The sequence below is a fragment of the Sorex fumeus genome, unplaced genomic scaffold (assembly GCF_029834395.1).
Source record: "Sorex fumeus unplaced genomic scaffold, SorFum_2.1 ptg000044l, whole genome shotgun sequence".
NCBI classification, from domain to species: domain Eukaryota; kingdom Metazoa; phylum Chordata; class Mammalia; order Eulipotyphla; family Soricidae; genus Sorex; species Sorex fumeus.
Window position 1 is genome coordinate 70,045,794 of NW_026606101.1, and position 70,177 is coordinate 70,115,970.

At 55.8% G+C, this 70,177-nt stretch overlaps 1 protein-coding gene across 1 annotated transcript; it reads left to right on the forward strand.

Annotated features, from left to right (window-relative positions):
• The first annotated feature begins 9,045 nt into the window (after positions 1-9,045).
• SPSB4 (splA/ryanodine receptor domain and SOCS box containing 4) lies at positions 9,046-45,640 on the forward strand. The gene is made up of 2 exons (XM_056121843.1): positions 9,046-9,841; positions 45,506-45,640. Exons 1-2 carry the CDS (start codon positions 9,148-9,150, stop codon positions 45,631-45,633), a joined length of 822 nt encoding a protein of 273 aa, XP_055977818.1. The 5' UTR covers positions 9,046-9,147; the 3' UTR covers positions 45,634-45,640.
• The last annotated feature ends 24,537 nt before the right edge of the window (positions 45,641-70,177 follow it).

Below are 70,177 nucleotides of genomic sequence, written 5' to 3' on the forward strand. Positions count from 1 at the left end.
CCTCGCCCCCCCCCCCCCTCCCAACTCTGGGCTTGCCCAGTCTGGCGCTCCCGGAGGAGCAGAGGTTCTTCTCCTGGGATAGAAACCTGCCCCTCTGACCACATCCATCCACCCACCTTCTGTCCGGCCTACTTAATGAGCTGAAATTAGGGAGACATGAAAAGTTACACCTCAAAGGAGGACGCAGGATCTGCCCCGGCCTGCTGGGGCCGCAGCTGGGATGAGGTCTGGGCTCTCTCTGCTTCCTGCTTTCCCTGGGTTCCCGCCCGCACTCCACCAATGGTTCATTTCTGGAGTGCTTTTGCATGCAAGGGCTTAAGACCCATCATGTCTAAAGCAGACATCCACATGCTTTATGCATGGACTGCGATTCTTCAGAGACACCCCCACTCGTACAGAAGCGAATTCCATTGTTTTGAGTGGTTCTTTTTAGAAGTAGCAGCTACACCAGGGAGGAAACCCCCTTGGGCAAATGGCTTCCCACTTGCTGCTTCCCTTCGGCTCACCTGCTGGTTTTGTGATTTCTGTTTCATGTTAGAAGACTCATAGATTTTTTGGGGTGGGGATGTGCCCGGGTTGATTTTTGTTTAGGGGTCACCCCTGGCAGTGCTCAGGGTTTTCTCCTGGCCCTGTGCTCAGGGGTCATTCCTGGTGGGGCTCAGGGAGCAGTTTATGGGGATCAAACCATATGTCGGGCAAACCTGCTGTACTATCGCTCCAGACTCTCCATTTTTTAATTTATTTTTGAGGAAAAAAACCTTAGGAAAAAGAAGTGGCATCCACAAGTGGGCAGACCATAAACAATTCACACCCCCCAAATGGAATCGTGACGTGACGTGACGTGACAAGAGGAGGCCCTTCCTCTCCGCTAGGGGGTTTCACCAAGGAAGGTCATCACAGGACCCAAGTCCTGATGGATCAGATTTGCAAACCAAGAGTGAAAGCCACTTACCAGAGTCATCTTTTTAAAATGTGAAGAGTGGGGGCTGGGGACATAGCCTGGAGATCAGGGGTGCCTGCTGGCGGGACCTTGATCTCACCTCTGGGACCACACAGCCCCTCAGTATCTGCAGGTGTGACCCTGGGGGCCCCAGACTGACCTGGGTTTGACCCCCAGCATCCCATATGGTCCCTCTGAGCCCACCAGGAGTGATCCCTGAGCATAGAGCCAGGAGTAAGCTCTGAGCACTGCCAGATGTGAACCAAGTACTGAAAAAAGGAAAAGTTCCACCATAAACAATAGCTACATAAAGCATGTTGTCAATAAACATGGGCCCGAGATGAGGTGCTTTCTCAGGGCCTGTTCTGTGTAAGGGCTCGTGTTCTGCACCAAGACTGCTGGAAATGGGGTGTGGGTGCTGAACCCCTGGGAAGGCAGATGGCAAGCGCAGCCAGCCATCAGGGTATCGGGGACCACCGGGAGGGCTCTCCAGGGCACAAGCATGTTTCCCTCTATTGTTTGCTCTGTACATTTTAGAATTGATGGTTTAGAACTAACCTCCACTTAAGTGTGTATTACAGGGGGCCGGGGATGTGGCTCAGCAGTTAGAGCAGGTGCCTTGCTCGTGTGGGGCCCTGGGTTCCATCCCCCCACCAAAAAAAAAGAGCACCAAAATTGACTGTATTTTAACAATAGGAGGACTGCTCAAGCTTTCCTTCTGTCTTCCGACCAGCGCCTTCAGATGCAGACAGAAATAGGGGCCAGGGCTGGAGCAGTAGCACAGCGGGGAGGGTATTTGCCTTGCACGCAGCTGACCCGGGTTCGATTCCCAGCATCCCATATGGGCCCCCAAGCACTGTCAGGAGTAATTTTCCTGAGTGGTGCAGAGTCAGGAGTAAGTAAGCCCTGAGCATCGCTGGGTGTGACCCAAAAAGCAAAAAAAGAAAAAGAAATTAGGGGCCATGCGGGGATCCGAGGCGGCTACTGGGACCAGGTGGCAGCCTCTGCAAAGCCGCATGTGGGGAAAGACAGCCCAGGTACGTGATGACCAGGACCCGGGTGAGAATACGGCAGACCCCGGCTGCTGGCCCTGGCAGTGAGTTCTACATGCCACGTGAGCAGAGCCTGGAGTTGAGTGCTGTGACGTGTCATGTCTGGGTCCCCCGAACTCTGCCCTCTCCAGTAAGGAGTCAGGGGGACCCCCAGCCAGCCAGGAGTCTTGCCTCCTGGGCCCCCTCTGAGAGATTCAGGCATGAAAAAACTATGCAGGCAGGAGGTTGTGTGTTCGCGGACTCTGGACGGCTCTATCTCACCGCCCTCGTTCTGTGCCCTCGAGCCCCTGTGTGGGGCCTGGATCAGGACGGCTGTTGGCCAAGGGCAGACAAAGGAAGAGACAGGGCCAGGCTGGTTGATCTTAGGAGCAGTTTATTACAAGGAAGTTTATCCCATAGAAAAAGTTTATGTTATGGAGGGCCCAGGTTCCCCCTTGCAAGCCGCCTCCTCTCTGCGGTCCGTCTTGCCACCTGCTCTCTCCTCTCTCCAGCTCTCTTGTCTCTCACTACCTTGCAGTGTGGGCTGACACTGCACCCAGTCAGGTAGCCAAGTCAACATAAGAAAGCCCTTCCTGAGGCCCCACCTAAAAGGTATTCTAAAGCCCTTACTGACTGTCCAAGGGCAAAATACCTCTTAAGGTGTTTTTCTCTTTTCCTCAGTCCAATAAACTATCAATAAACTATCAGCGATTCCTGAGGCTTTGCAGGAAGAACAGAACAGTGTTATCCTACATCCAGGGCCAGAGTGGATCGGTCGAACCCTGCCGCGCTGACTTCTCTCTCTCTCTCCCTCCCTCTCTCTCTCTCTCTCCCCCCTTTCCCTGGGTCCCCCCGTCTCCCTACTTTCTCCTCATCACCCCCTCTCCCATCTCTAAATGGCTCCCAGAAGCACCTTAGGCCTAATCGAGCACAGGGACTCCCCCTTCACCGCCTCCACCCCCCCTCTCCTGTGAGGGGGGAGTTCCTGGGTCAGGCCCTGAGGTGTCTGTCTGGTCTCGCTTTAATTTAAGGCCTCCCAAGCTTGCGAATCACTGGGTAGGGCACAGGGAGGGTTGCTCTGGGCTAAGCTGGTCTGGCCTGTGCTCATGAACAATCCAGCGCTTCTGCCTTTCCTGCAGAGACATTCGCCAAGGGGGTCCCACGCTGTTGTCCTTCCCCCCCCCCACCCCCCTTCTGACCTGTGGCCTCCCTCCAGCCTGTGTCCCACGGGGGTCCCTGCACAGAAACCACTTGGCCTGCACTGCAGCCCACAGAGGGGCCAGGGCTGCCCATGGAGCCCCCTGCCGCAGTGACTGGGTCTGCTGCAGGGGTGGGGGGGTGAGGGGCGGGGTGGGGAATGGGACAGTCAGGCCTCGCCTCACCTCCTCCGAGATGTGTCTTTCAAATGACCTTACACAGCCCGCACCCTGCCATTCTGACTGCTGCCCAGGCCTCTGTCCTGGGGGCTCCCGGGCCCCTGTGTGGGGGATCCCCATGGAAATCCCACCTCCCTGAGGGAGGGGTGCGGGGCCCTCCTGGAGCCGGGCTCCTGGAATGCCAGCGGGCCTGGCGGCCGTCACTTCCACCTGGACCCAGACAGTTGGGTCTTTGTGAGACGCTGGGAGGGACCGTGCGGGTGCTGGGCGCGCCAGCTCGGGGCTCCCAGGGTTCACCCTCCACGGGGCAGCTCCCGTGAATGAGCGGCTGTTATCCGGACATCCCCCGCTCACGTGTGCGTGGGGAAAACCCTGCCGGGGCCTAGGTGGACACTAGAGGCAGCACTGGGCACTGCGGTGAGCATGGGGGTGCAGATGGCCCCAGAGGCCCCCAGGCCTGCACACCTCAGGGGGTGTGCATGCATGGAGCCTGGAGGCTCTGGTCCACCTGTGAATCTTTGCACATGTCAACCCCCCCCCATTTCACTTTATTGGAGCAGGACAGAGGGCAGAGGGTCCCCAGCCCCAGCCCTGCCCCTTTGTTTTTTTTTGTTTTTTTTGTTTTTTGCTTTTTGGGTCACACCCGGCGACGCACAGGGATTACTCCTGATTACTCCTGACTCTGTACTCAGGAATTACTCCTGGGGGTGCTCAGAGGACCATATGGGATGCTGGGAATCGAACCCGGGTTGGCCGCGTGCAAGGCAAACGCCCTCCCCGCTGTGCTCTCTCTCCAGGCTCCCCTTTGCTCTTTTTTGGGGTTGGTTATTCTGTTTTGGGGCCACCCACCGGTGCTTAGAGCTGACTCCGGGCTCTGTGCTCAGGGATCATTCCCAGCGGTATGGTTCTGGGCATTCAGCTCAGGTCAGCTGCACACAAGGCGAGCGCCTTCCCCTGCTGTACTATGGCTCAGGTCCACCCAGCCCTGCTCCTAAACTGTGTTTGGTGGGAGGGAGGCGACTCAGGGGTCACCCTGCGTGTGAATCGGAATCGGCGGTGAGCACAAGTTCAGGGGTTCTGACAATGAAGGGGAGTGGGGCACTCTGCAGAGGGGGGCAGCGGGGAGAAAGCATGGCCTGCCTGGTGGGGGGGGGCAGAGAAGGGGCTCTGGGGAAGCTGGTTTGGGGGGTGTTAGGGGCCAGAGCTCAGTGGGCTGTGTCTGCACTGGACACAGCCATGAGGGTGGGGGGCTCTGAGTTCCCCCGGGACTCAAATGTGGGCTCACATCTGCCTGTCCCCTAGGCTCCTGGGGACCCCTGCAGATGCACCATCAGCCTCCACACAGCGCCCCCATTCTGCAAGCCCCAAGCCAGGGCCAGCCCAGTCCCCTTAAGGTCCCTGGAGGCCCCAGCCCCTCGGCCGCCCCTGGGTTGGGCTCTGGGGCCAGGAAGGCCAGCGAACTCCCGTCACCTCCCGAACCTTCCTCCCTTGCCCACCCGTGGCCTGGGAAGGACTGTTGGCTGGCAGTTCCGCTTTTGTTTTCCTGCTGGGCCGTCCTCGCCAGCCTGGGCGGATGCTCGCGGATAATGTCATTAAATGTTCCCATCCAAGCATAGCCTCAGAAATGGAGCTGGGGGGAGGCGCCCGCGGGCTCCGAGGCTGGCCTCTGCCCCCAGGGTGAGAGCAGGGGGCGGCCCTGGCCCGGCCTCGGTCTCCAGGGACAGAGGCTGGAAGCGAGTGTGGCCAGCACAGCCGGCTCCTCCTGGCCGGGGCAGAGGCAGAGGCTGGGCCCCAGGGCCTGGCCTCCTGCGGGGCTGGCTGACCGGGAGTGGCCCACGGAGTGACCACAGAGGCTCACAGCGGGCAGTGTGGGTGTTGCCAAGGGTCAGCTGCTCAAGGCGGTGATCATGTTGGTGACAGAACTGGACTGTGTCCCTCCCCCGGCCCCTGGCGAGACCCTTTCCCCACCACCACTTACCGTCAAAATCTCCAGCCTGTGCTGTGCTGAACAGAGTGCCGGGATGGGGACGATGACAGTGGAGGCCAGACCGGCCTTTGAGAAATGCCCCTCTCGGTAGGAAAAATAAAAGCAGCTTGGCAAGCCCAGAAAGTCCTGGCTGGTTCAGGGCGGTCAGAAGTTCAGGGCAGAGAGCTGAGGCCCGGGAGATCTGGGCAGGCTTCCTGGAGGAGGTTGCCTCTTGGATAGGAGTGGGGAGAGGAGGAAGGGCTGGACAGAGATGCAGAGGCTGACCTACATCAGGACTGCCCCGTGTCCCTGCTCTGGCCTTGGTGCCAGCTCTTATTCTGTCCCTCCATCCGTTTGACCTTCGGTCCGTGATCGCTCCCATGGGCCTAGAGCCAAGCCACTTAGCAGTGCCACCGTGAGCCCCGCTAAGTCCATTCGGTCCCCGGGGCAGGAGGGTGCGGCTGCTGGCGAGGACTGGGTGGGTGTAGGGGAGAGGAAGGGGGTGCAGAACACAGCCCCGGCCCCCGCCAGGATGCGGCTAGCAGCTGGGGGTGCGCCTGGTTCGTGTCCTGCTGTGGACTGTTCTCTCCTGTCCGCATCCAAGCCTGTACTTGCCCTTGACTTTCAGGCAGAGCAGCTGCCCGGGCTTGGCTGCTTCCGAGCATGCAGCCGGCAGGAAGCAGTGCCACCCCAGGGGCCGCACGATCCAAGGAGATTTCACGTTTGCAGGGTGCCTCCGGGATCCCGTAGGAGGCCAGGCCTGACCTTCAGTGCTCTCCCATGAGCCTGGCCCCAGCAAGCAAGTTTGCAGCCTTTTGTTTGTTTATTTATTAATTTTTTTAATTAGAGAATCACCATAAGGTACAGTTACAGACTTAGAAACTTGCATGCTTGCTTTTCAGTCATACAATGATCAAGTGCCCATGCCTGCACCAGTGCCCGTTTTCCACCACCAATGGTCCCAGTATCGCTCTCACCTCACTCCCCCACCCCACCCCACCCCACCCCCTCCACCCCACCCCACCTCTGTGGCAGGGCATTCCCTTTCGCTCTCTCTCTCCTTTTGGGTATTGTGGCTTGCAGTAGAGGTATTAAGTGCCATCATGTTCGGTCTCTAGTCTACTTTCAGCCCGCATCTCCCATCCCGAGCGGGCCCTCCTAGCACCCTTTACTTGGTGGTCCCTTCTCTATCTGAGCTGCCTTTTCCACCAGCACGTGAGGCTGGCTTCTAAGCTGTGGAGTACTTATCGCTACTATTCTTGGGTGTTATTCTGTTACTTTATATTCCACAAATAAGTGCAATCTTTCTATGTCTGTCCCTCTCTTTCTGACTCATTTCACTTAACATGATATTTTCCATGTTGATCCACCTCTATGCAAATTTCATGACTTCATCTTTTCTAACAGCTGCATAGTATTCCATTGTGTAGATGTACCAAAGTCTCTTTAACCAGTCATCTATTCTCGGGCTCTCGTTTTTTTTTTCCAGATTCTGGCTATTGTAAACAGTGTATGCAGCCTGTTATTTTTATTTGGTGTATGGTGTGTGTGTGTGTCTGTGTGTGTGTGTGTGTGTGTGTGTGTGTGTGTGTGTGTGTGTGTGTCAGGGCATGGTTCATCATATGGCGATGCTCAGGGGTGACTCCTGGCTCTGAACTCAGGGTTCCCTCCTGGCGGTGCTCGGATAACCACATGAGGTGTCGCCTTCCCTGCTGCCCCGTCTCTCCAGCGTTGCCTCCTCGTCTTGCCGACGAGAGACCTGGAATCTCTGCTCCTCATTCTCTTTCATTCTGGGTGGGTTGGGGCTCTGAGGAGAAATCCCTCCATGCTGCTGTCTCTGAATGCTGGTATTTGGCTCATTGTTCTGTGTCCTGGTTTTCCTCCAGCTGACACTTTGGCGGCCGCTCTCTGGGTGGGGTGAACCTGCGCCCAAGCCCGAGCCTGACCATGGGAAGGCGAGAGAGCGGGAATTAAGAACAGAAGCGAGGGTTCCAGGCTCAGGGCAGGCTCCTCTCCTGTGTGGGGCTGAGAGTGGACCACTGTTTGGTTGTTTGGGGGCCACACCCGGTTATGCTTACTCCTGGGTCTGCATGCATGCAGAACTAAGTATTTCTGGCGCTGCTGTGGGTGGGGTGGGGAACCTTATGGGGTGCTGGGATGGAACCCGGTTGGCTGCGTGCAAGCAAGTGCCCCACCCACTGTATTATTTCTTCTTCTTCTTCTTCTTCATCTTCTTTTTTTTTTTTTTTTTGCTTTTTTGGGTCACATCTGGTGATGCTCAGGGGTCATTCCTGGCTCTGCACCCAGGAATTACTCCTGACTGTGCTCAGGGGACCAGATGGGATGCTGGGAATTGAACCTGGGTCGGCTGTGTGCAAGGCAAACACCCTGCCCTCTGTGCTATCCTCCAGCCCTGACACTGTATTATTTCTGCAGCCCCGAGTGTGCTACTGTTTGAGGTGGAGGTCAAGGCTTGCCAAGGCATAAAATAATACAATAAAATAAAGTAGCTAGAAAGAAACAACAACCCAATATTAAGTCTTCAAATCAAGGAAACCAAGCCAAATAATATCATGGATGTGGATTCTGAAGGCAGATGACCACGTCGCCCTGCGCTGTAGTTAGGTATTTTCTTTTTGAGAGAATTGAAATAGTTTGATTTAGAGAGATAGGGGGAAGAGAGAGAGAAGGGGAGAGAGGGAGAGAATACAGGTGAACATATACAGGTGGATCTCTAAGGTAAGGAAGACCTGCCAGCCCCTGCTTTATCCCAGGGCTATGGTCAATTTTGGCTTCTTTAAATTCTCTCTTTAAAATGGGAATGGTCACGTCTATGCCACTAGGGCCGGTTTAGTGAGCAAATAATGGGAAATCTCTGCCTCTGGCAGATGGCGAGTAGGAGGTAAGTGCTAGGGTCTCCCTCATTAGGGACGCCTGAAGGCCACCACAGCCGCTCACGGCCCGGCCACAGCCACGGTCACGGCTGGGGCCGGGGCCTCCGTGGTCAGGGGCGGTGATTTCTAACCGCAGCCCACCCCCCTTTAAATTGATTTTTAATTAAAAACACCGTTCTTTACAAAATTGTTCATTATACAGTTGTTTCAAGCATTTAGTGTTCTAACCAGTGTGACCTTCCCTCCACCAATAGCCCCAGTCTCCCTCCCAATCCCAACCTGCCTGTTTTGACCCAGAATAAATTTACTTTATATTGCTTTTTGCAACAAAACTCGAAGAACTGGCAAATAGAAGGATCAGAAAACAACTCAGTTCAAGGCCAATGAGTGATGACAATATGATTTTGACCTATGTAAAGTAAGAAAATCAAAAGGAGTACAATGCACTCTTAAAAATGCCTATTCTTGGGTCAGAGCGACAGTAGCGCGGGGAGGGCAGTTGTTTGCCTTGCACGCGGCCCACCCAGGTTCGACCCCCAGCATCCCCAGCACTGTCAGGAGTAACTCCTGAGTGCAGAGCCAGGAGGAACCCCCGAACATCGCCAGGTGTGACCCAACAAAGAAAAACGAAAAAGCCTATTCTTATTTACTTGTATACCTTCTTTGACTCTGGACTCCAGAGTCGGTTACATTGTTTCATTTTATCCGTGGATCTCGCTATCATCGTCATCATCATTATGATTATTGCTATCAAGTCATTCTTGATCTCGCTACTAAGCACGGCCCTCTGCTTGCCCGCAGGAGCTCGGACCCTGGCTCGCCCCGGGAGGCGGGCAGCAGCGCAGACGCAGCGGCGGGCGCCGGCGCGCACCTGGGGACCCGGCCCGACGCGCTCCCCGCAGGTAGCGGGCGCGGTGGCGTCCCCCGGCGGGCCTGAGCCATGGGCCAGAAGCTCTCCGGGAGCCTCAAGTCGGCCGAGGTGCGGGAGCCCGCGCTGCGGCCGGCCAAGCGCGAGCTGCGGGGCGCCGAGGCGGGCCGGCCCGCGCGGCTGGACCAGCTGCTGGACATGCCGGCCGCCGGGCCCGCCGTGCAGCTGCGGCACGCGTGGAACCCCGAGGACCGCTCGCTCAACGTGTTCGTCAAGGAGGACGACCGGCTGACGTTCCACCGGCACCCGGTGGCGCAGAGCACCGACGGCATCCGCGGCAAGGTGGGCCACGCGCGCGGCCTGCACGCCTGGCAGATCCTCTGGCCCGCCCGGCAGCGTGGCACGCACGCCGTGGTCGGCGTGGCCACGGCCCGCGCGCCGCTGCACTCCGTGGGCTACACGGCGCTGGTGGGCAGCGACTGCGAGTCGTGGGGCTGGGACCTGGGCCGCAGCCAGCTCTACCACGACGGCAAGAACCGGCCCGGAGTGGCCTACCCCGCCTTCCTGGGCCCCGAGGAGGCCTTCTCGCTGCCCGACTCGCTCCTGGTGGTGCTGGACATGGACGAGGGCACGCTCAGCTTCGTGGTGGACGGCCAGTACCTGGGCGTGGCCTTCCGGGGCCTCAAGGGCAAGAAGCTGTACCCGGTGGTGAGCGCCGTGTGGGGCCACTGCGAGGTCACCATGCGCTACATCAACGGCCTTGACCGTGAGTGAGGGGCAGCGGCCGGGGTCGGGGGGAGCGGGGCGGCGGCTGGCCCCCCTTGGTGCTGGACACTCTGCAGAGCCTGCCGGGTTTGGCTCTCGGCGGTTGCGCCTTTGCTGGCGGCAGATCTTGGGCCGTGCCTCAGTTTCCCCAGGGCGGCACCGTGGTGTCTGCGGAGCGCAGACTGGTTTCGTTTTTGTTCTTGGGTCCTTCGTTTTTGGGTCCTACCTGCCGAGGCTCAGGGGTTCCTCCTGGCTCTGCACTCAGGGATCTGCACTCCTGGCAGTGCTTGGGGGACCATATGGGATGCCAGGGATTGAACCTGGTCGGCTGCGTGCAAGGCAGCCCCCCCCCCCCCCCCACCTTGTTGTGCTATTGCTCTAGTCCTCTGACCGTTTTTGCATGTGGAGTTTCCGAGTGCTTGAAACGGTGGCTGGCATCTCAGGAGGGCTTGGCGAGGTGATGCCAAGGGGGCCGGGGGGAGCGTGTGGTGGGGTCTCCGGCTCACAGCACCGGGGACAGTGCCGTGGAGAGTTTCTGAGAGGCGGTGGGTGAGCCCAGCGGCCTAACAGCTGCTACTTCCAATCTCCTGCAGCCTCCGGGCCGAGCCCCCACGTCCCGACACCCCCCTCCCCAGGCCCCGGAGCCCAAAGGTGTGGGGACTTCGACTTTTCCAAAAGGATCCAGAAATCTGGGTTTGGCGCGACCTTGCCCAGCTCTAAGTCTTGCCTGTTTCTCTCCTCTCTCTCCCCACAATGGTGCTTTCCCCCGCTTTGTGAGTGTATTCGATTCTTGTGACTGGTTTGCGGTGGCGGGAATGGCACACAGGGGCCTCCCAGACCCACCCTCCTGGTCCAGTGCAGCTGGACAGCTGCTGCAGAGGACACATGGGCCAGTGCAGGTCTCAGCCCATTACCCCTCCCCCCGAGGCGTGCAGCCGTCCTGAGCAGCAACTTCACTTTCCAAGTCCCCGAGATGACGGTGACCTTGGGCCCCGGCAGAGGGGCTGGCGTCAGGCCTGGTGGCCTCCCTCTGGTCTGCTGAGGCTTCTGGTCCCAGGCTGATGGACGGTGAGGGTGGCTTCTCAGGGTGCTGTCCTGCACCTGCAACCTGCCTTGGATCCCGTCCCCCTGTGCTGGGGTGAAGGTGGCCCTGGGCTGTTGTCTCATCTCTGAAGTCATTGGAGTGTGTCTCAAGTTGGGCTGGTTGTTACCCCGGTGCCTCGTGGCACCCCCAGACGAGGTGACGGGGCACACCCAAGCACCCACTCTTGCTCACTGACCCTGGCTGACGCATGCTCTGGAGCCAGTTTTTGCTGTGTCTCACATGCTGCATTCCTAACCTCTACCCATACCCCCAGCTCCGTGGTCTGAGTCTGGCGAGTCGCTCCGCAGCCTTGTCTTACCCATCGCGGTCTCCCTGCATAGCGGTGCTGGGGGAACTCAGGGGTATAGCTTGGTGACTGGGGAGCCGGGACCAGAGGCCAGCAGGTGCCTGGTGAGAGGTCGGCATGGAGAGACCGGGTCTCCCGGATCCTGGGGCACTGGTCCCGTAGCTCAGCTCTGTCGCTTGGTTTTCAGGCGCCCCGAGACCGAATGCTTCCTTTGCTAGTGGAAGGATCCGGTAACTCGAAGTTCTGCGGGCCCATGTGAGGGGCAGCAGGAGATCTGGAACCTTCCGGTGCTGGAAAGTGGGGCTGCCACTCCCTGGAGAGGCCTGGTCAGCAGGAGCTGTGCAAGGCTGCCAGTCACTCCTCCCTTTCGGCAATGCCTGTTCTCAGGGCTGGAGCTCGTGACGGTCCCAGGTGGGGTGTGGGAACCGGGCGCTTGGCCTCTGGGCAGGGGAGAACCATGGTCCTCCGGCACCGGACACAGGACAGGCCGGGATGGAAACAGTTGAGCTCTGCTTAGCCGCAGGGAAGGTCCAGTGGGGCAGTGTTGAGGTCATGAGACCCATCATGGGAGTAAGTGACACTGCCCCGTGACCCAGCCTGCCCCCACCTAGATTACGTTGGGAGCACTTTCCTACTGAATTCATGGCACCAGCCTTTATTCTAAGCATTGGATGGGGTTGTTGTTTCTTGCTTGTTTGTTTGTTTGTCTGTGGATTACACCCGGATTACACCCGGCAGTGCTCAGGGGTTTCTCCCTGGCTCTGAGTTTGGCGGTTGATTCTTTCTGGTGGTGCCAGGGACCATGTGGTCCTGAGGACCAAGCCTGGGGCTCCAGCCTGTTGGACTGCCTCCCAAGCCAGCCTTTGACAGGTTTCCTGTGCCACCCACATCCAACACACACCCAATTTTTGGGCCACACCCAGCAGAGCTTAGAGGCTCCTCCTGGCTCTGGCATGAGCTCAGGAGCGACCCCTCGTGGTACTCAAGGGACTGTGTGTGGTGTAGGGATTCGAACCAGGGTCTCTGGGCACCAGAACCATGTGCAGAGCAAGTGCCTCACCTCTTGTTCTATCTCTCCTGCCCAGACCTTGGCAGTTTCAGCTTGTCTTATCTTGCAGCAGCTTTGAACCTTGGCTAAGGCTCCGCCAATAACTGGGGGTTCACACTGAGGCAAATACACGTGCACCCGCGTCAGCCCCCCGAACAGGGGCTTGTAGCAATGCTAGGAAGGGGGGCTACAGAGACTGCTCAGCGGGGGTGGGGTGGCCCCATCCTCCCTCCCCCAGCGCCCCGGACACGCTTCTTCAGCCTTTGGCTCCCGGCTCGCCTTGGCACTGAGAGCTCCTTTCTAAACACAGCCCGCCCGCTTGGGGTCCCTGGGAGGGGGCCCTGGGAGTGACCAGGGGACAGCTGTGAGGTGTGACTGGGCCGGAAGGCTCTGGAATCCACCCGGGCTGGTGTCCGGAATTCCTCCTCCACAGCCGCTCACTGTCAACGGCTGAAGACATCAGCTTTGTCCCTCGTGCTGGGTGTTTGGGTGCTGAGTGGGGCGTGACTAGAGCAGGGGAGGGCAGCCCCCCGACAGACGGGAACCAGGAGGATCTGGCGGCTTTGGGGGCAGGCGGATACTGGTCATCTTTTTGTATTTGGATTGGCCATAGGCAGAGCAAACGCCCTACCCACTGCACTATCCAGCTCCATGGTCATTCTTTTTGTGGATACCACCCTTGGGAAAATTTTCAGTTTATTTAATTTTATCTTTATTTTGAGGCCACACCTGGCAATACTCAGGGCTCACTCCTGGCAGGGCTTGGGGCCCACATGGCATTCCCGGAACCCAACTGAGGTCAGCTGCAAGGCAAGTGCCTTACTCACAGTCCTATTGCTCTGGCCCTGAGAATTTCATTTTATTCTGGGGGGTAGCCAACTACACTGCCTTGAGTGAACGTTACTGTCATTGTGCCCATTTCACAGATGGGGAAATTGAGTCTGAGACAGAGCACGGCTTTGCCTAGGGCCACGCAGTGAGGTAGGGCCAGGCGGGGCCTAACTGCTCGGGGTCCCCCGTAGCCTGGGCCTTTCCTCTGCCCTCCCACAGGCCTAGGGGGGCTCCCCGTGGAGGGCAGGGGGCCAGGGGCAGCGTGGGCACGTTAGCTTCCTCGAGTTGAGCCAGGGCAGCTCGCTTCCCAGACGCTGTTCCTAGATGGCCTAATTGATCTGCCAACAAGTATTTATTGGCGGAAGGGCTCAGCAGGAGGCTGGCGGGCAGCCAAGGCTTCTGGTATTGATGAAGGCCAGGGAGCGTTTTCTAGCCGGATGATAGCAAGGACACTGTCCCCTTGTGGACCCGCCCACTGGTCAGCACTGACCTCATGGCCTTCCTGCCCAGTTCTGCCAGGTCTCTCGGGGTGGGGGTGGGGGGTCAGTGACTGACCGTCCCCCCAGTCTGCCCCACAGCTGGACCCAAGGGCCTCTTATGACCTTGACCCTGATCCAGTCTGACCTCCCCTCTGCCCCGCCCAGTGTGGGTCCCACCCCAGGACTCTGTCTCTGCACCCCCGGTTCAGACAGTGTTTCTCCCAGGGGGAGAGAGCACAGCGGGGGAAAGCACTTGCTTTGCACGCGCCGACCCGGGTTCGATCCCTGGCATCCCATATGGTCCCCTTAGCACGGCCAGGAGTAATTCCTGAGTGCAGAGCCAGGAGTGATGGGAATCCCTTTGTCTTCTTGCCACGAGGGGATTCCCTTGGCTCCCTCTAGAATTCTATGGCAGTTGTGTTTTTTTTTTCTCTCTTTTTGGAGCCGTATGATAAGAGTATTATTTAAAAATTTTATTTATTAGGGGTTGGAGCGATAGCACAGCAGGTAGGGCGTTTGCTTTGCATGCGGCTGACCCGGGTTCGATCCCCAGCATCCCATATGGTCCCCCGAGCACTGCCAGGAGTGATTCCTGAGTGCAGAGCCAGGAGTAACTCCTGAGCATGGGTGTGTGTGACCCAAAAGGGAAAAAAAAAGAAAAGAAAAAGAATTCATTTCTTAGACAACTGTGATTTACAGAGTTATCGACTGCTGAGTTTTAGGCATATATCTCAACACCAATCCCACCCCAGTGACCTCTTCCCTCCCCCAGGGTCCCATGTTCCCTCCCCACCCCCAGCCCCCACCCCAGCCCCGCCTGCCAACTCGACGGGCACCTTACAGAGTTCAGTGGCTGCAGCTCCAATGTCCTGTTCTCAGTCTGTGTTTCAGACATAGCTGTTCCCCCCTCCCCCTGTGTCACCAGGATGACTGAAGCCCTGATGCCTGCTCACCCATCACTTCCTGTTCTCTCTCTCTTCTTCCCCCCTTGACTTCTTTCCTTCTCTGTCCTCCTCTCTAAAGACTGGGGTCGAGGGTGATCGCGGCATCCCCCCTTTACGACAACACATTTCCTGCGCCAGTATCCCATCTCCCGCGGTAAGTGACGTCATCCTGTGCTTGTCTTGCCTTTTTGGGTTGCACCCGGGGATGCTCAGGGGTTCCTCCTGGCTCTGCACTCAGGAATTACTCCTGGCCGGATGATAGCAAGGACACTGGACAGTGTCCTTGAGTGTCCTGGTGGTGCTTGGGGGACCATATGGGATGCTGCGAATCGAACCCGGGTCGGCCACATGCAAGGCAAACGCCCTCCCGGCTGTGCTGTCATCGTTCCAGCCCCCTGTGCTTGTCTTTCTTTTGGCTCACTTCACTCAATCTTCCAGTTCCAACCAGGTAGTAAATTGCGTGATGTCATTGTTCCTTGCAGCTGCATAGTCACTTGATCACTTGACATCCCGTTACTCATCGATTTGCTCGAGTGGGCACCAGTAACCTCTCCATTCATCCCTGTCGCATGCTAGTGTAGCCCAATGGCATCTGTTCGCTCCAGCAACATGAAGAGCCTCAAACTGATCGTTCAGGGTCTAGATGAAGAAGTCTGACCATCTGGTAGGTGGGCAGCCACGCCATCTTTTGACACCGCATGGAATCCAGTCGGTAACGGCTCTAGTCCAACGGTCATCTCCAAATCACATTACGTGTTCAGCCCATCTGATTTTCGATGCCTTGGCAAACGAGACAGCGTCCCTGATTCTTGATCGTCGACGGAGGTCGGAACTCCAGATTCTTTCTCTCCCTTGAGTGAAGTGTGATACTCCAAGCACAGCTCTTTCGATTCTTCTTTGGAGACCCGAAGAATGTTCTCATCCTCATCCTGTTTGCGGAGGGCCCCGGCATATTAGCAGCTGCATAGTATTCCATCTTATATACTCACCACACCTTCAGGAGTCTGCCGTTGGACGCTGGGGTGGGTTCCGAGTGTTCGCTGTTGTCCTTGAGTGTAGCAGTGAGTCAGGGCGTGTGCGTGTCTCTTGGAGAGAGTTTCTAAGTCCTGGGGATAGATGCCCGGCAGCCTTTTCACACAGATGTGGTGACCCAGAACACCCTCAGCACCTTATTTCCGCCTGTCCTGGACCTGATTCGTAAGGGGCCGGGTGCCGCTGCTGGGGTCCCCCGACGTGACGGCACCCGAGGGTCTTATCAGTGTGCTTTGGGCTCCTGCTGGAATCCCGTTTCTTCCCTGGTTTCTCGTCTCTGCGGCTGGGAGGCTACAGCCTCGTGCTGTTACTGCACATGTAGAAACGATGCGGGAAGGAAGCAGGTCCAGCCTTTGGTTCCGGGGAGGTCGTGGGCGGGCGGTGGGCGACTTACTGTGCTGCTCCCCAAAGTGGCCGCAGTGGCCCAGTCAGTGCCTGTCGCTGGCACCTGCTGACCGTCTGGGAATGATCTGGCTTCACTAGGGAATGCTGGGGATGGGGGCAGAGAGCCAGCACAGTGGCTGGGCGAGCTTTCATGGCCTGATTCGGGATCTGAGCTTGACCCCCAACTCCATGGTTCCTCCCTAGCATCGCTGGCGTCGGGCTGCCCAGCTCCCTCGATCATATCAGCACCACATGGTTCCCAGGCCCAGCTGACGGACCCTTTCAGCCTAGTTAGCTGAATCACCAAAACTTTGCTCAGAGACCACCACACCCCACCAATGGAAATGAATGAGGCCCCAAACACTTCGGTGGACCAAGGTTTTTATTTTAAATTAGCACTGGAGCACTGTCCTCCCGTTGTTCATCGATTTGCTCGAGCGGGCACCAGTAACGTCTCCATTGTGAGACTTGTTACTGTTTTTGGCGTATCAAATACACCACAGAGAGCTTGCCAGGCTCTGCCGTGCGGTCATGATACTCTCAGTAGCTTGCTGGGCTCTCCGAGAGGAACGGAGGAATCAAGCCCGGGTCAGCCGTGTGCAAGGCAAACACCCTGCCCGCTGTGCTATCGCTCCAGCCCATTTTTTTTCTTTTTGGGTGACACCCGGCAATGCACAGGGGTTATTCCTGGCTCTGCACTCAGGAATTCCTCTTGGTGGTGCTCAGGGGACCACATGGGATGCTGGGAATCGAACTCAGGTCAGCCGCGTGCAAGGCAAACGCCCTACCCTCTGGGCTATTGCTCCAGCCCCAAATCTGTTTTACTTTAAAAAAATTTCCTTGGGTTGAAGAGAGAGCAGGGGACTTCAGGTGCTTGCTTTGTGTATGTTCAACCCTCTTTTGATCTCTGGCACCGCATGTGGTCCCCTGAACCCCACTGGGAGTGCTCCCGGAGCACAGAGAAAGCCCCGAGCCCCACCAGGACTGCTCTTCGAGCACAGAGGAAGCCCTGAGCACCGCTGCGTGCCGCCTGTCCCCTCCTGCCATGAACAGCACATTTCCGGTGCCGCAGAGTTTGGGCTTGGTGGGTGAAAAGCAGAGCCTGGCCCGCGCCTGGTGCTCAGGAGGCCCCGCGGGGAACAGAGCATCAGCCGTCGCGCCTCACAGAGCACCGGGGACAGCCTTAGTCACGCGGCATCATTGGGTGCAGAGCAATTACTGGGGACTGTAGGGACGTGTCAGAGGGGGCGGGGCGGGGGGCTTTGTCCCCTTAAGGCCCGTGACCCTGTGAGTCTGTCACAAGGGAGCGTGACTGGTGGATCCTTCCCTGTGAGGGTCTCAGGGGCAGAGGTGCCCCCCACCAGGGCGCCCACATGCATCTCTCACAGGGGTGGGTTGTCAGACAGGTGGGGGGGGGGCTCGCCGCACCCAGGCTCGGGGAGCAGAAGGTTGCAGGCGGGCTCCAGCGGAGGGGGCAGGACTCCCTGGCTTACGGGTGGGAGTGGGGTGACCCCCAGTGAGAGCCGTGAGGACAGGCGCACGGTCAGCGCCTGCCAGGGGAAGCAGAGCCAGAGACCCCCTGGGCGAGAAGAAGGGAGGGGGGCGCTGGGGGCTCCAGGAGCCGTGGGGGATGCGGGGAGGGAGTCACAGAACGAGGAAGTGCAGGGGGGCCAGGGTGGCCGTGCGGTCAGCTTTGCAGCTCGGGCAGAGCTGAGGGGGCCCCTCCTCCCCCTGGCCCGGCCTCCCAAGACCCCCGAGGGGCCCATCCCTGCCGGGCAGCAGACGAGATGGCTCCATCCCGTGACCCCCATCGCCCTGACCCCTCGCCTGGGAAGGGCCCAGCTGTGTGGACAGCGCTGCAGGACACTCGGCCTCTGCCCCACCCAGCTGCCCGGGACACAGTGTCCCTGCCGGGGTCCAGGGGCCGTGCCCTGCACATGGAGGGGAAGCGTGGCTGACTCCCGCTGGCCAGCTCTGTGCAGTCCCTCTGTGGGAAGCAAACACCCAGCCCAGTACCAGGGCACCCTGACCCCACCCGACAGAGCCCTCCATCCTAGGCGCCCTGCCCTCCCTCTTCTCCTCCACCTCCTACACTGCATGGCTCTGTTTATTGGACTCGAGCCCCAGTGCTCATCTGGGCCTGCAAACCCTGGTCAGTCCCACAGTCGTCCGCCAAGGAGGGGCCACCACAAGAGAAGCAGGTCTTTGTTGAGCCACCGTGGGGTCCGTGCTCTCGGAAACACAGCTGCCTGCTCCCCAGGGTTACCTGGGCCCCAGGTGCCAGCAAGCGCACACACGCGCTTCTGCCCTCTGATCCTGGGCTGAGGGAAGGGCTGGTACCCGTTTCTCAGATGAGGAGTCCTGGGACCGGGGGCTGGGGAGCTCCCAGCACAGGCTGGGCACCAAACGGCCTCAGGCCTGCCCCCCAGCACTCACATACCCCACCCGCTTACACATGCACACACACATACACACATACACGCACACACACATCAAACGGCCTCACACCTGGCCCCAAGCACTCACACACATCCCACCCACTTACACACATGCACACACACATGCACACACATGCACACGCACACACACAAACGCACACGCACACACACACACATCAGACCGCCTCAGACCTGGCCCCAAGCACTCACACATCCCACCCGCTTACACACACGCACATGCATACACACACACATCGAACAGCCTCAGACATGACCCCCAGGATTCAGGCACCCCACCCGCTCACACACAGACAGGCACATTGCGTTTCCTTGAATCTCCCTCCAGCCTCAGTTTTCCGTGCTCAGCCAAAGGGCTGTCTGACCTGGCACCCACGGCCGCTTTCTCCCAACACCCTTAGCTGCAGGCCAGCCCAGCTGCTCCCCGCGAGCCAGAAGCCTGCAGTGGGTGCCCTGGAGTGCGGGGCGTGCCCCACTCCCCCCGCCCGGGGCTGCTGCAGCAGGCGGCGGTTAGCGTGAGTTATCGCCCGGCCCAGACACTAATAAGGCGCTGTCTGAGCCTCCGCAACTCACGGGGGCAGCCTGCGTCACGGCCGTCCTCAGCGGCGCTTCCAGGGCTCCTGCCCCGCGTGATTTATTTGCTTGGGAGGAGATGCAGCCTGGCAGTGGGGAGCTCGGAAAATACCTCCAGGCCGCTTCTCCGACCCTCACGCTGGGGGCGGGCGCCTCTATAAATAGCACCCCACAGCCCTGCCCACTAAGTCAGCCCCCCACCCCAGACTTCTCTCGCTGGGGCAGCAGCCCCTCCCTGTCCCGTGTGCAGCGCCAGGGCAGGGCCAGAGCTGCTCGAAGCTGTGTCCTTGTCGGGCCGGAGCAGGTGGGGCACCAGCCTTGCACACGGCCAACCGGGGTTTGATCCCTGACATCCCATAAGGTCCCCGGAGCATCACCAGGAGTGATTCCTGAGTTCAGAGCCAGCAGTAGCCCCTGAGCATCGCGGGGTGTGACCCCAAAAGCCTAAAGTTAAAAAATAAGAATGTCCTCGTCTAAGGGGCTGGAGTGATAACACCGAGGGGAGGGCACTCGCCTTGCACGTAGCCATCCTGGGTCCCATCCATCCCCGGCACCCTATGTGGTCCCCTGAGCCCACCAGGAGTGATCTCTGAGCGCGGGACCTGGAGTGACTCCTGAACATCCTAACTACACACCCCCTTCCCGCCACTCAGCCCCCCACCCCCATCGAAGTGACCTTGGTTCGACTTTATTAGCCCCTTGGGCGCCTCGGGCACTGTTGCAGGGTGGGGTTCCGGGGGGCCCAGAGAGGCCTTAATCGGGTGTGGTGAGGGTGTCCTGGGCATTGAATCCAGGCCCCGGCTTGGCACATGTGGGCAGCTCTGGGGGTGGAACTCGGGGCCTCGGGCTTGGCCAGCGGGCGCCTCCCCATAGCAGAGGGTACCGGTTCTCTCCGGGTCTGTGGCTGTTTCTCCCCTAAAGTGCTCTCTGGGGTTGTGCTGGTGTCCAGGGCAGCGGCAGCCCTAGGAGGTGCTGGCCATGGCCCCGGGCTGCTGCAGGCTGTGCTGACGGTGAGATTTCCTTCATTTGAGCCGAAGGGACTCAAAGGGCCTCGCAGGAACTCCTGGGGCCTCGCAGCCACCAGCCCAGCACTCATTCCTCCTGCTCTCATTCCTTCAGGCCGCTGGGCAGGGCCACACACGCTGCCCCAGGCCTGGAGTCCACCCCACCCCTCTCCGTCCACTGCGCGGCCCTCAGCCCAGACGCCCCCTTGACTCGGACCACCTGGCTGGCCAGGGCCTGCCTTGCTTCTAGGCAGGTCAGGCTGGGGGCAGGGGGGAAGGGGTGCGTGTGTGTATCTCTGTGTGTCTGTGTCTGTGTGACTTTTTGGGACTTTGTGTCTGTGTGTCTGTATGTCTCTGTGTCTTATTCTGTCTGTGTTTATGTCTTTGTGTGTCTGGGTTTGTGTCTCTGTGTGTTTGTGTGTATGTCTCTCTGGGTCTGTGAATGTGTGTCCTTTGTGTGGCTGAATGTGTGTGTGTCTGTGTGAATGTCTCTGTGTATGGCTGCGTGTGTATCTGTGTGTGTCTCTGTGTATGTCTGCGTGTCCTTTGTGTATGGCTGCGTGTGTGTGTCTGCATGACTGTGTGTGTGTGTCCTTGGTGTATGACCATGTGCGAGTGTGTCTGCGTGTCTATGTGTATGTGTCCCATGTGTATGGCTGCGTGTAAGTGTGCCCTGTGTGTGTCTCTGTCTGTGTCTGTATGCATGTGTCTGTGTGTGTGTCCTGTGTGTAGGGCTGTGTGTGTATCTGCATGTCTGTGTGTGTGTCCTGTGTATATGGCCACATGTGTGTCTGCGTGTGTGTGTGTGTGTGTGTGTGTGTGTGTGTGTGTGTGTGTGGTGGATTTAGGGATCTGGGGTCCTGTGCTCGGTGAGCGCCCGCCTCTCCTCTCTTGCTGGAGGGGCTTATGTGAAGTTTGGAAACGCCTCCCCCCCCCTCCCCCCCCCCCCCCCCCCCGTGCTGCATGGCTAAGAGACCGACCCCCACTGGAGCCGGGAGAAAGGGGTGAGCACCTTAGGGTGAGCACCCCCATTGCAGGTCGGAGGGATGGGGGAAGGCCACCCTGTAGGCCCCTGACCGTGCGGCTGATGGAGCTGGAACCCCACCCCCAGCTTCCACTTCAGTCGAGGTGAGATTCATCCCAAGTTCCAACCTAGTGTGGGGCCCCGAGCGAGAGCTCCAGGGCCGAGCACAGGCTCTGCAGACAGGCGGCCAGGGTTCGACCCCCAGCACCGCATGGCCCCTGAGCACCACTGAACACTTCTGGATCACTCCCAGAGCACAGAGCTGGGAGCAACCCCTGAGTGGGGCAGGGTGTGGCCCCGACCGCACCTCGCCACATTCCACAGCTCTAGAGGGACCCCCCAAATCTCCGGGCCGCCCAGGTATGCCCCCTGGCCTCTGCCTTGTCCCAGAGTCAGCTAGGAGGGGTGGGAAGAAGGTTCTGCAGAGGCGGGTCTGGGCCGGGTGGGGGTGGGGATGAGGATGAGGAGGCCGGCTGGCAGAGGTATGCCAGGAATGCAGGTGGGGGTGGGGTTGCTGGGGACCGTAGGAGCCTGGGGAAGGGTCAGCCGGGGAGCAGCCCCTTGGCTGGTGGGGAGGGAGAGGAAGTGCGGGGGGGGGGGGGGGGATGTTGGGGGGCACGTGCTCACCCCAGGGGTCGCGTATATTCTGCACTTTGCTCTGCCACCAGCGGCCGGATTCTGCATCTCTGTGGTGTTCTGGGCTCTGGGGTCCCGAGAATGAGGGCAGGAGGCTCTCCCTCCCCCCAACTTCAGCTCACCCCTGCCATATGCTGGCACCCTGCTGACTGCTGGGCCCCCGCCTGTTCCCAGAGCCTATCTGGGGCCTGACCCCAGCCCCTCCTCTGCATGTGCAAACACATCCAGGGCAGAGGTCAAAGGCTAGGGCCTGGCTGCCCCCCTCTTGGGCCCAGGGGCAGGAAATGCATGGTGTCCAGTTTCGCCCCAAGCGCCCCCTCCTCCTCCTCCCCCAGTGGGCTTTCCCTCCACATTCCGAGGGAGCCGGGGCACAGTGCTCCCCACCAACCCCCCCCCCCCCATGCAGCCCTCAGGAGAGCAGGGTGTGCTCTGCCCGGCCCTGCCCACCTGTGCTCTGTGCAGAGCCCGGTGCAGCCTGTCCCTGGGGTGCAGGCTCTCGGCACCCGTTTCTCTGGAAGCTTCAGGCCCAGGTGCACCCCACCTCTCCGTCTGCCCGAGGTGCCTTGTCCCCATTTCCAGGAGCCAGATGGCCCAGCCACCCTCTGTCTGGGGGCTCAGGGCAGAAGAGGGTCTGGGGGGTGGGGGACCCCAGCAGAGGAGAGCACAGTCCCCGGCCATCCTGGGGCCTCTCAGGGCCCTCTCACGGACCCCTCAGGCGCCAGCTTCCTGCCAAGAGCGCCTGGGTTCAAGACTGGGGGGTCAAGTGTCGAGGGGGACACACTGTCCATTTCTGCTGTGGGGTCACTGCCTGTCTTTCAGGGTCACCTCGGAGGTGGCAGAGGGGTCTGTGAGGCCCCGTACAGCCGTACAGCACTCGTGTCCCCAAGTGAAGACGCTCCCCACACCCAGAGACTTCTGGCTGCTTCTCTCCCAGCAGGGGTTGGGGGGATGTCGCCCTGACTTGGCCCTCCTGCCCTTCCCCCACCCTGGCCTCTCTGTGCCCCCTCCCCCCGCCCCCCATGCCACCGGGGCAGCTGCCTGGCCTATAAATCAAACCTGTCCCTGGAGACCTCTGACCCAAACCAGATGGCCGGCCGCCGGCCCCCCAGCCCTGCCCGCCGCTAAGGGGCAGCTGCCCTGTCAGTCAAGGGACACCCTGACCGGCTGGAGACATTCCACAGGGCCACAGAAGGGTCTCCGGAGGCTCCTCCCTCCTCCCCTCCTCCCTATTCCTCCTCTCCCTCCCCTTCCTCCTCCTGCCTCTACTGCTCCCTCCCTCCTTTTTCCTCTTACCTTCTTCCCTTTCTCTTCCCCCTCCTCCTCTTCACATTCCTCTGCCTCCCTCCTCTACTTCATCCCTCTTCCTCTCCCTCCTCCTCCCTTTTCCTTCTCTCTCATTTCTTTCCCTTCTCTTCCTCCCTCCTCCCCCTCTCTCCCCTCCCTCTTCTTTTCATTTTTTTTTGCTTTTTGGGTCACACCCAGCAATGCTCAGGAATTACTCCTGGTGGTGCTCCGGGGGACGGGGGATCAAACCCGGGTCAGCCGCATGCAAGGCAAACGCCCTCCCCACTGTGCTATTGCTCTGGCCCCCTTCTCTCTTCTTTCTCCTCCCTCCCTCCCCATCTTGGTCCTCCTTCCTCCTCCTTCTCCTCTTGCTCCTCCCTGCCGTCCTCCCCCTCGCCTTTGCTGACTCCAGCAGTGTGTTCAGCCCCGCTCCTGCCTCATTTCATTTCTTCTCCACATGCTCTCGTTCTGGGGCCTCTGCTCGAGGGAGCACCAGCATCACCCAGCGTCACCCGTGGATTTGGAGACTCCCGGGGCTGCATCTGAGCATGGACATTTGCCTGAGGCTCTGGAGCTCACAACAGGGTCCCAGGGGAGAGCACTGGAGTGGAGTTCTCTGGTTATAAAGGCACATCTGATGTTGCTCAGAGTTTCCTCCTGACTCTGTGCTCAGGGGTGGCTCCCCATGGTGCTCGGGAAGCCTTGCGGTGCCGGGGACCGAACCCAGGGCTCCTGCGTGCAGGAGAGAGGCGGATTTCAGGATTGGCTTAGAGCAAAGGGGGACCGGGCGGGGGTCTGGGGCTAGAGTCAGGGTCCTGGCTTCCAACCCCGCCCCCCCCCCCCCCCATGCATTCAAAGGAAGGGCCTCCTGTCTGCCCAGGGAGCCTCTCGGGGGCGAAGGGTCTGTGTCCCTGTGGGTGGCGCTGGGGCCACCCTGCACTGCCCAGGGCTGAGTGCTCAGGAGTTGCTCGGCAGTGCTGGGGTGGGCCCGGTCAGCCACCCTGACCCCCGTGCCCTCTCTCTCTCCGGCCCCACGTGCTCAAATCTTGGCTCGCTGAGGGGGACCCTGTCCAGATCAGAGCCAGGGGCCCGGGTTTTGGCGAGGCCAGGCCACGTTGTCCCCGCTGGGTCCCCGATGGGTGGGGAGGCAGAGCCACGGTCAGGAAGCAGGAAGGGATTTCCGGAGACGGGGAGGCGGAAAAAGTGAGGCCGTGAGCGCCTCAGCAGCTGTGTTCTCTGCCCACGGCACCATGGCGACGGGGACACACAGACGCTGGCCTGGGACTCAGGCAGAAACGCGGCAAGCCCAGTGTCATGCGGCCGGCCGTGTTGTCGGCCAGGACCCAGACAGCTGAGTGAGGGGGGGGCTCCTTCCCTCTGCCAGCCCCGAGGATGGGGCGTGTTTGGGGGTGGCGGGGACGTCCCAGAGCGCAGGGATGACGCAGGGGTCCAGGCACCCCATTTCCCTGGCCCGTGAGAAGGGACCATCCCGCTGTGCCTGCAGGTTCGGGGGAGCTGGAAGCGTATTCTCAGGCAGGGGGTCCCCTGGGTAATCTGGGCTGGGCGGGATGCGGGCGGGGTGAGGGCGTGCCTGGGTTTCAGGACCCAGAAGCAGACGTAGGAACGGAGAAATGTGCAAACAGAAACTCCCAGGATAATCCCCCCTGAAGAAACGGGGGCGCTGAGCGATCGTGCAGTGGGGAGGGCGCTTGCCTTGCATGTGACCAGCCCCGGCTTGGAGCCCCACACCCTGGCATGGTCCCCCCGAGACCCGTCAGGAGTGAGCCCCGAGCACAGAGCCAGGAAGATGCCCCGGGCATCGCTGGGTGTGGTCCCCCCGAAAAAAAACAAGCGCAAGAAGGAATGCTCAGGGTAGAAGCCGCAGCAGCATCAAGAGCCGCCTCGGCTGTTCCTGTCTGGAGGAGCCCTGGGGCGGCCGCTGAGAGCAGGTCCCCCCAAAACAGCCGAGTCCGTAGACCAGAGGCGACCCAGCCAGAGGTGGGAGCGTCTCCGGCCACTCGGCCCACCCCGCGCCTCGTTCCCAGGCCGCTTCCGCCGCCCTGCCAGCTGGACCCGGTCCCTGGGACGAGAAGCAGGACTGTGCAGGGGCCCTGGCCGGCCGTCTGAGCCCGCTGCCAGATTTCCTAGAGTATGGAGACCGGTTGGGTTTCTAATTCCATGCTCTGCATTATCTGTCTTTTCCAGCCGGTGCTGCTTACACGTTTGGTAACATAGTAACCCACATGTTAAATATATACATAGCAATCTCCCGCGTCTGCACCTAAAGAAGCACGTGACCGCAGAGGCACTGAGCTGCGGCCAACTTCCGGGCAAAAGCAGTTTGCAGGGAAGGAAACCGGCACCAGTGTCAGTTTTTGCAGCTTTCTTGCTTGTGATGGGTGGGTCATGTGCTGTAGTGCTCGGGATCAGTCCTCAGGGATCACTCCTGGCAGTGCTCGGGGAACCACGTGGGGTGCTGGGGATGGGGTAATGCAAGGCAAGCCTCCTACCCACTGCACTGTCTCTCCGCACGGGAACCACCGTCTGTCTTGCCCACCTGTGTTGGTGACCAGAACCAGGCCATGCGGGATCTCTGGAGCTCGGTGTGAGTGATGCTGACTGAGCCCATCACCGGCCTGCAGACGCCATTGCCTCTCTCTGAAGAGAGCCTGGGGTCTTTCTTGTCTCCTGTTTGCACCCCACTGCACCCCCAGCATTCTCCCCTCCCTGTTCCACCCACAACCAAACTTCTCCCAGCCTAGGAAGAACTGGCCAGACAAAGGTTTTCAATTATCTTGCCTCTTTTTTTTTTTTTGTCCACACCTAGCAATTCTCAGGGCTGACTCCTGGCTCTGTGCTCAGGGATCACTCCTGGCTTTGCATTCAGGGCTCACCCCTGGTGGTGCTCAGGGGACCATTTGTGGTGCTGGAGATCAAATCCCGTCTACAATGTACAAGGCGAGCGCCCTACCCACTGTACTATCTTGCTGGCCCTTCTATTTGTACGGGGGTATTTAGACATCCCCTCTCGCCGTGGTGCCCAGCACTCAGGGGTCACTCAGCGGTCCTCAGGTCCTGCAGCGCTGGATCTCATGGGGTCGGGCTCTCTAGCCCACCCAGGACAAAGGTTTTCCGACCCCAAAAACGATTTCTGGGACTGCCGAGTGTCTGTGCAGACAGGGTTATCTCCCACGACTCTCTCAGGGTGTCTCCCAGGAGGTGAGCAGTGACAGGGCTAGGGACCTCTCTGCGCTGTGTCCGTGAGCGCAGCCCCCACACCCAGAAGCAGCAGGTGTTCTAGAAGGCTCCCTGGAGCCCATTCACCTGCCAGGGCTGTGGATGCCACGGGGAAAGGCTGATCTGCCCCCACAAGCTCTGCACCCACTGGCTATAAATCAGAGGATCCCCTCAGAGGCGATTAATTCACAGAGCTCAGGAAATCCATTTACTCTATTGAGTATTGATTGATCGCCCAGCATATCATCCAGGAAGGGAGAAGCGCCAAGGAGGGAGGTGTGGAGGAGGGACTGGGCCGTCTCGGGCCCCCCACCGGTCCCTGTCTCCTCACCTGCCCCCATACCTCCAGCCTGGAGGGTCTCCAGACCCTTTTCCTTGGGTTTGGTGTTCGGATTTGCTTGGGGACCACAGCTGGTGGTGCTCAGAGAGTCCCGTCTGAGGGACCATGCAGAGCTGGGGACGGAGCCTGCACCGCACACGTGTGGCAGCCCCTGGAGCCTCGATGAGGCCGTTTGTTCAGCAACGGTGTCGGTCAGCTTCAGGACCTCCCGCCACATTCCAGACCCCGACCTGAGCCCACTGTAGACGCGAGCGTGTTTCATGGGAAATTACCAGCTCGGGGCCCAGCCTCGAGGCGTCCAAGGCCACCCAGCCCGGGAGCCCGGCCCGTCTGCTCGTCTCCTCCGCCGCCCCTTTCCGCACCCGCCAGCAGGTCTTTGCTGATTCTTGGAGGAAAGCGGCATTCCAGGGCGCAGGCTGTCTAGACCGTCCCGGTAGCAAGTGGTTTTAATTACTGTAATGCTGGGATTGGAGATCACTGTCGGCAGCCGCTTTATTTTTACTCTCTGTCTCTCTTCTCTCTCTCTCCTCTCTGTCTCTTTTCCCTCTCTCTGACTCCTCTCTCTCTGTCTCCTCTCTCTGTCTCTCTCCTCTCTACCCCTCTCTCCCTGTCTCTGTCTCTCTCTGACTCTCCTTTCTCTCTGTCTCCCCTACCTCTCTGTCTCCTGTCTCTCTCCTTTCTCTCTTTCTCCTCTGTCTCTCTGTTTCTGTCTCTGTCTCTGTCTCTCCTCCTATCCCTCTCTCCTCTGTCTCTGTCTCTCTGCTCTCTCTCTTTCTTCCTTCTCTCTCTCTGACTTTCCTTTTTCTCCCTGTCTCCTCTCTCTGTCTCTCTCTGACTCCCTTCTCTATCCCTATCTCCTCTGTCTCTGTCTCTTTGTCTCCCTTATCTCTCTCTGTCTCTCCTCTTTCTCCTCTGTCTCTCTGTCTGTCTTTCTGTCTCTGTGTCTCTGTCTCTGTCTCTGTCTCTCCCTCTCCCCCCCCCCCCCCATTCAGATAAACTCTGGTTCATCATTTGGGGAAAGCTGTCTGAATCCCACTGGTAGCTGAGTGACAGTAGTTATGGGTTGTTGGACTGCTTCAGGGGTCCCTTGGCCTGTTTGAGCTCCCAAGGACACTAGTCTGGGCAGAAAACCTGTCTTTCCATCGATTCCGTTGGTCTGGGACGGCCCTTCTCTGCGCTCTCAGAAGTCTGACACGTTTCCTGCCATGGCCTCCCTCCTTCATCTTCTCCCCTATTGTGGTGGAATCTTTGGTGCCGTTTAATTTCCTGACTTGTTCTATGTCTAGAAGCTGCTACTCTGGGAGTCCCAGAGATGTTCTGCCTCGCCAAGTTCTTCCTGCTCCTAGAAGATTCTCTCTGGATTCTCTTGGGGGTCCTGTAGCCTCCAGACAAGGATCCTTTTGCCTTTCTTCTCTTGCCTCGTCGTTTGGCCGGGACAGAAGTCATGGCTGAATGCAAAAGTTTTGAGTTTGTTTTTTCCGTAGGAGAGAGGGTTGGGTCTGGGGCCACGCTTGGGGATGCTCAGGGCTAACACCTGGCTTTGTGCTCAGGGATCACTCCTAGCATGGCTCAGGGACCATGTGGGGTGTCAGGGATCAAATGGGAGTTGACTTCATGTGGGGCTGGCACCCTGCCAGCTTTCTCTTAAGCCCCTGGAATAGTTTTCTTTGGGGGCTGGGCGGAGGTGGGGCCACACCCGCGATGCTCAGGGGCCACTCCTGGCTCTGCAACTCAGGAAATACTCCTGATGATTTCCAAGAGACCACATGGGATGTCGGGATTGAATCCGGGTCAGCCACGTGCCAGGCAAGTGCCCTCTCCACTACTCTCGCCCCCGCCCCAGGGAATGTAGTTTTTAATGACCATGTGAGGTCACCGTCTTTAGTTGCCACATTTTCTCGTTAACCATCCACTCTCCTGGACCTTTAGTCTGTTTCTCCTTTTTCCCTTTTACACGTTCAGCAGATGCTTTTGGCAGGGCTGAGGGCCCTTTGTTTTTGTGGTGGTTGTTTTGTGTGGTGCTGTCTTGGGTCGCACCCAGTGTTGCTCAGGACTTACTCCTGGCAGGCTCGGGGGTCCATATGGGGTGCCGGGGATTGAACCTGGGTCTGCTGCATGCAAAGCAAGCACCCTCCCCACTGTCCCAGCTGCCTGTTCTTTGTTGAGAGTTGGGGGTAACCGTGACAAGTCAGGTGACAGGGAGTGCTGTGGGGTCGCCTCGGCATCATGCCAATTGGCTTTCCTGCACCGCCAGGCCTGTGTCAGTCCACCAGCCTTCACTCACGGGCCTTTGGGGCAGGGCCAACTCCCCAGGGAGGCCAGGAATGGTGAGCAGGCCACAGTGCCCCTGGGCGCACCCCTCAAGCCCAAGGTTCCCCACCCCCTCCTGCCCTGTTCTCAGACTTGCCTTAGATTCACCATAGTGGTGCCCCCTGTGGGACCTTAAGGCCCAGGGTGACCCCCTGTGGCAGGTCTGGCTGAGTGACAGCCTGACGGGGCTGAAGTTCTCAGTGGCACAGTCCCACCTGCCATGACGGCAGGCCCCTGTGGGGTCAGAACACCAGCCCTGCATGGCATGAGACAACTTCTTTTTTCTTTTTCTGCTTTTTGGGTCACACCCAGCGATGCTCAGGGGTTCTTCCTGGCTCTGCACTCAAGAATTACTCCTGGCGGTGCTTAAGGACCATATGAGATACTGGGACTCGAACCCGGGTCGGCCACATGCAAGGGAAATGCCCTACCCGCTGTGCTATTGCTCCAGCCCCATGGGACAACTTAATACAAAGCCAGTGCAGGAGATGGCGAGAATGAACTAATCACACACACATACGCAGGAAAGCACGCACACACACACAAACCCTCTGGGTGGTCTCTTAATACAAATCTAGCGCAGGAGATGGCTAGAATGAACCAGTCACACACACATACAAACCCTCCAGGTGGTCTCTGAGCCACAGCTGGGTCCGATGCAGCGTGGACACGGCGGGGTCCCATTTGTCCCCACCCAAGGGCCTCAGCTGAAATGGGTCTACCATGCCCCCAACCCCACACCAGTGGGAGGGGATGGGATGGGGGCGGCGGTCCTTGGGCCTAGGAAGGTCTTGCCTTCTGTTTTGGTGAGGGAAGAATCTCCCCGAGGCTCTGCTCTTCACAGCCCCTTCTCCCATCCGCACCCCCCACCGACGGGGCCATCTGCTGCCCTCCAGCTGCCTGCCGGAGAGAATCAGCGAAGGACAGGAAGCTGCAGGGGGACCTGAGGCCGCCCCGTGGAGGCCCATCTCGGCTTTGGAGCCCCAGGGCCCTCCCCGGCGGCATCCACAGCGCTCGCGTTCACCCCAGGGGATGGCTCCATATCTGCTTGCGTATATCTGCTCGCGGCGGTCACTCCCGTCCCTGCGCTGCGCACCTCCAACCACTGACGTCTCCGTCCCGCAGGGACGCTAAATCATCCGGTGAAATGGCGAGAGGAGGACCTTGGAGTCTTTAAAAATGACACCAAATCCCACCCGCAGAGCACAAAGGGAAAGTGGGGGCGTCTCAGGGAAGCTCAGCGATGCTGGGAAAAACCCAGTCTCCGAGCTTTAAATAAATGAGGTGTCAGTGAAAATACGGAACCTCGAATTCGATCATGAAGGCACCCCAGAAGGGCGTGAGGAACGAACTGAGGGGGGACCTTGGCCACAGCTATTTGCTGTCAGCTCCTGGAAAAGAACCGAACTCGGAAGCACAGAACTGCTGGCTGGGATGGGTCGCATCCTGGGTGCGGGGGCAGGAGGGGTCTGGGGGCCACTGGGCAGGGGCACCAGGAAGCTTTTGTGTGCGGATGAGGGAAGGGGTGGGGGGTAGAAGGCTGCCTGTAGGGGTCTCCCTGGCCACTACTGCTGACCAGGTCAGGGACTTCCTTTGGGGCCTCCCCAGCTGGCCCTGAGGGTTCCCCGCTGCGGCCCTGCTGTTGGATTGTCTCTGGCTGGGGAGGGTCCAGAGTTGCTGGGTGGGGTGCCACCTACACCCCTCCTTCTCACCAGCACACAGGTGGCCGAGTCAGGGCGCCCGTGGGTGGGGCAGGGCTGCCCTCACAAGCCAGCCTCTGTGGAGCCTCTGTGGTCCCAGTTCACGAAACCAGCCAAGTATTCTTCCCTGTCGCTTTATGAGGTGCTAACCCGGCCCCCTTCGAGCTGGGAGAAGAAACCTCATTTGCCCCGTCATCAGCCAGTGGTTTGAAGGGAAGTGAGTTCCTGAGCCTGCAAAGGCAGAGAGGGTTCTAGAAGGGTTCCCGGGACTGTCATTCACGGCGGGTGTAAAGCCTCAGCGTTTGCAGCTCTGCCTGGTGATTTCTGGCTTTCCAGAGAGTTCTCATAGCCCTGCGGAGCCCCCTCGTTCACAGAAGGGTCTGTCTTCCCGCCGGGGGGGACTCGCCTTTCTTCCAGTGCTCAGTGCCCGAGGACGCAGATGCCTGCGCAGCGTGCCAGGCCCTTCCCCCAGGTCACTGACTTCCCCTGAGATGTTCGTTGTTGCCTCAAGACTCTGCAGCAGCGAGGCAGTCCTTCCCAGCAGCCAACCCGCTGTCACAGATGGATCAGTTGAGCTCGTCCGAAGCGGCGGCCCAAGCCCTCAGCTGAAGCTTGGCAGGGCCAGCTCGACTGCACAGCCAGGCTCTCCTCCACCCCTACCCCGCTCCCTGGCAGGGTTAGGAAGAGGCGAGCAATTAGCAGAGAAGAGCCGAGATGTGCGACCCTAATTAGCAGGCTCTGGTTTGTCTCCTCACTTATGCTCAGATCAATGACAATTTCAGATGCTCGTTTTCTTTGGAGATGAGTCAGCCCAGCGGCGGCTTCTTAGAAGCGGATCCTGACGGCCGCCCGCCTGCCGTCCACACTGCGTGCGGCGACTCCGCATCGCCACCTGGTGGCGGAGCTGTCACACAGCAGGGGTGAGGCTTCAAAGAGAAACGCTTTTTGCTTTTTTCACCCGCCTCCGCTGATGGGGCAGCAGGAGCAGGGCAGGAATGCACAGCGAGAATCTCCGTCTCCTGGCTGGGCACCGGATGTCTGACCGTGGTGGGGCGCGCTGGCCCTGACGAGCTGCTGCGTGAGCTGGTATTCCGGAAGATCCCTTCTGCCGTGGCATCCCCTAACTGTTCCCTCACGGTGGCGTCGAGAGTGAAATGCTCAGCACCAGTGGGGAATTAGTGTGTTGGAGAATGGGGTTTTTTGAGCCGTGAGGTCACTCCAGGAAGACAACTTGGGGCGGGGGTTATTTCTCTCCTCTTCGAGATTCTCTGACTCCAGGTTGAGTCTCTCTTCCTGCCTTCCCTGGACCACGCCGAGGACGTGCCCATTGGGAACGCGCCTGGCTTTTATTCAGCAACTCCCCTGAGGTGCCTTCAGTTCATCGAGGCAAAGCACCCTGATGTTTCAGATTCCACTTAAAGGGGCTGGAGCCATAGTACAGTGAGTCGGGCACTTGCCTTGCGTACAGCTGACCCGGGTTCGATCCCCGGCATCCACATATGATCCCCCGAGCCCTGCTAGGAGCGATCCCTGAACCCAGAGCCAGGAGCAAGCCCTGAGCACTATCAGGTATGCCATTCTCCCGCCTCCAAATAAATTCTAGATGGGAGTGTCATATTGGTGGGGGCAGGGGCCAATCTGTGGGACCCTGGTCCATACCCCTCATGCCCTGTGGGGGGGGGACCAGGGAGGCTGAGAGTCTTGCCAGGTCAACCCAGTTGATCTGCAGAGCTGAGATCTAATAATAGCACCCTGTCCCTGCCCCATCACCAATCCCCCTCCCCCCCCTTCATGGATGCCTCATTTGCCGGGGACTCCCAGGCAGGAAGCAGAAGGGCCACTGCGGTTGAGGCCCAGAGGACACCTTGGCTGTGAAAGAGCCACAGAATCAGTCCCCCCCCGCCGCGAGCCGCTGCCCTGCTGCTCTGCTCACTGCAGGGCTGCGTCCTCGTCCGTCCTCGTCCTCGGTGCCCTTTGCTCAGGCGCCCATTCAAAGTGCCACTGAGCTGGAGGGGGGAGAGGTGTGACCGTCTAAACAGACGGGGGAACCTGCTGGAAAGGACAGTCCCTACAGTGCTGGGGTCTGGTCTGTTAGCACTGTGGGCGGGGCCTGCGGCAGCCCCCAGGAAGACCCAGCCCTCACGCCAGCTAGGTGGGACCAGCAGCCGTGGGCCCTGGCTGCAGTGGCCAAGGGCTGTGTGCAAAGACCTTGAGCCTTTCCTGGGTGCAGGCAAGAGTTCCAGGTGGCCGGAGGAAGCTCCAGGAGCGGTGGGAGAGGCCAGTTTATTTATGGCACATCTGGCCAGAGACTCGGGCTGAATCAGGACTCAGGGGTTACAGTGCTCCCCTTGCATGGGGCCAGCCCCAGTTCAGTCCCTGGCACTGGGCCCGAGAGTTTGCCTTGCTGGAGACTGCTGCTTTGAATACAGGCACATGTGACCGTCACCAACCCCAGCACCGCCAGGTGTGGCCCCTGCGTGCACTGTTGCTCCTGAGCACCCTCGGGTGTGGCCCAGCACCCAGTCTCCAGCACCACCTGTGGCACTGCTAGGAGTGACCCCCGAGCACTGCGGAGTGTGGCCCCCCAACAAAAGAAATGAAATGAAACCTGGGCATGGGGGCTGCAGAGATGGGCACCAGGGTTCAGGCACTTGCCTTGTGAGCACCTCACCCACTTTGTTCCTTGGTGCCATGAGCACTGTGGTGTGAGTCGGGTCCTGAGCACCTCAGAACTGCATCTGTTGGTCTCACATTGAACCACTGCTGGAGTGGCTGAGGATTACCAGGAGGAGCCCCCGGGTCTCCTGAGCACTGCTAGGGAGATGCCAAATACATGCACAGATACACACGCACGCACACACACGTACGCACACACATGCACACACATGCATGCACACACGCACACCGATGCACACACATATGCATATACATCACACACACGTACACACATGTACACACACATATACACACTCACACACAAGTATGTGCACAAAGCTCAGAGTCTTTTTTTCTTTTCTTGTTTTGCAGGGGTGAGGGCTTGGGCCACACCTGGCAGTGCTCCAGGGTTACTCCTGGCTTTGCACTCAGGAATCACTCCTAGCGGTGCTCAGGGAACCGTGGGGGGTGCAAGGCTATGTTCACGGCTAAGTTCAGACCTGGGGAAGCTCTGGATCCAGCGCACGGGATCATTGAGGAGACCCCAACAGCCTCTGAAGCTCGGGGCCCCGGAGGACACGGGAGCCCCACGCTGCTGAGGGCTTCTCGCCTGCAGCTGTTCCCAGGAAGCAGAGGGGCCAGAGGCTGGGGCACTCACGGCCAGCCCCACAGTTCGGCAGGCACAGGCTCTGCCCAGGCCGGTCCTATAACTTCGCTGAGCCTCCATGTAGGAAAGGTACCCCTACAGTGCAGGGGAAGATCCGTGCAGGGGAGATAACCATGAGCATCAGGGAAGATTCCATGCAATGCAGAGAAGATATCTGTGCAGTGCAGGGAAGGTTTTCGTGAAGGGCAGGGACACACTCTTTTTTTTTTTTTTTTTTGAGGTGCCTACATGAATCAGGCTGCAGGACAACCAGAAATCACCTTAGGAGGCTGGAGCCATAGCACAGCGGGGAGGGCGTTTTCCATGCATGTGGCTGACCCAGGTTCGATTCCCAGCATCCCAGATGGTCCCTTGAGCACCACCAGGAGTAATTCCTGAGTGTATGAGCCAGGAGTAACCCCTGTGCGTTGCCAGGTGTGACCCAAAAAGCAAAAAAGGAAAAAAATCGCCTTAGTACTGGGGCTCACGGGCCATGCTCAATGCATGCGGCACTCAGGACTCGAACTCGTGCCCATCTTCTCGCAAGGCAGGTGCGCCAAGCCCCTGTGCTGTTCCTATATGCCCTTGTGGCAAAAAGATGCTGCCACTTTGTCCCTGAGCACCGCCCCTCCCTCATGTGCGGGAAGTGCAGCCTGGAACCCCCCTGGCCAGCTCTGCACCCTTGAGCAGGTAAGACCTGCCTTGACTCACTCTCCTCATCTGTAGAGGACTCTGGTGTGGTAGTTGTGCTGAGTAAGTAGAGACATTGGAGAGAGACTTCTTGGGACAGCACGCAGGCTATACTGTGTTTTGGGGCTCACCTGCGGTGCTTAGGGCTAGTTCCTGACTCTGTGTTCAGGGGTCACTCCTGGTGAGCCTCAGGGAACAACTGTATTTGCTGCCTGAGATTGAACTGGGGTCAACCACATGCAGGACAAGTGTCTTAATCTCTGCATTCATATCTCTGGTCATGGTGGTCATCATTATCATAATCAGCTCCTCCCCCTCCTTTCTTTTTTTTTTTTTGTTTTTGGTTTGTTTGGGGGCCGCAACCAGCTCTGCTCAGAGCCTACTCCTGGTTCTGCTCTCAGAGATCGTTCTTGCGCTATTGCTCTAGCCCTGCATGTATACATGCGTGTGTGTGTGTGTGTGTGTGTGTGTGTGTGTATGTTTTTCCCCTTACAATTTATATAAACACGGGTTTACAAAGTTGGTCATGATGGTTTGTTACAAACATTCAGTATTTTATTTATTTATTTTATTTTATTTTTTTGCTTGGGTCACATCCGGCAATGCACAGGGGTTACTCCTGGCTTTGCACTCAGGAATTACTCCTGGTGATGCTTGGGGGACCATATGGGATGCTGGGAATCGAATCCAGGTCAGCCACATGCAAGGCAAACGTTCTCCCGCTGTGCTATCCATCCAGCCCCACAAACATATCAATCCCACCACCACTGCATTCTCCCACCACCATTATTTCCAATTTTCTCAACTACCCTTTTTTTTTTTTTTGCTTTTTGGGTCATGCACAGGGGTTAGTCCTGGCTCTGCACTCAGAAGTTACTCCTGGTGGTGCTCAGGGGACCCTATGGGATGCTGAGAATCAAACCCAGGTCAGCTGCGTGCAAGGCAAATGCCCTACCCGCTGTGCTATCTCTCCAGCCCTCAACTACCCTTTAATCCTGCCCCCAAAGCAGGCCCTTGATAATATTTTTTATTGCTTGTATATAAATAATTCGCTAAAAGAATGATCAAAAAGTATTTCTGTAGAAGAAAGTTTGTGAAGATTGTTTTATCTCACCATGGAGCCAGTAAGCCCTTGTACAAAAGATTACTAAGATGTTACAGGTTAAGCTTTCTGTGTTTATATTTTGTTAATGAAGATTGCTCTAGCCCTGCATGTATATATAATCTATATTCTGTCCCATCTAATCTGGTGTGCTACTCTTGATTTATCAGTGTTGTAGAGTTTGAGATGTGGCACCAGGAAATCCGGAATTTTTTAATGGAGTGATACAGCTGGAATTAAATTTTTAATTGTGTGTTGTGTGACTTTGGGGTGTGTGTGTGATTGCCAGGGATTCTGGAAGTACAGGGAGATGGGGGGAGGTAGCCCATCCCAGACTCCATGAAAACCTGGAGGTGTCAGTCATAAAACCTGCACACCTGAGTTTTTCAACAGATTAATTTCTGGATGAGGCTTGTCCTGAGCAGTGGAGTCCGGCTGGGAGTATGGCGGCGATTGTGGAGTGTGGAGGGTTTTGGATGCCGGGACTGTGTTTGGGTGGGTGCTGGACTTACCCACCCTACTCCAGCGTGCCCTGGACGAATCAACATTGCACAGGATCTAGAAGAATCTCTTGTGTTTATATATTTTTTTAAAAAAGATCCACTCTTCAGAGTCAAGAGATAAAATTTATTTGCAAGAATTTTATTGTTTGGGGGCCAGAGCAACAGTACAGTGGGGCGAGAGTTTGCCTTGCATGCGGCTGACCCAGGTTCAATCCCCAGCATCCCACATGGTCCCCCAAGAATGACTCCCCCTGCCTGGAGTCATTCCTGAGCGCAAAGCCAGGAGTCACCCCTGAGCATCACTGAGTGTGACCCAAAAAGAAAAGTATTATTTAATTTATTTTATTATTTTTATTTCTGTTTGGCCTTGGGGAGCCATATGAGATGGTGGGGATTGAACTCGGGTCATGAAACAAGTGCATTACCCACTCTGCTATTACTGCTCTGACCCTGTTTGCAAGAATCTTAGACAGATGGGGCCATAGAGCGATGACGTAGGGTTGCCTTACGGTACTTGCCCTCCACCCAGCTGACCCAAGTTTGACCCCAGCACCCCGTAGGGTGATCCCTTAGTGAAGAGCCAGGAGTCAACCCAAACTCAGCCCGGTGTGGCCCAAAACATGAAAGGAAAAGGAAAGCAAGATCTGCCAGCCTGCTGAGACAAGTGAGTCCACTGTAGGACAGACGGGTGAGGGGCGCTGTGCAGTCCAGCTGAGACCACAGGATCCCTCCTCCCCTCACACACTTGCTCCGGTTTGGACCCACAGCACCAAGTGGATGAACGGAATCATCAGGGCAGGACTCTGGTGGCCTTGCTTCTCTGCTACGGTGTTGATGCCTGCACACAGCTGCTGTGGTTCCAGGGCTTGAGTGTGTGTGTGTGTGTGTGTGTGTGTGTGTGTGAGAGAGAGAGAGAGAGAGAGATGAAGCATGTGTATGTGCGTGTCTGTGTGATGGAGCACGTGTGTGATGGGACATATGTGCGCGCATACATGTATGTGCATGCCTGTGTATGATGGAGCACGCATATCCGCGTGTGTGTACATGTGTGTGAGCGTGCATGCAGTCCATGAGGGGTGATGCTGCATTCTTTCTGCTTGTAGTGCTTCCCTGCTGAGACAGTGGTGCTCACACAGTGCTCTCTGGGTTCACAGTGCTCACAAAGTTTCTGTGGGTACACATTTTCGGTTGCACCTGTATCCACCTGTTATGCTTCTGTTTGTTTTGGTTTGGGGCTCACACCCAGCGGTGCTCAGGACTTACTCCTGACTCTGCACTCAGGGATCATTCCTGGCGAGACTCAGGGAGCTGTATGGGATGCGGGGGATAGAACCCAGATCAGCCATGTGCAAGGCAAGTGCCTTGTATGCTGTACTCACTGGCCTCTCATGTTCGAAATTTTTCTTTTTTTGGCGGGGGCCACACCCAACGATGCTCAGGGGTTACTCCTGGCTCTGCACTCAGCAGTTACTCCTGGCAGTGCTCAGAGGGCCATATGGGGTGCTGCGAATTGAACCCAGGTCGGCCGCGTGCAAGGCAAACCCACTGTGCTATCGCTCCAGCCCCCATGTCTGAAACAATTGCTAATGAATTTCACCTCTTGACCCTGAAAAATGGGTCTTTAAAAAAAGTGTGTGTGTGTGTGTGTGTGTGTGTGTGTGTGTGTGTGTGTGTGTAAATGCAGGGCAGAGAGATAGTACAGCATGTAGGATGCTTGCCTTACATGCATTCGACCTAGGTTCAATTCCTGGCATTGCAGATGGTTTGCTGAGCACTGCTAGGAGTGACCCCCGAGAGCAGGACCACCCCTAGCCAGAGCTGCCCCAGTGTGATGGGCAGGGGTGTGCCCCCCGTCCCGGGAAAACTGCCCGAGCCCCAGCCCTGGGCCCTCCTTTTCCCTCACACCGACCATCATGCCGGCGGGACCCCAGCCCCCCTTCTATGGGCAGCAAAACGGGTCTCTGGACAGTCTGTGGCTTTGTCAGGGCTGTCCACAGGGTGGGTGGCGAGAGTCGCGAAAGTCCAGGCCGCTGGAGAGCCTTGGAGACGACTGCCTTGTGGTATTTTTAGCGTAGAACCAGACACGCAGCGCAGCTCCGATAAATCCTTATCAAGAGCGGAGCATTGTTGTCAATTAGGATGATGGACTGAGGCATTTTTAGAACCGCGGTAAGTAAATTACGACTATTTTTAAAGGTGGCTCTCAGGCAGACTTCCTTTTGCATGCAGGCCTCTAAGGCAGGGGCCAGTTGTATCACAGCGTCCTCCCCACGTCTTGACAGAGTGCTCCCCAGATCGTGTCTCCGAGAGCGGGCGCTGGGTGCTGGACCGCTGGCAGAGGGGATTTGGAAACTCCACACCAGCTCCTGGACTGCCCCCCCCCAGCACTGCCCCGCCCCCACCCCCTTGAAGCAAGTGGGGAGGTTGCAGCCACACTCACAGATCTGGGGCTCATCTCGTTTTTTAATTTTTCGTTTGTTTGGGAGCCACACCGGGAGGTGCTCAGTGTTTAGTCCTGGCTCTGGGCTCAGGAATCACTGCTGGTGGGCTTGGGGAACCATATGAGGTGCCAGGGATCAAAGCTGGGTCGACCGCGTGCAAGGCAAGCCCCCTCCCTGCTACGCTATTGCTTCAGCCTCTTCATTTAACTCTCTGTTTGGGTTTTGGGCCATGCCTGGCAATGTTCAGGGGTTACTTCTGGCTCTGCACGCAGGAATCACTCCTGGCAGTGTGTGGGGTCCATATGGAATCCCAGGGATTGAACTCGGGTCAGCTGCATGCAAGGCAAATGCCCTCCCCGTTGTACTCTCACTCCGGCCCCATACTGTTGATTTGCATTCCCCTGTGAGAGCGTTTTGACCATCTGTAGGTCTTCTCTAGAGTAGCTCCATTCTTCTTTCCATTCCGTTGAGGTCATTTTCCTTTTTAAAATTCTTGGGCCACACCCAGTGGAACTCAGGGATTACTCCTGCTCTGCACTCAGAAATCACTCTTGGCGATGCTCAGGAGACCACCTGGAATGCCGAGGATCGAACCTGGGTTGGCGGCATACAAGGCAAGCACCCTCCCTGCTGTACTAATGCTCTGGTCCCCTCATCATTTTCTCTTCCTGTTGGAGAGTTTCCTGAGTTTGGGCTACTTGGGCCCTGCGTCAGATGTACCTAGCCCATTTCTCCAACATCCCATCGAGGGTCACTTTGCTTTCATTTTAGTAATTCTCCTAATGCAAATTTGCCATGATAAGATAATCTATATGCAGAAAACAGCCCCGTCTTAAGTGCATTTGCGTGACAGTTTTTACAAACCGAACACCTGGCGGCTTTGGGGAGAGCCAGAACCCCACTCAGGAGCAGAGGGAGCAAAGCCGGCTCCCTCAAGGTCAGCCCTGCTCGGGGGCGCTGGCAAATCGCACACAATGTCCTTTTCTTCCCTTCAGAGTTTATGTTCGGATGATTCATCCCCTTTTGGGCTTGTAATTGTGGTTCCTTCCTTCTCATGACTGATTCATCGTCACCTCATGGAGAGACAGAGTTTATTTAAACATTCCACCCTTGGCAGAGAGAACAGCTGTGCCGATTCTGCTTCCATTAGCCCTTCTGGGGGTGCAGTTTGGGGGACCCGAGGCGGATGTCAGGCCGCGGGCTCAGCTCGAGTGGTGGGTCCTCGTCTCTCAATGTGGCAGTGCCGGTGGCCCTTGGAGACTTCCGGTGGCTCTGTGCCCTCCCTACCCTCGCCAGGGCCTCTCTGTCTCTTTCCACTGCAGTCGCCAAGTGGCGTCTACCAAGTCGCATGACGTACGCGGCATCTATTTTGTTCCTCCTGATTGTTTGTGCAATTTATCTATTTATTTTGCTTCTTGGGTCACACCCAGCGATGCCCAGGGGTTACTCCTGGCTCTGCACCCAAGAACCTCTCCTAGCAGTGCTGGGGCGGCCATGTAGGATACCAGGTATCAAACCCAGGTTGCGGGGCTGGAGCAGTAGCACAGCGGGTAGGGCGTTTACCTCGCACACGACTGACCCAGGGTTCGATTCTCAGCATCCCGTATGGTCCCTTGAGCACTGCCAGGGGTAATTCCTGAGTGCAGAGCCAGGAGTAACTCCTATGCATCGGCAGGTGTGACCCAAAAAGAAAAAAAAAACCCAGGTTGACTGTGTGCAAGGCAAATGCCCTACCTGCTGTACTATCACTCCAGCCCCCAATTATTTATTTATTTTTTAAAAGTTTTTTTTTCTTTTTGGGTCACACCTAGCATTGCATAGGGGTTACTCCTGGCTCATGCACTTAGGAATTACTCCTGGCGGTGCTCAGGGGACCATATGGGATGCTGGGAATCGAACCCAGGTTGGCCGTGTGCGAGGCAAGCACCCTACCCGCTGTGCTATTGCTCCAGCCCCTATTTTTAAAAGTTATTTACTAACCATCTGGAGAGTCACTTGTTTGCAAACAATGGTTCCTCCTTTTTTTTTTTCCTCACCCAGCAATACTCAGGGACCACTCCTGGCTCTGTGCTCAGGGATCACTCCTGGTGGTGCTTGGGGGACCATATGGGATGCCGGGGATAGAACCCATGCAGGGCAAACGCCCTCTCCGCTGTGCTATCACTCTGGTCCCCAATTCCTTTTGAATGTTACCTATTGGTGGGAAATATATCTGAGAATGGCTTCTTGCTTTAGAAAGTCCTGTGCTTTCCTTTCCACCTTTTAGTTGATTTTTTTTTTTTTTTTAGGTCAGGGCATTTGAGGATTCTGCAAAGGATCGCAGAGCAAAGAGGGGTGAGGAGAAGGAGTTGAAGGGCATCACCCGCCCTACACACACACACACACACACACACACACACACACACACACACAATCTACTGGGAGCTTTGGAAGTTCCATGCAGAGGTTCATGGGCCCTCTCTGGGCACTCTGGCGTTGCCATGCCGTCAGAAATTAGGAGAGATGGTTTGTGTTTCCCGTCATGCGCTGAAGAGCTGCTCTGAGATCCAAGTCCCTTTCCCTCTCTTTTGTATCGGGGGCTGTGAAATGATTTCACTGACTGCAGAGAAATCGAGACAAATGCACTTGTTTCCTTCACTCCGGCTCCTGACAGGCGGGGAGCACTTGGGGAGTCGGCTTTGCTGACGAGGCGCTGCGTTTTCAGCACTGAGAACGAGTGTGTGCCTTGAGCTAGAAAGTGATAAAGCGGACAGACACTATAATTTATCCAACTTCAATAGCTCAGCTTTAGCTTCTACGTGGCTAGAAGTCAGCCCATCTCCCCTCCCTAAGGGGGAAAAACTGTTGTCCTGCTCCCTTGAGACTTCCCGGTCAGCAAACTCCCAGCATAGCTCACTGGGAGGAACCCACGTCTGCAGGGGAGGAGAGGGCATCGGATGGACCTCCCGGGGCCCACGGAATGCCCGGAAGGACACTGATTCCTCATTCCCTTTGCCCTCCCATCAGCCTCTTGTCAGTCAAGACCTGGTTCTTAGGGGGCTTCTACGCGAGGAGGGGGCTGGCACGGAGAAGCTCTAGGCCAGAGCAATAGCTGCCAATAACCTAAAACAGCTGTAGCTGGGACGACCAAGGCAGCACGTCTGCTCCTTCACGTGACATGACTGTCCGGCCATGGGCCCCCTGCACAGGCCCAGACTGGAGGACAGGCCCCTTTAGGAGGTTTAAGCTCCTTGTCACCGATTCATGATCAAGGGAACAAAACTGGAAATCTTTGCCCCTTCGAGTGGAGGAGAGGGCACGTCTGTTGGTGCGGGGAGAAGAGGGCACTTCCGGTTGGGCGGGGGAAGAGAGCACTTCTGGTGGGAGGTGGGGGAAGAGGAGCCTTCCTGTCAGTGGAGGAAAGATGAGATCACTTCCGGTGATGAGCCGAAGTGGGACCAGCAGTCCATCATTTCTGGCTATCACTTAATCACTTAACTTCCCGTTAGTCGTCGATTTGCTCGAGCGGGCGCCAGTAACGTCTCCATTTGTCCCTGTCGCGTGCTAGTGTAGCCCAATGGCATCTCTTCGCTCCGGGAACATGGAGGGCCTCAAACCGATCGTTCATGACCTTGACAAAGAAGTCTGACCATCTGGTAGGTGGGCGGCCACGCGGTCTCTTGACATCCCGTGGAATCCAATCAGTAACAGCTCTAGTCCAACGGTCGTCTTTAAATCTCATTACGTGACCAGCCCATCTGATTTTCGACACCTTGGCAAATGAGACAGCGTCCCTGATCCTTGATCGTCGACGGATGTCAGAACTCCGGATTCGTTCTCTCATTTGAGTGAAACGTGATATTCCAAGCATAGCTCTTTCTATTCTTCTTTGGGAGACCTGAATGGCGTTCTCATCTTGTTTGCGTAGGGCCCAGGTCTCTGAGGCATATGTTAATGCAGGAAGTTTTCCAGTAACTACAACTGGTCTCATTTCTGGCTATAATTTGTTGTTTTCCTTTGGGGGCCCGACTCTGTACTGTCTCTCCAGCCCCCTCACTTCTCACCTTAAAGCAGCTTCCTGTCATTCCTATCATGTGTTCAGGGAAGGCAGGGGCAGGACCGAGTACAGTATTCGGGGCTGTGTAACGCCCGACAGATCTGTCTCTGAGTTTTCTGAGTGAGATAAGCCTAATGTGGCAAACGAGATGGGTGGGGTAGGGGGGTGCTCAGCAACTGAGGTACGATGCAAAGCGGGCTCTAGCTTCCAGCCACGCGATTCTTTTCCTTGCTTTCCTGCTGAAAGTCCCAGGGCAAATGTCATATCTTCTCCGTGTTTCCATTTCCTCCTTAAAATGGGGCCAGAGAGACAGGACAGCAGGTAAGGTAAAAGCTTGCCTTGCACGCGGCTGACCCAGTTTCAATCCACAGCTCAGACCAGGAGAAACCCCTACGCATTGTTGGGTATGGCCCCCAAATAAAACAAATCTTGGGGATAATAGTAATAGTAGTTTTGACCCCAAGAGGTCGCCACATCCAGGAAGCACAGCCTGTCAGCCCTAGCACCTTCCCGTGAAGAGGCGCTACTGCGACATCCCATCCCTTCCCTGGGTGAGGAAGCAGCGGTTGTTTGTTAGATCAGGAAGTGTTAGTTTTCTTTCTCCCTTCCGGGGTCCAGCAAGCATTGGCGTTGCAGGAACTAAACACAGAGCATGCAGACTTGCAGTGGTCAGCGTTGGGAATGGGAGGGCTTAGGCTCTGCTGTTGGACAAGAGGTTACTGGAGACAAGATTTGGAGGGCAAATTTCTGTGAAGCACGGATGGTAACCAGGAGGGGAACCTGAAGCAGGATTGCTGGGTGTAGAACCGGAAGCAGGAGAGCCAGTATAAAGCCGGAAGTGGGAGAACTGGGTATAGAACTGGAACCGGAAGCGGGAGATGGTTAGAGAGGAGAAGGCAGGCCTTGACGGTGTGGACGGGAGTACAGTGTCCAGTGATTGGAACTTGTGATCTCCTCCCAGGACCCGAGACAAAGACTGTGTCAGGCCTCCCTGGCCCATCTCCCAAGGACATGTCAGGCTCAAAAAAAAGCCTCTGAAGTCAGTGTGTAAACACCCTGTGCAGGTACAGAGCCCCGCAGAGCTGGGGGCCCCATGAGCCCCGCTCTGGATTTAGGGCAATGCTGCAGCTCAATGCAGTGAAAAGACTTAAAGGCATTCCCTGCATACAGCTCTGTTAGGATTTATCACTTAGAGTTTTATTGCAGCTCAGCACATTATAAAAGACTTTCAGATCTCACAGTTTAATTGCCAGGAAAGCGTTTAGACGCCACTTTAGGACTCCAGCATGATCGGATCACCGTGACCCTGCAGGTGAGGAGAGACCCGCCCTGGGCTCCCAGTAGGAGACAGAGATCAGCACCGGCCTTCCACTCCTGCGCCAACTGGCCACGCCCTCCCCCACTCCAGAGCTCCCAATCTGCCGTTCATGCCTCTGCCTAGAACCTTCCTCAGGCTCATTCACGACGACTCCTCTTCACCCTCCAAAACCCCCTTGGGATATCCTCAATTTGAAGCTTACAAATAGGTTTTTCTATAGAAAAGTTACCTGGTTTTCTAGACTTTATTATTGTGATTGTTATTTTGGCTTTTCTGGGTCAAACTGGGTGATGCTCAGGGGTTCCTCCTGGCTCTGCACTCAGGAATCGCTCCTGGTGCTGCTCGGGGGACGAGATGGGATGCTGGGGATCAAACCCAGGCCGGCTGTGTGCAAGGCAAACGCCCTGCTCGCTGTCCTATTTCTTCAGCCCTTTTGTTGTTTTTGCATCTCAGCCAACTGTGCTTGGGGCCTCCTCCTGGCGCTCTGCTCAGGGACCCTCTGGGTGCTGCCCGGGGTCATATGTGATGCCTAGGGTGGAGCTGCGTGAAAGGCAGGTGCCTCACCCCTGTCCTAGCTGTCTGGCTTTCTCATTAATTTATGACATCATTTTAGTTATTCATATTTTTTAGAGGATGGACCATCCCCTGATATGCCCAAGGGCTGCCCTTGGCTCTGTGCTTGGGGGTCTCTCCCCACAGAGCCTGAGTCCCGTGCCATGCCAGGGATTAAATCTGGGTCTCCCGCATGCAAAGCACAGCCCTCAGCCTGCCAAACTCTCTCTCGGTCCCTCTTTGCTTTGCTTTTTCTCGCCTTTTATTTGTGGCGTGAGGGAGGGGACCACACCCAGCTGTGCTCAGGGCTCACTCCTGCCTCTGTGCGCAGGGACCCCTCCTGGCTCTGTGCTCAGTCAGGGCTCACTCCTGCCTCCCTGCTCAGGGACCCCCTCCTGGCTCTGTGCTCAGGAAACCCTCCTGGCTCTCTGCTCAGGCTCACCCCTGGCAGTGCTCCAGGAACAATAAACCGTGGTAGGAATCAGACTGGGATTGGCTCTGTGCGAGGCCTTCCCCGCGGTACCATCTCCCGGCCCCTGCTTTTCTTTTTAAATTGCTGGCCAGGGGGACCGGAGCGCCAACATAGTGGGGATGGCGTTAGCCTTGCATGCGGCTGACCTGGGTTTGATCTCCAGCCCCCCATAGGGTCCCCTGAGCACCGCCACGAGTGAGCCCTGAGCTCAGAGCCAGGAAGAAGCCCTGAGCATCGCTGGGTGCAGCCCCCAAAAGAAAACAAAAAAGATGGGGGCTGGGTGATGGCACAGTGGGTAGGGCCGTTTGCCTTGCACGCGGCTGACTGGGGTTCGATTCCCAGCATCCCATATGGTCCCCTGAGCACTGCCAGGAGGAATTCCTGAGTGCAGAGCCAGGAGCAACCCCTGTGCATCGCCGGGTGTGACCCAACAAGCAAAAAAAGAAAGAAAAAGAAATCGCAGTGCCCTCGGTGAATGCAAGGGGGGCCAGGGCTCTGAAGGTCATTCAAGGTGTGCACTGGGGGAGGGCGGGGAGGGCGGCGCCCCAGTCTCTAACCCGCTCCCCTCTGCTTGCAGCTGAGCCCCTGCCGCTGATGGACCTGTGCCGGAGATCCATTCGCCTGGCCCTGGGCCGCCAGCGCCTGCGCGACATCAGCGCCCTGCCCCTGCCGCAGTCGCTCAAGAACTACCTGCAGTACCAGTGAGTGGCGCTGGGGGCGCGGCGGCGCCCTGCAGGAGCCCAGGCGGCCACCCCCGGGACGCCCGGCAGGGGGCGCCCTCCTCCCCGCCGGTCCCCGGGACGGACGGTCACTCCCCGGCCCGGCCAGCCCAGCGGCCTCTTGGTCTTCCACGCCCCGCCCCCGCCCCCCGCCCCACGGCAGCAGCCTCGCTGCCTCGCAAGCCAGAAGAGCCCGAAGCCGCCCCGTCCCCGGCATCGATCCGAGCGCCTGCTTCCTTCTGCGCAAAGATGAATAAAACATGGACACTGCTGGCGTGGCCCGGCGTAGACAGCAGGGGCAGCGCCGGTCAGCCGGCCGGCTCAGGGAGAAGATTGCCTCTGAATAATGGATGGCCGGAGCAGCAGGCGCGGGCACCGTCCCCCGAGCGCCCCGCCGGCCCCACGCTTTCCAGACTCTGTGCCTCCTTGAGAGACTGGCACCCACCGGGCACCGGGCCAGCCGGCCAGCAGCCCAGCCGCCCCGGGGGCGTCCCCCGCCCCTCCCCAAGCTGACCCACGTGGGCTGGGTGCCCCAGGCACCTCGATTCAGGGCAACCAAGTCTGCCTAAGTCCCCGCCTTCGCACCCCCTCCCACGATCCTTCTCTGAAGTTGCGTTTGCAAAGAGGAGTGTGTTTCCGGGCAGTATTGAACCCAAAGGTGCTAATGACGGAGTTGGGACAAGGTGGCACCCCGGGGGGGTGGGGGGAGGTGGGTGCTGTCCCGGGCTGCTTGCGCACCTTGCGGGGCGCAGCCTGGCTCCACAAAGCTTTATCGGAGCAAATTATTTTTTCACTTGCGGAGCCATGAACGATTCTGTTCCTGTTGTAGGGGTGTGTGTGTGTGTGTGTGTGTGTGTGTGTGTGTGTGCGCGTGTGCGTGTATTTATCAGCTGGGCATAGCAGGGCACAGCCCCGACAAGCCATGCCGAAGCCGGCCAGCTGCAGAGGGTCAGCCCCGGCCGGCGCCCGGTGGTTCCAGCTCCCTCCGTCTGCCTGGTGGTAACTAGAGCCCCCCACCCCACCCCCACATCCCCAGCCCGGACCCCACGTCAATGTGAATCAGACTGATGAATGGAACGTTTCTAATAAAGTTTGTCCTTCGGTCCTGCTGCTGTTTATTAAGTCTGTCTGGAGCTTCCCAGGCCTTTAGAAGCTGGGAACAGGGACCTGGGAGCACGCCTGGGCTATGTGCTCCAGTGCATGTGCATGCATGTGGGTCCATGTATGCACACACCACCTGTCCACATGCACATGTGTGTGCGCACATCCTTGGAAGCCTTTTCCTGGCAGACTCCTGGGAGTCCCCAAGGACCAGCGCCTCGCACCCCAGCCCCGGCCCCATGCCCTCCGCCCTCTGCGTCTTGCCCCCTCTCTCTGAGGCCCATTTCTGATGGGAACACGGGCCGTGCTGTCTCTCTCCTCGCCGGTGAGGAAGGCATGAGGGACCGCACCCCGCCGAGCTGGGTCTCACTGAAATCGTCCTTTAAATTGCCCCTCTGGGCTGTGACTGAGAGCACTTGCTGGCATGCGTGAGGCCCTGGGGTTGATTCCCCAGCACTCCCCCCAAAAATAAAGCAAAGCAAAACAAAACGCCTTTCCTCTTTCCTTTGCTTTTCTCCTCCAGCCCGCAAGGGCCTTAGGGGCTCGTTCAAGGAGACGCACAATTGCATCAGCTCTTGCTGGGTTACAGCGAGCACAGCTCTGGGCACTTGCTCTGTGCCAGGCGCCCACCCCTCCCGGGCTGTCTCCCGACACAGCCACCTCAGGACAGGACCCCCATGCTGTCTCCCAACCTGGAAATCTCCACGTGGAGCCCCCCCGCCCCAAGCTGATGTGGGCTGAAGCTCTGGGAGCCTGAGACGTGTTTGCCGACCCACCGAGTGTGGGTGTGACTCAGAGATACGGAGTCACAGGAGGAGGGTGTCAGAGCAGGCCACATGCCCTCAGGGGAACAGAGGGATACCAGCCAGAGACGCCCGCCCCAGCCTCACCCAGCCTCACTCGTGGTGGTTGAGGGCCCGAGCTTCTGAACTGGCCTCTCGGGGCTATTGATACCACACATGCACATGTATTCACACACATTTACATACACAGACACATCCACATGCATCACACACACATGCATACACTCACACACACTCACACATGCACTCACATGCAGATGTACACATTGCACACATTCACATGCTCACACAGACACATCCACATGCATCACACATGCATACACTCACACGTACTCATGTGTGTGCACATACACAAACACACACCACAAAGGAGGGTTCAGGAGGAGCCTGCTAGTCTTGACCTTGACGGATTTGGGGGCGGGGGGCTGTACCCAGGACTTCCTTCTGACCCTTAGCTTGTGTCACTGCATCAGCAGTGACAGTGACCACACCTGGGTCCCTGCACACCGGTGAGTGCCTTCACCCCATGAGCCCCCGTGGCCCATAAGCTGGACTCTCTAACTAGCTGTCCATCTCGGCCACTGTGGCCCAGACAGCCCGGCACCCCGGAGCTCTCCCCGGACTCCCGAGATACCCGGGCCCGGTTAGCACTCCCGAGGCCTGTTGAGTGAGCGGGATGATGGATGAGGCTGCTCGCGCCCGCACAGCCCCGGGGGAGCAGTAATCGCTCCCCGTACCAGCTCTTACCCAGACCCATTAATGCAGGGGCTCTCGGGCGAGCCGGGCTCGTAGTCTAAGGGTCCCCGGGGGACGCCCGTCATGCAGCCAGGGCTGAGCCGCCCTGGACAGTGCCTCTTTCGGTCCCCCGGCAGCCTCGGCAAGAGAAAGCTCCCAGCTTGCGCACTCATGGAGCAGGGATGGTGCTGAAGGTCCTGTGGGGATAAATCAAGCCCGAAGCTGGGAGTCCTCCCGTCCCTCCTCCCTCGGGCACAGGCTCCACTCCGGGAGGAAGGACTGGCCTCTTCTGCTTCTGCCATCGGGCTTGAGCAGAGATTCTGAGCCGAGCCCCACCCCCGGCCGCCCACTCGACGGACATTTTGGCACAGTGAGAATGTCAGCGAGTGCAGAACTCACGGGAAGGACGAGTCTGGGGCAGGTGACGGGGCTCTTTGAGCTTTTGGGGTCCTGGAGCTAGAGGCAGAGGGCAGGGCGCTTGCCTTGCTCATGACCAATCCAGGTTCAATCCCCAGCACCCCTTATGGTCCCCCAAGCACCCCAGGAATGATCCCTGAGCACAGAGCTAGGAGTAAGCCCTGAGCAGAGTCAGGTGGGGGCCCCCAAAACAAAACAGCAGCAAGAGAATGATTGAGTTCTATGGGGCTGCATAAAGAGATTACTTGCTCCAGACGTGAGTGCTGGAAGAAGGCTCTGAAATCCTGCTCCCACACTGAGCGCCTCCAGGGAACCTTCAGGCGTCACCCACATTTCATCCTTCCTGGGACTGGAGGGACACTCGACGGGTAGGCTGCTTGCTTTGAACACGGTCGACCTGGGTTCAATCCCTGGTTTCCCATAGGGTCCCCCAAGCACCACCAGGAGTGATTCCTGAGTGCAGAGCCAGGAGTAACCCTGGAGCCTCACTGGGTGTGGGCCCAAACTTAAAAAAAAAAAAACTAAAACTGCATTCTTCCCAACCTATGTGCCGACTGTGAGACCAAGTGGCAGGCAGGCCCAGGCCTGGAGGTAGGTCACCTTCAATGCTCTTGTCAGGGGCATGTCTAGGTGGGAACGTCTTCCTGAAGGAGCTTGCTGGTGAGCAGGCAAGAGTTGAGGGGGAGAAGTTCAAGAAAAGGCAGGAGTCAGGGCGAGCATAGCGTGACTCATTCGTTTTTCTCATTTTCTCATTCATTCATTCATCAGATACTTGTGTGTGCGGGAAGGCATTTGGGTGGTGGGGAGCTGCCGAACAGACACAGTAGAGCAAGCAGAGGGCTCGGCCCCGGTGGATCTTCTTTTCCGCTAGAGAAGGACCCACACAAATGCACAGGGCAGTGGAGAGGATGCTGGCAGGTGCTGACCAGGGGCAGATACTGGGGGGCGGGGGGGGGTGTCTTCTCTGCAGGAAGTAACAAGTAAGGACCTCTGCACTGTAGCATTTGCTGTTTTTTTCTTTTCTTTTTGGGTCACACCCGGAGATGCTCAGGGGTTACTCCTGGCTCTGCACTCAGGAATCACTCCTGGCGGTGCTCGGGGGACCCTATGGGATGCTGGGAATCGAACCCGGGTCGGCCGCGTACCAGGCAAACGCCCTACCCGCTGTGCTATTACTCCAGCCCGCATTTGCTGTTTTTTGTAACATGAATGCGCCCACCAAGCCCAGTGGCCAGCGCCAGCGAGATGGCACTAAATGCAGAACTGGGAGAAGATAATTAAGAGCCAACATGGGTAGAATCTTTCCCCGACAGATAGCACGTAGCACTGTCCTCCCATAGTTCATTGATTTGCTCGAGTGGGCACCAGTAACATCTCCATTGTGAGAGTTGTTGTTACTGTTTTTGGCATATCGAATACACCAGGGGGAGCTTCCCAGGCTCTGCTGTGCAGGCGGGATACTCTCGGTAGCTTGTCGGGCTCTCCGAGAGGGACAGAGGAATTGAACCCGGGTCAGCCACGTGCAAGGCAAATGCCCTACCCGCTGTGCTATTGCTCCAGCCCTGAATTTTTTTTTTCTTTTTGGGTCACACTTGGAGATGTACAGGGGTTACTCCTGGCTGTGCACTCAGGAGTTAACTCCTGGTGGTGCTCAGGGGACCCTATGGCATGCTGGGAATCGAACCCGGGTCAACTGTGTGCAAGGCAAACGCCCTACCCGCTGTGCTATCTCTTCAGCCCCCCAGCCCTGAATTTTAACCATTCCCCGTTGCCAGCCAGTCGGAACAGCTTCAGGAGACCAGGGGGGCCCTGGCTTTGGAGCAAGCCACTGGGGTTCTCATCTGGTTTGGGCCCACTACTGGCTGGAGCCCACCCAGCTCAGCCTAACCTGGAGTTTTCACTCTCTGTGGTGCACTGCGGCTCCTGGGGCAGCAGTGAAGGGCAGCTGGCTCAAAGGAGAAGTGCGGGCAGCGCAGTCCTGAGTGGACCAGCATCTGAGCATCCCTGGGCACTGCCACGCTTGCAGCATCTCCAGAAACATTTCGCCTCCAACAGCAGCGATGCAAGAAGCAGAAAGAAAACGCAAAAGAGGCGCATATGCTGCCCTGAGCCCATGTGTTGCTTGCACCCACGCGGTTGAGCACATGTGGTGCCCGAGCACGCGTGTTGCCCGCATCTCCCCTCTTGAGATGTGTCCTTTCATGCTTTCGTGTCTAATGCTAGGATGTGTGTAGGGGCTCTCTCCGCCCTTGGAGAAGCCGTGTTCTCTCTCGAGTTCGTTACTCTCTCTCACTCCCTCTCCCGCCACACCTTAAAAATCCTCCAAATATAATCTATTTATTTCAAAAAACCCGCAAAAGATAGGAACCTGGGGCTCATTCTCAGGCCCACTTCCCCCTCCGCAGCTCCCCAAAAGGGAAGGAAAATGCAAATAAAGTCCAGAGATAGAGGAAAGGTTGTCAGGACCCATGTGAGTTTGTTCCACGAGTTCAAGGCGGCGTAACAATGGAGAACTCAGCAGTGTTCCGTGTTGACAAGATGAGTGGAGGAAAAGATGGTCATATTGTGCCAGCAAACTGGCACCAGGTAACTGCCGGGCACCCATGTGGAGATTCCTCCAAAATAGGAAGGATAGAACTCCCAGACAAACTCCTGAAACTAAGGCTAGGCCTCTATTCTCGAAGCCAAAATTTTCAAGCAAGGGGACATACATAATCTGTGTCCACTGCAGCCATGAGTACAATAGAAATGGTGTATGTGTGTGTGTGGGGGTGTGAAATCACAGATGAACAGGGACAGAAACTGTGGTAGAGGTACACAGTGGAATACTATGCAGCTGTACAGATAGAAGAAATCTTGTGATTTGCCGTAATATGGATAGGACAGTAAGTACTGTGTCGGTGAGGTTGGAAGGACAGGGACAGGTCAGAAAGGTTTTCTTGGGGCTGGAGCCATAGTACAGCAGGGAGGGTGCTTGACTTGCACGCACTGACCCAGGTTCAATTCCCCACCTCCCATATGGTCTCCAAAGCACTTCCAGGAGTAATTCCCAAGTGAAGAGCCAGAAGGAACCCCTGAGCTCTCCTGGGGGTTACCCAAAAACCAAAAAAAGAAAGGCTGGAGCGACAGCACACACGCAGCTGATCCAGGTTCGATCCCCAGCCTCCCTTACGGTCCCCCAAGCACTGCCAAGAGTAATTCCTGAGCACAGAGCCAGGAGTAAGCCCTGAGCTTCGTCGGGTGTGACACCCAAAGCAAAAAAAAAATTTAAAAAGTCTTTCTTAAACAGGTTTCATAAGCAGTTGCCATAAAGAAAAAGATGCACATCTTGCACTTTATCAAAATAAATGCGCCTTTCTCAGAGGCTACTTTTAGAGAGTGAAGAGGCGAGTTGCAATACGCAGAACTGACCAGGATTGACCCGACTCTACAAGAAGGCTGGGAACCACTCAAATGTACTTCCACAGCGAAGGAGAAAACTTAATTGACGCATCTACATATGATGGAGAGCTACCCATTGGTTTTCATTCGTTGCTGTGGCTTTGGGGGTCACACTGGAGATGCTCAGGGGTTACTACTGGTTCTGCTCTCGAGAATCACTCCTGACAGTGCTTGGGAGAAGCACCTGAGATGCCAGAGAGCAAACCCCAAAACTAAAATGAACAGACATATAGCCATCTGCGCAAACCCCAAAACTAAAATGAACAGACATAACTGCTGCTACATCAGACAAGGACGAATCCTTGACTGAAAGAAACTTGATGTCAAAGAATGTGTAGGTCTTGATGTTATTTATTTATTTATTGGGGCTTAGTGGCATTTGGGGCTGGAGCGATAGCAGAGCGGGTAGGGCGTTTGCCTTGCATGCGGCCGACCTGGGTTTGATTCCTCCGCCCCTCTCAGAGAGCTTGGCAAGCTACTGAGAGTATCCTGCCCACACGACAAAGCCTGGCAAACTCCCATGACGTATTCAATATGCCAAACACAGTAACAACAATTCTCACAATGGAGACGTTACTAGTGCTCGCTCGAGCAGATCGATGAACAGTGGGAGGACAGTACTATAGTACTACAGAGGCAAACTTTGCGGAGCTACTTCTGGCTCTGTGTTTGGGCTTGATCCTGGTGCTGCTGGGATGGGGGTCCCTGATGCTGCTGGGAACTGAATTCAGGCCCCTACGTATAAATCAGGTGCTCCAGATCACTGGGCTATCACCTCAACCTCAAACAGTTCCACATACAAGAATCTAAGGAGAAAAACCCAGGTCTGGTGGCAGAAGTTAGGCTGAGTGTTACTTTGGAGGGAACAAGGGATGTGCTGTTCTGTTGGTTCAGGGGACGAACTCTGACAAGAGAGCTTACAAGTGCCCTAAGGAAAAGGGCACATTTGGGGTCGGAGCCAAGTACACTGAGTGAGGAGGGTGCTTGTCTTTCACGAGGCATATCCAGGTTTATTCTCCAGCCCCCATAGGGCCCCCTGAGTCCTGTCAGAGCACAGAGCCAGGAGTTACCCCAAGCATTGCTGGGTGTGGCCCAGAAACAAAGAAAAGAGTGTCCATCTTGTATAGGTGATGTCACTGTCCTCCCATTGTTCATCGATTTGCTCAAGCGGGCCCAGTAACGTCTCCATTGGAGACTTTGTTGTTACTGTGTCTGGCATATCGAATACTCTCGGTAGCTTGCCGGGCTCTCCGAGAGGGGCGGAGGAATCGAACTCGGGTCGGCCATGTTGGCTGCGTGCAAGGCAAACGCCCTACCGCTGTGCTATTGCTCCAGTCCGTATAGGTGATGATGAGGCAATTATACAATAAAATTACAAAAACTCAACGCAGCACTTCACGTAGGCTTTGTAACTTCTTCCCCATATAATAAATTTAAACTTTCTGTTCTTCGGTTTTCTTTTTTGAAAAAGGAAGAAGCCGGACACCCAGGTATCCGTTCTCAGAAAGAGACATCCTTCCCGCTAGAAATGCTTTGTGTTCAGGCAGCATTTCTTTTGGTGTTGCAGCAACAGTCCCTGTATCTGGGGAGGGAGGTGGCTCCGGCCGAGAATAGATGAAGAAAAGAAGACCGGGAGGGTGAAGAACAAAGGATACATTGTCTCTCCTGGAAGCCTGCGAGCTGGTGTCCTAGGACCCTTGCGGGCTCAGTGCCACAGTCCCTGTACCAGCAGCTTCCGGACCAGCCCCTGATGCACAGGCTCCTGGACCATCTAGGACCTCCATCCCGTGGCGCACAGGCTCCTGGAGCATCTCGGGCCTCCACCCCCCGATGCACAGGCTCCTGGAGCATCTCAGGCCTCCATCCCATGGCGCACAGGCTCCTGGAGCATCTCGGACCTTCCTCCCGAGATGCGCAGGCTCATGGAGCATCCGGTCCTCCATCCCGCGGCATATAGTCTCATGGAGCATCTCGGGTCTCCAGCCTGAGGCGTGTGCGGTCCTGTCCCAGTAGCGGTCACGTCTCACAGTCCCTGGGAATGTGAGCGCAGCCCGCGAAGCACAGAAAAGTCAACTCTTGATTTGCAAACAGAGGAGGCAAATCTCACCCCAGCCCTGCCCTCCTTCTCCAGAAAAATCTCTTGGCACTGTAAGTCACGCCTCGGACCCACGTGGACACAGTTCCTCATTCCGCCCAAGACTTTTAGGTGCAGTTGCCAGGACTGGGACTGATTTATTAGAAACTTAAAACAGGGACTGAAAACAATCCTTTTCTTGTCAAAAGACAAACAAATATTTCCAGATGAAATGGCCTGAGGTTGGCGCTGGAGGCAGGGGCGGGGTGGGTAGGCGGTTACGGAGACAAGGCCAGCCCTGAGTGGGGGTTGTTAAACTTCATTCCACTCGTCGTTTTAAATGGTCTTTTTTTTTAAGCTCACATTCTGGGCAGGGGAATAGATTGGGAAGAATGATCACATAAAGTGATAATCAGGGAGTTTGGTTCTGTTTTCTGAGAGAGATTCTGACTGTTGGAATCAGCTTTCTCCAATCCCCATCATCAGCCTTTGGAAATGAGAAGTATGTGATGTGAGTTCCGGTTACTAATTATATGCTACCAGCAACATGTTCTTCACAGGTGTCTAAGCTTGGAGTTGAGATGCTTCCTGCCTTCTTTTCTTTAAGATATGCTAATTTCATGTTTGCCTGTGTGTGTATTTGCTGCGTGTGTGTGTTGGAGGGGTGTGGTTTGCTCCTTTGCAGTGTGTACAGCAGTATAGTATTATCCCCCCCTTCCCTTCCCATTATATTGTTGCTGTTGTGATTGTTGCAACGTCCAGAGGCTGCACAGTTGGTTGCTGTGCTTCCTCCCTTAATTACAGTGCTCTCTCCCTTGGTTCCTGTGCTCCATTCCTTCACTGCAGTGCTCCCTCCCTTGGTCGCGGTGCTCGCTCCCTTTGTTGCAATGCTCCCTCCCTCCATTTCAGTGCTCCATCCCTTCATTGCAGTGCTCCCTCCCTTGGTTGCATTATGCCCTGCGTCCTGTCCCTGGGACACCAGAGATTGTTGGGAGCAGTACCAGGAGTAGAACTCAGAGACTCAGGCATGCAACGCAGGTGCTCTACCACGGAGCCACACTTTTAGGCCTGTTATTTTTGTTTTTGACTGCCAATGAATGGATGTGTTTTTTTTTTTTGCTCTTTCAAAAGTCTGGGCTCTCTCGCTCAGCAAAGTGGCCGTGAGATTTGCCCCTGCTTCTTCCTTTTATTGGCCACGCTCAGCATATGCTCTCCCTGGAGCTGCAGACCCAACCCTTGGATGTACACCCTTTATTAGATATGTTTGAATTTTTTTTCTCCCTCTGCATGGTATCTCTTTCATTTTCATAGCAGTTTCTCTCAAGAGTAGAGGTTGGTTGCCTCGATAAAGTTCAAGTATTGGGGCCGGAGCAATAGTACAGCAGGTAGGGCATTTGCCTTGCATGCATCCGACCCAGGTTCGGTCCCCGGCATCCCATATGGTCCCCCAATGACCAGGAGTCATTCCTGAGGGCAGAGCCAGGAGTAACCCCTGAGCATCGCTGGGTGTGACCCAAAAAGCAAAAAAAAAAGTCCCAATTATTCACACGGCCAACCCCAGTTCAACCCCCAGCACCATATCTGGTCCCCAGAACACCATCAGGAATGATCCCTGAGCACAGAGCCAGGAGTAAGTCCTGAGCACAGCCAGGTGTGGGACCCAAAGCAAAAATAGCCAGAAAAATAATAACAATGAGATACTTGTTCTTTTATAGCTCATGACTTTGGTATCTTGTTGAAGACATCTTTGTTATACCCAAAGACGTTTTATTTATTTATTATTTTGGCTTTTGGGGTCATACCTGGCAATGCTCAGGGATTACTCCTGGCTCTGCTCTCAGGAATTACACCTGATGGTGCTCAGGCCACCATATGGGATGCCAGGGATCGAACCCAAGCAGGCCGCATGCAAGGCAAACGCCCTCCCTGCTGTACTATCGCTCTAGCCCCCAAAACCAAAGATGTTTTAAACTTGATGGGATGGTTTTCCTGTTTTTTAGGTAACTCAGGTGGTGGTTTATGTTTGTCAGCTGATACATGTTGAACTGATTTCCATTAGTGGAATATGGTCTCTTTGGTCATAACGTATTATTTCTTTTTTTCCACGTTTTGGGATTTGGTTTGCTGACATTTTGGTTATAGATTCTGGCGTCACTCTTTTGTGCTCATCAGTCCATCCATTTCTCTTCTTTTTTTTTTTATTTTATGTTTGAGTTTATTCTTTTTTTTTTTTATTTCTTTATTGAATCACCGTGGGAAAGGTTACAAAGCTTTCAGGTTTAGGTCTCAGTCATGCAAATATCAAACACATTTCCCTTTACCAAAACTTATTTTTTACCATGAAGAACCCCAATAAAACCCCACCCCCCACCCCTCCCAGTCCCTGTGGGGCAGATGAATTCTAGTTAACACTCTATCTGCTTTGATTAGATTCATTGTTTCAATAAAAGATTCACCACTATTATTTAGAGTTTACCCCCCCCCCCCAAATCAGACATGCTGAAAAAGCATTGTGAAGTGATTTGCTTTCTACAGCTGGGTTCAAGAATTAAATGTTGGTTTTGGATTTCTGCTATTTTACCTATTGACCCTGGAAGTATTTCTACTGAAAGTCAGATAGTTAAGAAATTGGTTTCTGTGCACTGGAGACGTGGCCGTGCTGGAGAGCCGCTAGTGGGGGGCAACTGGTGGCCTCGGTAGGGCGTGAAGGGCGGACCGAAACGCCCCACTTCCCATGAGGTTTTAGTCGCCCCCACTCCCCCGGCTCATACCTGCTGTCCACAAGGTTCCCATGCGGCCGCCATCTTTCTTTCCAGAGAGGAGAAGGCGACTGGGGCAACACCCTTTCCCCTCTGGACAGACCTGATGGCCTGGATTAACGCATAGTCCATTCACTTTTCTGCTCCAAGCTGCTGGGTTCTGCATTAAGTCCTTGTGCTTCTGGGGCCGTGGCCGTGCTGGAGAGCCGCTCGCGGGGGGCAACTGGTGACCTCGGTAGGGCGTGAAGGACGGACTGGAACGCCCCCCTTCCCATGAGGTTTTAGTTGCCCCCACAGCCCCGGCTCATACCTGCTGTCCACAAGGCTCCCATGTGGCCGCCATCTTTCTTTCCAGAGGGAGGAGGGCGGAAGGGACCAACACCCTTTCCCCTCCGGGCAGACTTGATGGCCCAGATTAACGCATAGTCCTTTCACTTTTCTGCTCCAAGCTGCTGGGTTCTGCATTAAGTCCTTGTGCTTCTGGGGCTGTGGCCGTGCTGGAGAGCCGCTCGTGGGGGGCAACTGGTGACCTCGGTAGGGTGTGAAGGACGGACCGGAACGCCCCCCTTCCCATGAGGTTTTAGTCGCCCCCACTCCCCCGGCTCATGCCTGCTGTCCACAAGGCTCCCATGTGGCTGCCATCTTTCTTTCCAGAGAGGAGAGGGCGAATGGGGCAACACCCTTTCCCCTCTGGACAGTCATGATGACCTGGATTAACGCATAGCCCGTTCACTTTTCTGCTCCAAGCTGCTGGGTTCTGCATTAAGTCCTTGTGTTTCTGGGGCTGTGGATGTGCTCCAAACTTAACTATGATCTTCAGAGAGAAGCGTTGGGTAGTTTCCTTTGTATATATGGATCACTTTGTATGTAGAGAGATGTCGCGCGGCCTCATAAGCGGCCGCGCGGTTTTGAGGAAAAGTCCTAGTTCCCGCATACTCGAGCTGTGGTTGTTGAGGCTTCTGGTCACCGGGGTTCCATCTGGGGGAGGCGGGATGCGGTACCTACCCCATCTGGGGCTTCCCGATGATCTCGGCTCTTTTTGGAACCTGTTTTTTGTTTTTTTTTTTCCTTCGGGATCTGTGGATCCCGCCCTCCATGTTGTCCTTCTCTTTGGCTGAATCCATTTCTCTTCTTATAGTACCTTTTGCCTGGTCTTGGTGTCAGGCTAATACCTCACAGAATGAGTTAGGGAGGATTTCTCCTTTTTCATTTTTCTAAAAGAAGTGGGTGGGACGAATGTAATTTCTTCACTAAGTGTTTTATAGATTTCGCCAGTAACTTATCTGTACCTACATTTTTCTTCATGGGAAGGTTAATTACATAGGTAATTTCTTTAATGGATGAAGGGATACTTCATCCATTTTTTTTCTCCAGAGAGTTTTGACAGTTTGAGTCCACAGAAATTTGTCCACCTTATCTAAGTCGTGAACTATATCGACGTAGAGATGTTGTTAATAGTTCTCTTTTCTCTTGTTTGTGTTTGCTTGGGAGCCACCACCTGTGGTGCTCAGGGCCTGTTTCTGGCTCTGTGTTCAAGAGTGTCCCGGTGTTACTCAGAAGACCATATACAGTGCTGGTGTCGGCCACAGTGGCTGGCCACATGCAAGCCAAGGGCTTAACCCTTGGAGTCTCTCTCTGCCCAATTCTGCTGTTTTGGAAGAAGTGAGCAGTGCTTGTCTGCTAGATCACATTGGTTGATTGTGGGTTTCCTATTGTCGATAGCCTACTGGTGATTTGCTTTCTCTATTTAAACTTTTTTTTCCTTTTTGGGTCACACCCGGCAATGCACAGGGGTTATTCCTTGCTCTACACTCAGAAATTACTCCTGCTGGTGCTTGGGGGACCATATGGGATGCTGGGAATTGAACCCAGGTTAGCCGCGTGCCAGGCAATTGCCCTACCCAGTGTGCTATCGCTCCAGCCCCTTAAACTTATAATTATCCTAGGGGCTGGAGCGATAGCACAGCGGGTAGGGCAATTGTCTGGCACGCGGCCAACCCGGGTTCGATTCCCAGCATCTCATATGCTCCCCTGAGCACCGCCAGGAGTAATTCCTGAGTGCACAAGCCAAGAGTAACCCCTGTTCATCGCCGGGTATGACCCAAAAAGCAAAAAGCAAACAAACAAAAAACTTATAATTATCCTAGACTTCTCTATTTTTTCCCTTAGGGTTCTATTACCCGCCCTCCACACCCCACCCCATGTACATCGACCCCCAGGTGCATGTTATACATACTTTGGTGTTTAGTATCGTCTGTGTAATCACCAGGCGGCGAGGAGGCCCGTGGCTCTCTCTCTCCACCTGTATTCGGTGGTCTCGCGCCACTCCCCTACCCGGGACGGCTGATGCCGCGGGCAGATGAAGGAGGAAACGAGGGCCAGGCTGGTTGGTGATCAGTTGCTGTTTATTCCATTCTCCCCACGTCTGTTCCAGTCCCACTAAGCTCCCCGTTCCAGTCTCACCCCTGCCCCTCATTCCCATCTTTCCCTGTCCTCCACGCTCGTCTCTCTGCGCTCGACTCACAGCCTTGGTCTCTCCCTACCCTTTCCCCAACTCTCCACATTGGGGGTAGCGACCACACACCCAGGTTGGGGGCAAGTTAACAGAGTTTGATTAAGAGATAAAGGTGATTGGCCAGTTGGGAAACAGAGCACAAAGAAAGAGGTTACAAATAAACACAGAGAAATGGGAGCACTGTGGTGGGAGTAACGCAATAAACCTAAGCTCCCTGTGGCAAGGCAGAAAGGACAAACCAATGTTATCCTACCATTGTCAATCCCATAAGAACATAAATGGCCCCACTTATCCCCGTCTCTGTGTCCCGCCTCATATCTGTCCCCTCCCTTTGCTTCCTGCCTCCTTCTGGCTGAATCTGAATGTTGTTTGTCCCTTCATTCCAGCTCCTTTTCAGCCCTTAAGGCTTCACTGTTTGCTGAGGTTAGTGGTTGCCTTGGGGTTTATACATCTTCCTCCTAGCTATACCCGACAAGAGATATTTGCCACCATCTATATTGCAGAAAAGCAGTTTCATCCATCCTAGCCTTCGTGCTTGATTACCGTGCATTTGGCTTATACATATTTTATAAACCCCGCCAAGCGCTGCTGTCTTTTGTGTTTGTTTAGGCTCAATTATCTCTTCAATGAGATTTAAATCAGAAGAAACATTACTGGCTGTGTATCCTCCAAGTCACCAGCTCAAGTTCTTTTTGCCAAGCTTTATGGGGATTGTCTGAATTAGGACTGCAGCTTTGCACACGGCTCTCAGCACATCACATTCTAGCGACCCTCCATCCCAGGGCTTGCTCCTTGGCAAGCAAGGAGCAGTGTGGGGACCCTTCCATCTGCGGGGCGTCCTGTGTCCTTCAAGTTGGTATGAGATCACAATCGTCTTCGAGTTTGCTTTGGCAACGCCCCAGAGACTCAGCCCTCCCCCTGTTCTCTCTGCAGGGATGTGTGCCAGGAGCCTGCTGGCAAAATGGAGTTTAACAATTTGGTGCAAATGAATCAACATCGGACCATTCGTCCCAGAGGGTCCTGGATGGGGGGGAGGGTCATGCTCGTGATTTCCGTGGGCTCAGAGAAGCAAGCGCCCGACAGAGAGCGCTGTCTGCAGCTGAGATCCCAGCGAGCCGGAACGATGAAGACACGTCCATGTTTCACTCTCAGGGGATTCTTCATCAACAGTCACGTGATTCTTGAATCAAGAGACGCATGAAAATGAGCGACTCTCCAGCTCGAAAGACAGCACAGCCGGGATGGCTCTTGCCTTGCCCATGTCCATCCCCTATCCTGTCCTTATCACCACCTATGGTCTCCTGGGCACCACCAGGAGTGGTTCTGAGCACAGAGGCAGGAATAGTCCCTGAGCACTGCGTCTTGTGGCTCCTGAGCCCCCACCCCCAGGCCCCCAGGTAAGGTAAAAAAGGTAAAGGCCCTCCCGTTGATCGTCGATTTGCTCGAGCGGGCCCAGTAACGTCTCCATTGGAGACTTTGTTGTTACTGTGTCTGGCATATCGAATACTCTCGGTAGCTTGCCGGGCTCTCCGAGAGGGGCGGAGGAATCGAACTCGGGTCAGCCAGGTATCAATTTTATTTATGAAGGCACCACCTTATAATGTAATCCCCTCTGGCCCTCTCCTGATTTGGTCTTATGGGGGATTAAGGCCTCAACGCGGGGATTCTGGAGAGCAGATACAGCACTCCAGAAGGCAGAGCCTCCAGGAATCTGTAAGAAATGCAGAACCTCACCCCTGCCCCAGACACACTAAGGCAGAGTCCAAATCTGAATCCGAATCCTCACCAGCTCAGGTGTTTGAGGCGTCCAGTTCTGAAACATGCCTCTGCTCACCCCACTTGCAATTGAAAACAACTCACTGTGGATTGGAGCAGTCGAACAGCGGGGAGGGTAATTGCATTGCATGCCTGCCGCCCTGGGTTCGGTCCCCCAGTATCCTGTATGGCCCCCTGAGCCCCACCAGAAGTATTTCCTGAGTGCAGAGCCAGGTGTAAGCCCTGAGTGTCACCAGGTGTGGCTCTAAAACAAAAACAAAAGACTTCAAGATAAACTAAAAAAGAGATTTCTTTGGATGCTCTTATTGGAGGGAGGATATTGGATCTTTCCCCTTCTTCGGAGTCTCTAAGCACAAGCTGCGTTTCCTATGGGGTGACCCAGTGACCCTTCACTGATCCTGGCCAGCAGGAAGGGGAAATCCCTTGCTGTCTTCCCGCCAAGTTTGGATAAGGTGGATCGTTGGAGGAAAACTTGCTAATGGGACTTCTTGGCTTTGAGTTGGTGGCGGCGGTGGTGGCGGTGGTAGTTGGTGATGCTGGGGGCAGATGCGTTGGTGGTGATGATGGTGGTGACAATGGTAATGGCAGTGATGATGCTGATGATGTTAATTATGGTGGAGGCGCTGATGACAATGGTGGTGTTGCTGCTGCTGATGGGGGTGATGGTGGTGATGATATGGCGGTAGTAAGGGTAGTGGTGGTGAAGTTGATGATTATGGTGGAGATGGAGATGATGGTGATGATGGTGGTAGTAGGTGGTTGTGATGGTAGTGGTAGGTGGTGGTGATGTTGATGGTGGTGGTGGTGGTGGTAGGTGGTTGTGATGGTGGTGGTGGTGGTGGTGATGGTGGTGAAGTTGGTAGTGTCACATGATGATGATAGTAATGGTGACATTAGTGGTGGTGGTGATGACAGTAATAATGATGATGTCAATGATGTTGGTGCTGGTGGTGCTGATGACGGTGATGACGGTAATGGTGGCCCTGGTGGTCCCAAGCATTGCACTGTCAGGCCAGAGTGATATTTCCCCAAGGATTCCTAAGACTCCAGGCAGCTTCAGTTCTGGAACCCCAAACCCCAAGACTCTACACCTCCAGAGACAAGAGATACCAGGACCCCACTGGCCTGACCCTGGCCAGGGTAGAGGAAAGAGGAAAGCGACCGTCTCCTCCTCCCAAGTTTCCTCCTGAAGGAGGTTTGAGAAATGAGCCACACATTGAATTGTCTGGCCACACATCCAGGACTCGCATAGGACAGTAGCAGCTGCCCGAATGCCCCATGGCCGTCATCATCAGCGACAGAAAGAGGAGGAAGTTGACACGGTTCTGGCCCTGGGCCTGGAGAGGAAAGTGCATCCAGCGAGGGGGAATGAGGACAGGGGCCGCTTGTCTGGCCACGAGTCCGAGTCCAACCCTCAGCCTTGGTTGTTTACTGTGGGGAAGTGGCTCTGAGACACGCAATCCCCCACTCAGGTTGAAGGTCACCCTGTCAAGCCTTGGTGTGACCAGACACTGACCCGCAGGGACTGTGGCCCTGACCTAGCAGTGCTGGACAGCCAGAAGGGGACAAGGGACCGGTTCAAGTGTTTGCAAACACAGCCCCTTCTAGAGAGTTTGTGACGTGATGCTTCCAGCTTCTGCTTCTGCCCCAAGGGACCCTGGGATCCTTGGGGTCTCATGAAGCACTGGTGACCCCCTCCTTGGATTCAGGTCAGCAGGGGTCCCAGCCCCAGGGACTGAGGGAGATCTAGCGGGTTATGGCTTGTGACATGCACGGAGGGCTTTGCCGCGTTCAGACACTGCTGAGACCAGCTTCGTGGGGGCCGCAGCAACCCCAGGGGGACTCTTTGCAAAGTGACAGTCTGTTTGGGGCTGGGTTTCCCCCTTCCAAAGGCCACGGGCTTGCACACACAGCAATGTGAACTCCGCATTAAAATTTTATGCGCTAATATATATTTTACTGAACTTTTTAATAACCCAGGGAGAAATGGCTTTAAATAATTCAATCCGGGCTTGGCCCCAAGCTGAACTATGCTCCCAGTAAGCACATATAAAATATGACACTCATATTGCATACCTTAATATAAGAAGTGTTTATCTTGATAATAAGCCATTTGAATTCGAGTAAGGCGGGAGTTGGCGTCGCTGTGGAGCGGTTTTGTTGAGGGTGTAAATGAGACGCCAACAGAAAGGGGCATAGAAAGAGGCTCTTTCTCCCACTTGCTTTTAGAAACGAACCCCCCAGTCACTGAATAGCTTATTCATCAATAAAAGTTGGAAATTCTATTTATGAAGCAATTGAGTGGGCAGAGGAAGTGTGTTCCAGTAATGTAGGTTCTCTTCAGAGCCAGCGTGGGGCTTTCACAGAAAGGCTGACCGGGGAAGGAGGGGTCCTCTTCCCGCTGCTGTCGGGGGAAGGAACCGTGGACACTGGATAGATGCTCCACAGAGCCCCGTGCCGTCACTCTGAAGGCTGTGTCTGAGAGAGATTTAAGAACTGGAATGGTTTCCAAGCCTGGCTCTGCACTAAGTCAGCCTGGGTACGTGCCATGGTCACTAGACAGCTTCCCAGCCCTGTCAGACACTGGGCCAGTCTCGGCCCTGTGGCCAGGCTGCTCCATTCATCTTTCATTCGGTTTTGACAAGGTGTTTGGGTGGTTTCATTTTATTATTGTTGATGTTGTTGTTGCTTTTTAGGTCAATACCCAGCGATACTCAGGACTCAGGAATTACTTCAGGCTCTGCACTCAGGAATTACTCCTGGTGGTGCTTGGGGGACCATATGGGGTGCCGGGGATCGAACCTGGGTCAGCCATGTGCAAGGCAAATGCCCTACCCACAGTCTTATCACTTTAGCCCCTAGGTGGTTTCTGCAAAGTGGAGAGAAATCCCAGCGACGACCTCCTTCAAGCCTTTCAATCACATTGCAAGTGTATGAGGATGCACAGACCCCAACCCAGGCTCTCGAGCTCACACTTGGAAAACCTCGTCTGCTCAGCCCAGGCCTCCAAGCAGGGACATGCTGATCACTTGCTGATTGAGCCACAACTTTTGGTTTCTAGGGAAAGAAGCTACACTGACCAGTCTAACCAAGTGGATGTGAATGGCTTCAGGCAGAGTTTGATCCAGCCACCTCCAGGTTAGAGGATCTGAGATCAGCTCTAATCTCCTTTCTGTCTGAGGAAAGCCTTTCTCTCTGAGGTGGCCTCTATGTTTCTTGACTATCTCCAAGCAGCTGCCAGAGGCCTTCTCTGCCCCTCAAAGAGTAGCTGGAGGAGCCAGATGGCGGCATATGGGGTAGCCGGGGGACCACATGTTCACAGTGGAAGCACTCGGTGTGGGATGGTGATCCACGAGCGAGGAGCAGAGTCTGGCTTGTCTGGCTGTGGATGAAGAGTGGGGCGATATGGGCTTCTGGGGAAACTGGGTTCAGAAAGGGATGGAGGCAGGACAGGAAAAGTGGCCCGCATCTCCGCGACATCACACAGGAATTCCGCAGGACTCGCAGAACGTAGCTGAAGGCGCATTAGAATAAACCCCGAGTGCAGGGGAGACAGTACAGCTGGACAGCGCTAGCCTTGCATGTGACCAACCCAGGTTCGATCGCCGGCAACACGCATGGTCCCCCAAACCCCACCAAGAGGTGGTCCCTGAGCACAGAGCACAGAGCCAGGAGTCAGCCCCAAGAGCTGCCACGTGTGGCCCCCAAACAAACAAGAGCAGAAGAACAAGCCCCAAAGTAAAATCTTCACCCTCCTTTCCTAGTAGGAGAACTGTTAGTCCGTCAGCTACACCGTTATCAACCTGGGTGTGAAGTAGCGAGAGATGGTGAGTCACGGTTCTGAGACGGTTCAATCAAGGGCTCCTGCGTTTTCCAAAACGATTCTCCTGCATTCCCGTAGAACTTCCTACACGAACCCCAAGCTTCCCAGCTCCCATCATGAACCCCTGCTTGATTCACCCCTTGATGCTCAGGAACTCACTGTCTAGAAGAGAAGGGAGGGAGGAGAACAAAGTGGAACAGCCAGAGCTGTGGGCAAGGTAACAGCAGGGACCACTGGTGCAGAGGCACGGGGAGGGGCTGCAGCATGGGAAGGAAGAACTCCACAGGAGCCTTGGTGGATGCACAGGGAAGTGGGCGGGCTGGTGGGTAGATGGATGGATGGATGGATATAAATGGATATGGGTATGAATGCATGAATAGATAAACATGGATGGATGGGTATGAATAGATGGATATAAATGGATGGATGGGTATGAATGGATGGATGGATAAACATGGATGGATGGGTGGATGAGTATAAATGGATGATGAATGGTTATAAATGGATGAATAAAAGTGGATGGATGGGGGCTGGAGTGATAGCACAGCGGGTAGGGCGTTTGCCTTGCACGTGGCCCACCGGGGTTCGATCCCCAGCATCCCATATGGTCCCCTGAGCACCGCAAGGAGTAATTCCTGAGTGCAGAGCCAGAAGTAACCCCTGTGCATCGCTAGGTGTGACCCAAAAAGCAAAAAAAAAATAATAAAGTGGATGGATGAATGAATAAAAGTGGATGGATGGACAAAAATGTATGGGTTGATAGACAAAAATAGAAGTCTGAATCGATTGGTGGATGGATCAGTGGCTGGGTGGCTAGGTGGGTAGGAGCATGGATGGGTGAGGGGAGGATGAATGAATAAAAATGGATGGTCGGGGGCTGGAGAGACAGCACAGCCGCTGAGCTTCTTGTCTGGCTTGTGGCTGACCCAGATTGAGTCCATGGCACTACGTAAAGGCCCCAGCACTTTCAGGAGTGATCTCTGAACACAGAGTGAGAAGTAAATCCTGAGTACCACCAGGTGTGACACCCGTCCCCCCCCAAAAAAAAATGGTCGAATAGACTGGTGGATGAACCTGAGGACAGATAGGTGGGTGGGGATAGGATGGACGGGAGAATCGGTCGGTGGCTCCATGAACATAGTCTTGGTCAGGCCAATCACCTTCTCCCAAGGCCACAAACACCTGGCAGATGGAGACAATATTTAAGTCATCGCTGTGCCTAGTACCTAGGAAGGCCACTCTCAGGAAGGCCCGTCATGAATGTTGGTCAGGATGTGATCTAGGAGAACTCAGGAGAGCTCCGACATCTCTCCCCCCCTTCCTGGGCCTCAGTGTCCCTGTGTGCATCAGCTAAGAAAACATCTACCTCTGAAATAGGTGATGCCATTGAAAAAGAGGGACATGGAATTCTGGGCACAGGGTGCTGTCTTGCTCGAACCCTCTGCGACAGCCTTCAGGGGGCTGGCACCTTTGATTTCTCCCACCTGAAAATTATAGGGCAGCCATCCCAGGCAGGTGTAGCAAACATCATCATCATCATCATCATCATCATCATCATCATCATCATCTTTTTTTTTTCAGTATTTCAAAGCTTTAATATTCTGATAGTCTTCCATGAGAACAAGATTTCAGATTTTAGAATAAGAGAATAAATTGAAAACAGATATCCACACAGTTATTTTAATGGTGTTTAACTGGCTAATATGACTTGTCCTAGACCTCAAATGACAGTATTTAGCACAAATTTAGCATAAAAATTAAGGTTTTTTTTTAATTCCCATGTTTCTAAGGAATCAGTCTTGTCAGCTTGTGTATATCTTCCTTTCTATGTAAATTTCACTTACAATCCCTACCAGGATCTGTGGGATAAAACTCCCAACATGCTTTGTTTGATATGTTAGAATTATAGTATTTACCTTTATCACATTTGATTCACAAGTACCAAATGTAGATCAATTTAAATTCTAACTTTTTATAAAAGTATACTGTGTATAAGTTAAAGCACACATAAATAAGTAACTTAACCATAAAATTTGAATTTAAACATTGATTAAATTTTAAGTGAATTACTCAGTATTCTAGAATAACAAGTTTGCTCTACTACAGCTTACAGTAAGAAAAAAATCTGCAGGCTTTTTTTTTTATGTAGGAGTACTGCTATTTATCATCATCATTATTATTATTGCACTGCCCTGTAGCACTGTCCTCCCGTTGTTCATCAATTTGCTCGAGCGGGCACCAGTAACTTCTCACAACAAATTGTGAGACTTGTTACTGTTTTTGGCATATCTAATACGTCACGGGGAGCTTGCCACGCTTTGCCGGGCAGGCGAGATACTCTCGGGAACTTGCCGGGCTCTCCAAGAGGTGTTTGGGCCCAACCTGGCAGTGCTCAGGGCTTACTCCTGACTCTCAGGGGTGACTCTGGCGGGCCTGGGGGACCATATGGGATGCTGGAGATCGAGCCCAGGTTGGCTGCATGTAAGGCAAGTCCCCCCGCTGCCATACTATCACTCTGGTCCCACACACTTGACCCAGCACTGGGATGAGCACCGCATTCGTGCCCCTGACTCAGAGAAATCAAGGCATGGTGGGTGGGGGTGGGAATCTCATCTCTGCTGTGTGAACATCGCTGCTAGCTGCACTTCCTCTCAGAAGCTCTCAAAGCTGAAAAGATTCATGAGATAAAGCACGTCAGAGGACTGACCGCAGGACGTAAATTAAACAGGGGTTCTCACTGTTGCCCAAGCCAGCCAGCAGCAAAAAATGAGCTTCTGCTTTCTTGTCATTATTTCTAAGGTTTTTTAAATATTTATTTTTCTTTTTGGGTCACACCCAGCAATGCTCAAGAATCACTCCTGGCGGTGCTCGGGGAACCATATGGCACGCTGGGAATCGAACCCCGGGTCGGCCACGTCCAGCCCTACCCACTGTGCTATCGCGCCAGCCCCTATTTCTCAGTTTTAATCGGCAGAATTTAATTGATAATTTATCATGGAAGAGGAGGGCGAAAAAAAGACCAGCTTGGTTAGGGTGTTTCAGTGCACGGGGTGGGCAGGGGAGATTGCCGGGACACCTTTGGAAACATGTCATCTTTGGGATAACTAAAATAACCCGGGGGCTCAGCAGCTGTGGCCGTCCTGTGGTCCTGCAGGTCATTTCTTTCCCCCGTGCGCCTCCTGGTGGTGGGCATGAGCATCCCGCCAAAATTGCACCCAGCGCCGCTGGGCTGGACGCTGCCCCGCGACGCCACCTAGCGGCAGCTGTGAGCTCTGCGCGAGCGCTAAGGAACTGCTTGCAGCCCGAGGCGGTTCCGTGGTGGCTCAGGCTCACCGGGTGCATGTGGGTGCTGCAGGCGCGAGCGATGGGGTGGAGGCCGAGGCTGGCGGCGCCGGGGGAGGACGGAAGTGCCTGGGCCCGGAGCAGAAACGGTTCCAGATCCTGAAGGAGGCTGGAGGAGTTGGGGTAGTCGCTGGGCTCCGGGGAGGGTGAGCCGGTTTTAGGTCTCACCTGCGTCCTACAAGCCTGAGAGTGAACTGAGAGCATTAAAACGCAGTTGGAAACAGTCCCAGGCAAACGTGGTTAAAATCTGGAGGAAGAGGAGAAAAGAGGAATGCGAATAGTGGTTTGATGCAGGAAGGTTCTGGAAGATTGGAGGAGTCTTCCCCAGCACACCTGGGTATCCGCGGGCGACCTCCACCATTTAACAGTTTAATTAAATTAATTAATTTATTTCTTGGCTTTTTGGATCACACCCAGTGATGCTCAGGGGTGACTCCTGGCTCTGCACTCAGGAATCCCTCCTGGTGGTGCTCAGGGGACCATCTGGGATGTTGGGATTCAACCCAGATCAGCCCTGTGCAAAATAAACTCCCTACCCACTGTACTGTCATTTTGGCCCCATTTTAAATTTTTAAACTCATTTGCAGAGTGTTCTTTAGAGTCCAGGCTGCAGAGATAGATTGGTGGGGAGCCACCGGTCTACTGCCTTGGTTAGAACCTCTGGTCCGTAAACTTGTAGGTATGCGGTCTTCAGGTGTGGAAAAGGTGGAAGAACACTGTAATCAACCACTGCTCAATCCTCTCATCCGTCACTGGGGACTTGGGATGTTTCCAGATCTTGGCAGGCAAGTGAGCATAGGTGTGCAGACCCCCTTGGTGAGCATACGTGTGTAGACCTCTTTGGGTGGGCATACATGTGCAGACCCTTTTGGGTGGGCATAGGTATGCAGACCCCTTTGGGTGGACATAGGTGTGCAGACCCCTTTGGGTGGGCATAGGTGTGCAGACCCCTTTCAGTCTGTGCTTTTTCCATCTTGAGACACGTGCCCATGAGTGGCGTTGCTGGTCCTTGGCTGTTGCTAGTAAGTGTGTCGATCGCTGTTAAAATCCATGAGTGGGATGGATCCAGAGAGGGCGCCCGTCATTCTGCTGGGCAGCTAACTGTCTGCCCTGGTGGATGGACCATGTGCTACTCCAAAGAGGGACCGGCCCCTCCGGTGGGCTGCAGGGCAGCGGCTCACCCCCTCGGGAGTGGGGACGCGTGTGCGGGGAAACCTGCTCGCAGTCCAGAGAAGCTTAGCAGCCGCGGAGCAAGTGCCGGCCTCTAGCCAGAAGATGGCAGCAGTGAGCAATGAACCGCTGTGAGGCTGCCGAGCCAGAGGGATGCTGAAGGCTTTTGTCTCACGGTCCCGGCACAGTGCTCTGGAGCCCTCCTCGCTGTCTGGGGTGGGAGAGCTGTCAAAGCTGGGGGCGGAGTGATGGCTCAGTAGGAAGGGCACTTGCCTCGCATGCAGCCGACCTGGGTTCGAGTTCCAGCACCCCATATGGTACCCCAAGTCCCACCGGGGGTGATCCCTGAGCACAGAGCCAGGAGGTAAGCCCTGAACACCGCCAGTTGTGACCTAAACACAAACAAACAAAAGATTAGGGCGGGGGAGCGGGTCCTCTGGGGTCCCCAGAGTCACTCTGCTACTGGGCATCCGTGATAGACCAGAGCAGGCCTAACGGTTTCTGCACACTGGCCTGGCCACTCTGGGCCCACCAGGAGGTGCTTGCAGGGGTGGGGTGGGGGTGGGGTACACAC

What these genes read in the sequence shown, in the direction of transcription:
- SPSB4 (XM_056121843.1), top strand. Translation starts at nt 9,148, where the DNA reads ATGGGCCAGAAGCTCTCCGGGAGCCTCAAGTCGGCCGAGGTGCGGGAG. An exon ending in CTACATCAACGGCCTTGACC is followed by an intron (nt 9,842 to 45,505) that starts GTGAGTGAGGGG and finishes CTCTGCTTGCAG; the next exon opens with CTGAGCCCCTGCCGCTGATG.